This window comes from Elaeis guineensis, chromosome 1 (assembly GCF_000442705.2).
Source record: "Elaeis guineensis isolate ETL-2024a chromosome 1, EG11, whole genome shotgun sequence".
NCBI lineage: Eukaryota > Viridiplantae > Streptophyta > Magnoliopsida > Arecales > Arecaceae > Elaeis > Elaeis guineensis.
Genome location: NC_025993.2, coordinates 143470333 through 143542421, shown reverse-complemented (window position 1 = coordinate 143542421; position 72089 = coordinate 143470333). Strand labels below are relative to the sequence as shown.

The window sequence follows — 72089 nt, the reverse complement described above, 5'->3', positions numbered from 1 at the left end:
CATCCGGTCTGTCAGACTTCAAAACCTATACCTCATGGAGATTACAGTCTAATAAGGTAACACACACATGCTGCTTTATATGTGCTTGGAATAAACAAACAGATTTCAAAATAAGTTGACATCAATGCAATGAATACTTTGAATGCGTGCTTATAAACATCTAAGCCAGCATTCACCTTGGCATAATGACATGTAATATGGGCATTAAAAATTTGCGTCAAAGCAAAAAGAGAAAACAAGAACAGGACAAAAAAAACTTATAAATGAGAAACTCGTAGGACCAATGTAAAACTATTATCCCATCTGCATATCCCTATATTTCTCTTCAAATGTGCGTTACATGTACTCCATGCCAATATAATTAGATATGATTTAGGCCAACTTCTCCACAATTTGATAAAATTGAAGTGTGACTTTAGTGACCAAATAGATTTGACAAGTTTAAATAGGTGATCTAACCGCTAACACATAACAATGTTACAATGGTTACATGATTTGAAGTGTTATAAGGATGCGAAACATTTAGGAGCTCAGAATTTAAAGTGTCTATCCTGAAAACACTGGTATCACTCAGTGTGTAAAAACCAAGATCAATAGAACATTAGATATATCCTAACATAACACTAATTCTCCAAAATCTACCCAAAGCTCAATTAATTGCCCGAAATATTATATATTCCAAATGCTCATTTTAGGTTTGACTTTCGATCTTTTTTTTTTGGTTGAAGAGGAAGTTTGATCTAATTAAATGAACTAAAATCAACCAGAGATATAGTACCAGAAACCTACATTTGGGTTGTTCATAAAGTTGTAGATGAACTTAAGAGTTTGATGGTAAATGGTATTTTCAGCTTACCCTAAGATTAGACTCCTGTACCACTTCTAACATTTCTGCAATCTCCATTTGCTTCACCACTGTGGCCTGCAATACCTGAAAGAAGAATATATAAAACTATGATAAAAAATGAATGATAAAACAAGGTAGAAATTGAACAAATTCTGTTTTAAAAAAATAGCAAAATTACATTCCAGATATATGGTGTACCAATTTTCCAAAATTGTAACGTGAACAAAAAAGATACGGAAAATTATAATGTCACTGAAAATCCTTGATATGCATCTTTTGTCTGATAACAGATTCCAAATTAGATAAAGCTAAACACTGAAACAAAAAGCAGATAGAATTCTGATACTGCCAGCTCCAGGATTCATTAGAAGCATGGAATATTTCAGAATTGTAAATCTCGATCAAGAATTACACTCAAAATATCATATACTCTCTTTCATGATATAACTTTATTTTGATATACTGATATTTTTAATTTAATTTAAGCTATTTGATTCACTTTTCAACATATAATATCATTTAATATGAAATAAAAGTTTACCTTCTTTGTCTTCTCAAGGTCAAATTCAATGGACTTGATCCTGTCCCAAGAATCAAGAAGCACACGCTCTTTTTCCTGTGGAATCTCTGCAGGTTTGTTACTGAGCTCATTGAACATCAACTCAAGCCTTTGAAGACGTTCTAAACAAGGACCAAAATTGTTTTCCTTGACAACTTCTACACTGGGATGGCTCTCTGGAGCAGGGACCTCTGGAGCAGGGACCAATGTATCTGATGGATGAATGTTCTCCAATCTCCTTTCTTGTCTACAAACAAAGACACGAAAGAAGGATACCAGTTTAACCAAAAATGCAACTAGTGCTCTTGCAAGATATCGCAAATTTCCTTCCTCCACATCTTCTTTGGTTTGTTTGCACCTATCATTGCCCAAGCTACCTGAAACTGTAAGGAACATGATCAAATCCCAGTCTGAAAATTTTAAATTAGGACCTTCTCAGCATATTCTTTTTTTTTTTTTTTATAAGCACACTTGATAGTCTTTTGCAGAACATTTTATTAAATCTCTGACCTAGACATATTGGAACAAACAGTGGGATTGAACCACCAATCATTTCATGAATTTAAAATGTCTCAGCAAGAGAGTTTTTACTAGTTTTAAAGCAACCTGAGAACTCAATGGCACTCAAAGGGAATTTTTGTGTTTTTGTAGCTTTCTAGGGAATGAACCTGGTTGCATTTGTAATACTGAGAATTTTTGTTCATGGCATTCCACTACATTAACTTCTGTCACTGCAATTTGGGTAAAAAATTAATACATCCTACACCTAAATATAATCTTTCGATATTTGACAATACCCTCCACATCTTCTTTGGTTTGTTTGCACCTATCATTGCCCAAGCTACCTGAAACTGTAAGGAACATGATCAAATCCCAGTCTGAAAATTTTAAATTAGGACCTTCTCAGCATATTCTTTTTTTTTTTTTTTTATAAGCACACTTGATAGTCTTTTGCAGAACATTTTATTAAATCTCTGACCTAGACATATTGGAACAAACAGTGGGATTGAACCACCAATCATTTCATGAATTTAAAATGTCTCAGCAAGAGAGTTTTTACTAGTTTTAAAGCAACCTGAGAACTCAATGGCACTCAAAGGGAATTTTTGTGTTTTTGTAGCTTTCTAGGGAATGAACCTGGTTGCATTTGTAATACTGAGAATTTTTGTTCATGGCATTCCACTACATTAACTTCTGTCACTGCAATTTGGGTAAAAAATTAATACATCCTACACCTAAATATAATCTTTCGATATTTGACAATACCCTTACCATACCTTAACTTCGGTGCATAAGCCTTTGAACATCTACCATTAGGAATCGATATGCTAAGGGTAGGAAAAGGTGGACATAGTAGTGAGAAATGATAGGCAACTTTCATTTTAAAAGACTCTTAGATATGAAAAGATGACGAAGGAGGATGATTGTAGCTGGCACAAACTGCAGGCACAAGGTTGTTTATATACATACGATTAGCGTGGTACCAAAAATAGATGTAATAAGCAATTAGCTTGGTACCGAAAAAAGATATTACAGCCAATGACAAATATTATCCGTATGTAATTTAGATAAACACAAGTAAATACTGCAGAAAAGAATTATGAAAATTAAAAAGCAATGCAATCACTTCTATTATTAGGGAATTAACATGACAAGTGATTTCACAATATTGCAGAACTTCACCAGCAATTCAGCACATCCGTTGAAAAAAATCAAGCAGCATAAATATTACCACACACATCAATACACTCTTGAGGCAGATAGCATATACATCATATCCATGTTATTACTATTGAAAATTATTAATTGAATCAACCACTGGGCTGTTCTGAGCGCTTATAGCCTCAAGGGATCACCTTGTGAACTGCTATATTCCAAAATTACAATAGTCATCGTTTATAGCTTCTCTTTCATAGCAAAACTAGATTGCCACAAATATTTTGTGATGGGACATAAGTTGCCAAGAAAAACCATATATCATATCATATACTGAAAGATGTGTTGAGCAAATCATAGTTTATGACATTCCCAAGGATCAAAAATTCATTGGATTAAGATTTAAATAAGCTGGTTATCAGGCTCTCAATTGATACAAGTGCAGCTAAAGACATCTGAACTAGAAGTAAATATTCATTTCTAACAAAATAAAACTTTCAGAGGACAGCATATAGGGAAGTTAGATGTCAAAATGGTTGGGTTATGTGGTTGAGTAAATTTAACTGTCAGTACCTAGTGAATGTGATGTTCCATTGGCAAAGCCACGTCCATGATCCTTGAGTTCTCTAGATGCATTACCATCAGATCCTGTTTTCCTTCTGCATACTACAGTCTTATCAACCAACACAAAGCGGTCATTGCAACTGTAGTAAGATGTTGAATCTGCTGTCCTGGCCTATATGCAATACAATGACCAAAGATGAATTAGAAAATGTAATTCTGGTATCCATTAAAAAAGAATGAAAAAGGATCACTCTAAAATAATGACAAGTAACAATTACTTCCACTGTTCATGCAAACAGAATGCCCTTATGATTATAGATATTAATATCACAATGTCGATTTAATGGAAGAGATGGTGGTTAGTATCGTTACCACACAGCACAAACTACCTAGGAATTAGTGGTTCAGAGTCTTCAGACTGTAAATTTGATGAAGGCGTTGTATGGACACATGGATGTCATGTCCATTGATATCTCCAACATCAATGCTCACCAGCCAAGAGAAAGCAGGTGGAATGGAGAAAGGATCAAGAAGGCACTTGATACCATAATTCAAAGATTTCTCATTGGAGATGCATGAAAAAAAAAAAAAATCATCTGCTGATGGTCTCTAGTATTCCAAAATTTTTATGATTATAGGATCATCAGGCCTCCTTCCCTTCCTCTTCTCCTTTCATCCTCAGATCTAAATCCCATGAAAGATATATCATGGATGCACAGCAGCCAGACATTGATACAGCCCATAAAAGAAAAGGCAATGCGCATATAAATATGATGGAGTAACACTTTGGGCAATCTAGAATAGCGAAAAATGGAAATAGTCATGATTTCCAATAAATAGTGCTAAATCCAGCATTAGACCAAAACATATATAAAGAAAATACTGGTAAATTATTATCTGGACCCTCCCCACCCACCGCCTCCTTTTACCTGAAGTGAGTTACATGCTAGTGAATAAGCAAGAGCGGGAACAGAATATGACTGAACAGAATAGCTCAAGCATTTAGAAAAAGGATGAATTTCTCATTTATATATTGGGATAGAATATGTGAAGCTCATAAGAAAATGGATCAGATAGAATATAAGCATGCTGACATCCAAATATTATAATTCCTGAAAATAATTTCAGTAATTTAACATTAATTTTTAAGATTCATCATTGCTTTTGTACATAACTTTTATTATCTGACCTTTTCTCCTGTTTCCCACAAGGGAGTCAGCTCAATGTATATACATTAGAGGAAGTGGCTGTTAACTTGAAAGTGAAGGTTTAGAAAATCACAAAGAAATGCATAGAAAATAAATATGCTGCTATCTCTTGCGCCTGCTACAACTTATGGTGCAAACTCTTGAAATCCTCTAGAAGTCAGTCTTCTGAGGAACATGCGATTGGTTTGCTGAAAACATATCAGTGCTGTAAAAAAAAGTTATGAAGTTGTCAGGTGAAATAGTACTTAAAGTCATACTTGCTTCGTGGTCCAATTCTTCAACTAGTTGTCTTATTTTTTGTATAAAATGTAATGAATTATTATGATGAAGAAGCTTACATCAGTCTCCATATCTGTCCAGAATGAAAATAGGCAATATATCCCAAGGATGAAATTTAATGTCATGGTACACCTACTTTGGTATCCACATCAAGTCTCATTTGCAAGCATAAAATCATAGAAAATATCCATCTTGGCACCTCATATCCATGTCTTACTATACCACATTTTAATGCAAGTCCAAAAAGTCGCAAAACAGTCATATTGCATGTGTAAATATAAATATGTTTTACTCACTTCTTCATGAACTGGAGCCAAACGGCTATATTCAGCAGTTCTGGATATAATAGGAGAACCAAGATCATCAAAATCTGATCCTGATTCAGCTGTTGATGTATCACTACATCTTCCCTGCCATTCAAATAAGCAACAAAGTTCAATTTAGAACAGGAAACTTCAATAATTGGTCTGTATAATCAACCTAGAGTAAACACCATCAACAATTCTATTGTCTTGCCTTCAGTGAGCGCAGCCTATGACAGGATTCATATCTTTGTTCTCCATCAGAAACTCGCCTAATTTCCCTGACACATGCTGCTTCAACACTATGTGCAAGCTACAAGAGAAAATCATATCATTACTCTTCATTCTTTTGGTTGATAACGATGCTTCACATATTTGATTAAGAAGGTAACACAATGAATTTGTGAGCTACTATAATGTAATATGATTGGCCTGTTACTGCTTGGGATGCCCTACCTTCATAATGACAGGGTCATTCCATGGTCCTTTATTAGACCTAAGACAACCACCTTCATCAGAGCACGTGCATGAACCACCCAGAAAATCTGGCAGTTGGCTGAAAGAAAAAACAGGAAAACAGAATTAAAAATCAAATTTGCAGCGCTGCTACAATATATAAAGGAGACAACTGATATCATCAGTGCCAGGGAAGTTAGAAAAGCCTACCTTGCATCAATAGCTTCAAGAAGCCTACTCTGATATTTGGTCCCAAGTACCTGTGCATATTAAATGAACCATGAATCAAGGCGGAAAAAATCAGGGAGAAAATCATACATTTACTTCAGAAACATAGATGTTACGTGTATCTTTGCCGTGGTTTTGGGGTCAAGAAATCCCTTTACAGTGTTCCAAAGCAGCTTGAAACCATGACCAGCATTAACAATGAACATTTGATGAAGTGTCTGCATCAATAGACAGCTGAGTGATCCTGCTTAAGGCTGGATGAAAGCTGCTTGAAAAGAATATGTTAACATAAAGCAGTAGATACCTCAGGATAGTAATCACCATCTATTTTCTGCATATTGTGCAAGAGGTCTCTTGCTGCCTTGCTGAAATTCTTCAATCCCTGTATTCCAATAGAACTCTATATGAGCGGGTTCCTCCATAACTAAAAGAATCAGGAATATGCCCGATATGCTATGTGATATCCCTTCTTTATTCCCATTCAAAGAAGAAAACCATTTGTAGCCCGCCCTATCAGGATAAAAAAATAGGTGACTTGATAAGAAAAACAGAAGCACCATCTTACCACACCATGCACATCCAGTATTGTGGTTGTTGAATCAATATGCCTTTTGGCAGCAATCGAACAAGCAGGAAATCTCTCATGCAGGGCCCTCTCAAATTCCTGAACGTGATATTTTATGTAGCGCTCAACTGTAGTGATGTGCATAAGCTTGTTAGGCTCGACTCTTCCAAGCCTCTCAATATATACAGGCCTTCCGTCCCTGTCCACTCCATGGTACCCTTGAGGATAGTAGCACAGGACTTCCTCCAGTTCTTCAAAGTGAAAATCCTTGAATCCAGTACATTTAATTGTCATTATCATGTCATATGTTAATTAAGGATTACAAATCGCTTCAACATAACATAAGCAAATTGCGATTAAGGCACCGAAATATTCAAAACAACAAGTATCATAAATTTAGAAAACATTTCTCTAGAAATATCCCACTATCAAAAGAAGATTTGCTGAAGTTAACGAAGCAAATACGTGAACATAACAGAGTATGAGAGGAAGTTACCTAACTGTGCTCTAAGAAAAAATATACATGCTCAAAACCATTCAGGGAGCACAGATCGAAATGAAACAAAATATTCTGATAACTTTGAAAACGAATAGAAAATAGAGTTTCGTCCAGTTGGCAAGAATAGCACTAGACTGCTAAATCTATCACACGGTTAACTGGTCGCATCTCGATTATTCGCTTTCCATTCTGTTTCTCGAACAAAAGATTCTTGTTGCTCATATCATTAACTAAATACGATTCACTATGCCTCCCAATTTTTAATCTCTTCCTTAATGCAGGTAAAAGTGCTCTGTAGCATGCAATAGTTGCCTCACCTCTAAAATGGTGTCTGCTCCAAACTCTTTTCTCCACCGAAGCATCTCAGCCCACATCTGGGTCGATTTCTCAAAGTCAAATTTCCTAGCCTTAAGAAATCTGTACGAAATAAACAGAGTAATCAACCAAGCGATGCATGCTTAGAGCTTAAATTTATATCACAAAAAAACTAATGTGTCAAATCCTGGTCACGAAAACCTGAGCAACGTGTGATAGTCATCGTGTTTATCAGGCAATAAATCCTTGGCAATAAGCTCTTGCCGGAAAGCATAGACCTCGCGCTCCTCTTCGGCATCCCTTATATCCTCGATCGCAACTGAAGGAACCCTGAAATCAACTTTCCGTTTCCCTCGTTTCTTAAGAGAATGGGTAAATTTGGTGGAAGCATTCAAAGCCTTCTTCTTCAGAGACCCGATCTTTGTTCTCCTTCTCTCATCTTCCGAGATCTCAACATCTGATTTCCTCTCTTTCCTCTCATCGCAACTGACCGATCCTTCAAGTCCTTCTACGTGGCAGACTGCAATGTCACAATGCATCATAAATAACTCAGAAGAAAGACAATCTAAACCACGGCTTTTCTATGATCATAACACAGTATCTTCTCCAGAGAAGAGAGAGGAAAAACCAAATGAACATACCTGACATTTTTCAGATCTCAGACTTCAAAAGATGAGAACCGCAATTGATAGTTGATACTGTTGGTAAAAATCCATCCTGATCATAAAAACGCCATCACTGCTCTAACGTTGTTACCCTGATTAGAAAAACACAGGGAAGAAATATAGAAAACCTAAAAGCTTACAACTCCTCACCACCGAGGTGTTCTAGAGTGCAGCAAAGATCGATACAAGGCCCTGCAAGCAAGAAAACAGCTGATCAATGACAATAAATAAAGAAAAAACTACATATCATCTACCTTAACCTCGATGGAGGCTCCAAGACCCAGTTCAAAGGAACCGCAAAATCCTTTGGAACAAGGAGCTCGCAGCCTGCATTGGCTCAACCGTTATTCGGATCCACTAATAAATCCTCTACGGAAAACCAAACCCTCATTCAATCTCAGTAACCCCCCAAAGATCCATTAAAACCGCAACAAATCTCGTAACTCTCCCAGATAGAACCCTCCGGAATCAAGAAAACCCACTCAGACCCCTATTTCCCGGATCCAAAGCACCAAGAAACGCGTTCCAAAACCGATTTAATAAAACCAAGAAAAGAACTCCAGAAACGCCAGATCCGGCGATCAAACAGGCGGGAGAATACGGCGATGGCGGATCTGAAGGCAATACCTCTCGGAAACTTTAGTTCGATCGCTGGGGCGAAGATAAGAGAGGCGAGGCGAGGTCGAGAGAGGAATCTCCAAGAACGAGAAGAATCCGAGGAGAAATCGGTAAGACGAGCAAGGGGAGGGCTACTATCTATGGAATGGTGCGGGGTTTCTGGGTTGGAAAACTGGAGAAAGAGGAGAAGAGAGAGAAAAAATTGGAACTGTTCTTCTCTGACCCTTCCTCTTTCCGTCTCTCACTCTTTCTCTCTGTGTAACGCTCTGCCTTCTTTCACTGTTTCTCCTACTGGCGTTTGAAAGAGAAAAATTCGAAGATTCGACCGACCCCTCTGCGCGGCTCCCCTCTCGCTTTATCGCCCTCGTTCTGACTGTCCTTTAAGGCTCCTCCAATTTCATGGTTTTAAGTTTATGCCACCTCTACGATTCTGACCATATATACGCTTTTTATACGTGTCGGTCTTGGATTTTGGTTTTTCGTTTTTATTACAACTCGGAGGCTGAAAGCTTTCGTTTCCGGCCGATCAGGTGGACCAGACCAAATCGCCGATTTCTGAAACACTACGCCACGTGTCATAGAGTAACGACCTAAACCCGACTTCCGTGCAAAGTACATCTCGTCCGTCCATTTATGAAAGATGCATTTTATGTGGAACATTGAACAAAAATCTTCATCATAAAAGGTGGCGGTCTTTTCATCAACCCGTATTGCTCTCTTTTTATTCACCGAGCCGTCCCTCCCTCTCGATGGTTCAGACCCTCCACCTCCGGTTCGATCTTTTTTCCCCCTCGTCGGACCCCTCTTGGCGTCCATCCAATACGTTCACCGGTGTCCAATTTACGGTCAAACGAGATATATCTTATGAATTAGTCATCTAACGATCTATACATATATCTCTAAATAAATAAATATATAATTTTTAAAATATTATATTCATCAATATATAATACATATTCAAATAATACATACTCAATAATTTCTTTATACATATTTCAATTTTTTTGATATATATCCAATAATTATTGTTGGGATAAATCTTCGTCACTTGCTCGACTAACCAGCTTTCTCGACTCTCGAGCGACTATCTGTACTTCGTCGATCAGGTTGTTATGGTTCAACCCGATTTCGATCAATGGATCTGATCTTAATCAACTTTCGATCGGCTAAGATCGACGATAAGTGGCCAACCAAAAGCAACAACTCAGCCAATTCGGCACATAGCCGACTACCTATTCGGTGTCCTTCTGATTTAATCGACGATTAGATAGCACCGCTCAACGAACTCATTCAGCCTACTGCAGAGTCCAAGAGTACGGACGTCAGCCGAGCAGCTGAACACCAAGCGTGACCGCTATGCTATCCTATCGGGTCATATCAAATCCCATCACTCAAAAGCCATATATATCCTGCGCACCGTGATAAAAAACTATGAAGTCATTAATTATGCCCACGAGATCATTAATTACGTCTCATATGTGATAAGATGTGCCACCATAGCCACCTGCGCACCGAACGAAGGGCACACCCACCGTCAAAGCCAATGGATCAGTCTGTACTTTTCAGTACGATCAAAAAATCTAAAATGGGCTTTCTCTCTCTCTTATCTTGATCCCTCTATAAATAGAGATAAGAAAAGACCCTCCAAGTACATAATGCATGCGCCAACACTGAAACTCTGCTCCTCGTTCTAACAAGTTTCATTTCTAACTTGAGCATCGAAGGATCCTCATCAGAGCAATCTCTGACGAGACTTTCCTTGCAAGTCTCGCACCACCGATGGCCCAGTGCTCTACCAAACCCCAACTGCTTTAGCATCAAGCGGAGATCATCGTCAATGCACATTATAAGTCCTCGCTCTTGTCCTCGACCATCTCTGTAGTGTCCTCTCTCCGATGGATGAACTCCTTTCTCTAGTTTTCTTCCGCACAATGATCAAGCGCAGTGATGGCTCCAAGCCGACTATCCCATCAGAGACAAGCCGCAACAGCTATCAATATACACCTTTATATAACTCACTATACAATAAATTGATGCACAATATCCAAAACATCTTATTCACTGGCAAACACTATATGTTCAGATAATAATGCTAAATTGTACATACTTCAAACTTCTTTAATTTATACCCATCAATAACCTATATACACTTCTAAGAAAATCGATGCATGCTTAAGCAAATTAATATATAATTTCTAAAACATTATGTCCATCAGTATATGATATATGTTTAGATGATATGCATTCGATGAATTTCTAATGCATACTCTAAACTTTTATCATATGTATCCAACAGTGATCCGCTACACACTTTCATATAAATCAATACATATCTAGGCAAATTAATTCATATCTAGACAAATCGATATATAATTGCCAAAATGTCACATACAATAATATACAATACATGTCTAAATGATACATATTCGATAGATTTTTTATATATATTTAAAACTTTTTGATACATACCAACAACAACTTGATACACATGTTCAGATAAATCAATACATAGTATCCATAATATTGTAGTCATTGGTATGCAATATATATGTCTAGGTGATGCAAATTTAATAGAATTTTAATAATACTTTAAACTTTTTTGATATATACTCAATAGTAATCCGATATATATTTTTGAATAAATCAAATGCAGTTTTCAAAATATGATGATCACCAATGTACAGTCTATAGCCACATGATATATATTTAAGATGGATGTTTTCATAATGAAGAGGATTTGGAGGAAAACAAGGAGACCCGAAAGGAGGGGAAAGGCCTTGTGGATGGAGGGAGAGGGAAGGATAGCTTGACAAAGAAGAAGAGAGGGACAGGATAGATAGCCTCACAAAATAATGATCCACATATATATTTTGTATTTTTTAAATCATAGGATAGATACACATGGTTAGTTCCCACTTTTTATTTTATTTTATTTTATGTGTAAGTCTTACTTTTTATTTTGGTGGATGTAATAGATATATGGTCCAAAAAAATATATTTTACTTATGTGCACATCTGAAGATTTTTTTCTCAAACACCATCCCTCATAAAATAAAAATAGAACTATTGATTCTGTGACCGATCTATAATTTTATCAGACTCTCTATTAAGGGTGCAAACAAGTCAAAGTTGCTCGTGAGCTAATCAGACTTGATTCGAGTTCAAATTCAACTTGACTTAGTTATTATCAAACTCGAGTAGTAGGATACTTGATTTCAAAGCTTGCAAGTATATTCAAGTTTATATATAGTTTTAATAATATTATTATTATTTATAATATATATATATATATATTATTAGTAGGGTATGACTTGATTTTGAGCTCGAGTATAGTTTAGCTAATATTCAAGTTGAGTTGAGTTGATCTAAGACTTGATCGATCTCGAGCTGAATTTCAAGTCTGATTATTTTGAATTGAATCAAGTTCGAACTTTCAATTTTTCGATTCAACTCGACTTGATTGTACTTCTACTCTCTATTGTCTAGCTATAGGCACCGGATATGTTTTCACATGAAAACTGAAGAAAAATCTTAGAGAAGCAAAAAAAAATCCACTATTTTTTATCTTCATCGGACGATAATTAGACTGAAAAGGGCAGCACCATTCGTTCTTTGATTGCATTGCATGTATTAATCAAATGGTCTAGATGTCAGCAGGAAAGCATCGGGGAGAAAAGAGATTTTTTTTAATGTCTTTTTATTTTGTATTTTCAAAACTATCCCTTCTCCCAACTTATTTTCAAAACTACCGTCCACCTCGAAATTGTCAGTTCAACCGACGATTTCACGGCCACCTTGGTGATAAGGTGGCCGAAGGAGGGGAAGTCATCAGTTGCGCTGGTGATTTTTAAATCACCGACGCAACTGGCAATTTTCTTTTTTTTTTTTTTTGTGGGGCGCAAACGAAGGGCAGAGAGGGAGGGGGTGGGATTTGGGGGCCTATGAGTGGTGGCACAGGGATCGACAGGGGGGTGGCATGGGCGGGGGAGATGGGACGACGAGGGTTATAGGGGGTGGGGGTGTGCATCCAGGGATGGCATGGGCAGCGGAGGGGTCGGGGGTGAAGCACGGCTGAGGGAGGGCAGAGAGGCTTGCAGGAGGTGGGGGTGCACGGTCAAAGGCGGCACGGGTGGTGCAGGGGGCTCGAGGGGGTCCGAGGGGTCAGGGGCTGAGGCGAAGAGGTGGGTCAGCCAGGGGGGTGGGAGGAAGGGAAGGGAAAAAATAAGGAGAAAAAAGAAAAAGAAAAAAAAAAGAAAAAAAAAGAAAAAGAAAAAGAAAAAGAATAAAGAAAAAAGAAAAGGAAAAGAATAAATTTAAATATTCTTCTGTAATGAAATATTTAAATAATAATAAATTTAAATAAAAATAATAATTATTTATTTATTTATTTATTTATTTATTTATATTTATGTCTTTCATCTTCAACCAAACTCTTTTGAGTCGAAAATCCTTCATGAACCTTTCATTTTTTGCCTACTTGTGACGAAACCCCATATTTTTATCTTAACTTCTTTCTATCTTCCTTCGGACTGAAGATAAAGCGGAGCTCAAAACGAGTCAGCCCGGCAGGTCAATACCTTAGGAAGCAAGAAAACAAAGCACACATACAACAAAGAAGGAATTAAAATATTTGTAGTGAGTCGACCTTTCAAAGGATGACTTTTTGAAAAAATATATTTTTTTATATTTTATTTATTTATATTTTATTAATAAATAATTATTTTAAAAAATAATTTAAAAATAATCTTTAAAAAATATATTTTATTTATTTATTTATATTTATTTTATTTTTTTTTAATTTTTTTCTTCTCCCTCTGTGGCTCTGCATTGAGCATACACTGCCACCCTCCTTGGTGCATATCAGAAAGTTAACTCGGAATCATGGTTGTCGTTGTACCTTGATGATATCAAATTATTATTAATTAAATTATAATAATTTATTATTAATCAAATAATAATAATTTATTACTAATCAAATTGCTGGTTTGATACTGCTCTATTTTCAGGTGCAGAAGTCAGGATGTGTAAGGTTTTTCTATATGGATGTTTGGGAGTCAAATGGTTTTAGATTCTTTTAAAATTTAAAATCTCACTTATCAGTCAAGTCAAGAATCTACACAAAAAATTTAAAAATTTTTAAAGTCTCTGAAAATAAAAATTATAGTTTCTCTGAGGACTGCGCAGGATACCTATTTGCAGGTTTTGATACAGGAAGTTAGGACATGTAAGGTTCTTCTAAATAGATTTTCAAGAGTCAAATAGTTTCAGATTACCATAAAATTTAAAACCCCACTTATCAGTCAAATCAAGAACTTACACAAAAAATTTAAAAATTTTTTGAAGTTTTTGAAAATAAAAATCGTAGTTTTTCTGAGGACTACTCAAGATACCTGTTTACAAGTTTTGATGCAGAAAAAAAATACGGCAGTGACTTGATTATAAGAGTTATGTTTTATCTTTAGAATATTAAAAAAAATATATAAAGTACTTGTTATGAATACAATATTTTCAGAATAGACATGATGTAAATACAATATTTTCATTCAAAGTACCAGATTTTCAAGTCTTACACTTTTCTTCTTTCTCAAGCTATTAATAGGAAAAATAGTTGCCATTGGTTCAGAAACTTTAGGAAAAAATCAAGATGTCCCGACGGCTCTATCAAGAGGAGAAACTTACAATCCGATCCAATTACCTCGCCTCTTACCAGAAGAATACTTGCTTTGGCTGCTTGAAAAGTGTAAGACTAGAAAATCTATCTGGAAGAATCTTACACGTCCTGACTACCTGCATCAAAACTTGCAAACAGGTACCCTGCACAGTTTTTAGAGAAATTGCGATTTCTATTTTCAGAGACCTCAAAAAATTTTCAAATTTTTTGTATAGATTCTTGACTTGACGGGTAAGTGAAGTTTTAAATTTCATAAGAATCTGAAATCATTTGACTTCCGAACATGTATCTGAAAAAATCTTATACGTCCTAATTTCTGTCCCAAGCACTCACCGCCACCCTCCTTGGCGTAGATTAGAAAGGCTGTCTATGAACCCATGATAGGGGAGAATATAAGGACCTTATGTGTGGCCTATTATTCTGATGTCACTAAGGCTGTCTAAGCTCAAGATTGCTATGAAGGAGCTTGAAAATGGAAGCAGTATCAAACCAGCAATTTAATTAATAATAAATTATTATTATTTAATTAATAATAAGTTATTATAATTTGATTAATAATAATTTGACATCACCAAGGTACAGTGGCAACTATGGTTCTGAGTCAACTTTCTGATCTATGCTAAGGGAGATAGTGGTGCATGCTCAACGCAGAGCCATGAGGGGAGAAGAAAGAAACTGAAAAAAATAAAATAAAAAATATAAATATATAAATAAATAAAATATATTTTTAAAAATTATTTTTTAAAAAATTTATTTATTAATAAAAATATAAATAAATAAATAAATAAAATATAAAAATATTTGTTTTCAAAAAGTTGATCTTTGAAAGGTCGACTTACTACAAATTTATCACTAGATAAAATTAATATTTTTATTAATCATACAATAATATTTTTTATTAATAAAATAATAATATTTAATTACTAATTATTCAATCCAATGTGATTTCAAATTATTTTTTAAAATTAAAATTTTCTTAATATTTAAAAATTTATTTTAAAATTAATATTTTTTTATTTTTAAATATTCATATTTTTTATTATTTAAAATTTATTTTAAAATTAATACTATTTTATTATTATTAAAAGATCAAAATTATTTTTTAAAATTAAAATTTTTTTTAAAATTTTAAAAATTTATTTTAAAATTAATATTTTTTTTATTATTATTTTTTTTTCCTTCTCAAACCTCTGATTGACCCATCTCTGCCCCTCGACCCCCAGCCCCATACCCTCGACCCTTCGTGCCGCCTGCAGTGCTCCCGACCGCGCATCCCCACCCCCATCTCCCTCACTCGTGCCAACCCCTCCCCTTGCGTAGGCCCCGTGCCACCCTTTGCCGGCCCCAAATTCCACTCCCTCCATTTTTCGTTTGCTCTCCGTAAAAAAAAATTACCGATTGAGCCGTCAATCTCTGAAATTATCGATGCAATCGATGATTTTTTTTTCTCCGATCATCTCACACCAAAATGACCGTAAAATCATCATTGAATTGGTGATTTCGAGATGGACTATAATTTTAGAAGTAAATTGGGGGAAGAGATAGTCTTTGAAATATGGAATAATAAAATTTAAAAAAATAAATCCGAAAAAAAGGACCACAGCGAATGGACGGTTTACGAGGGCGTCTACGAACCCTACGGTCTGGGGGCCTAGCCATGGGGCGTGGTCTTGTCACCATGAGAGCACGGTTAGGGTTCACGGGAGGACGGTGGGCTAAGGGCAAGAGCGTAGGTTAGTTAAGCTTCGCACGCGTTAGCCCGACTACCAAACATTCGAGTACGTGTTGCTCCCCCATTTGCTCCAAGCACGAGCCTCCTATGAAACGTCAGCGGTGCGGCCATTTACTCCGAGAACGCTTTGTGGGACCCAGGAGTCTGCGGATTTTGTCATGTTGCATTGTATATTGCCGGCTTTGGGATTGGTGGTCTGTACCGTGCTCCGACGGAATTTATTAAGGGCAGCGGAAGCCACGTGGGCGCTTGCGTCAGGCACGGTGGACTATGGTGGATGACGTGGCAGTTTCTGAGCCACAGGAAGTCCTAAGATTGCTGTACCTTCTTCTACTCATGCTCAAATTATTGGTGGAATTTAAAAAGTGGAAGGAGAAGTTGTATAAAAGAGTTTTCTGATTTTACGAGTGGCCAGTACTATTCAGACCTGGTTTTGTATTGATTGCTTACAGTATTTATGGTTGTTTTAACGAAATTCCCTTGCATTTATTTTGGAGAATAAGGGTGCATGCGTCGCTATAAATTAAAATATTTTATCCATGCGAGTTAAATGGTGGCAAAGTGGAGGTGGTAGGTGAATTTAGGAACATTATTTTTATGTTGGGGTCAATATTTATAATCTTTTTGCTTTGGCATTGTTCGATTCTTCGTTCTGGGTTAGTGATGTGTGCTTTGTGCCCAAACGCACGGTACTCATACAAATAATTTGTTTAATTTGATAGTCTAAAAAATAAAAATGACTCCAAAAAGTTTATCCAATATTTATTATAATAAAAGGGCCCTCCTTGCTCTAGAAATCAGAAAGTGAGATAAGGTGGGGGAAGTGGTCACGGTGATAGCGGCTGCAGTTATATGAGCTGGTGCGAGTTTGAAATTTTTTTTTTTATGCACAGAATATTCATATGTTCAAATAGCTAATGTAGGTATACTGAATCCTTGAAATGTCAAATCCGTGCATACTTGTTTTAGGATGATGTAATTTCCAATACCGGCTGCCATTAGGTAATTTAGTCACTAAAGGATTGCTATCATACTTATGGCAATGGAACAACACTGGCATTGCAATACCCGAACAGTTGGTAATCAGTTTCTTACACATTACTACTCTATCATCAGGGAAAGTTATGATTCTATTGTATTTTCCAATCATGCATTTGATAGTAGCTTTCTTTTTTTCCAGGCATAATAATAACTCACTATTCATGGTAAGGTAATGCTTTACGCAATTGTCCTACCCCTTTTAGGGGTTTTTTTTTTTCCAATTATCAACTTCAATACCAAGCATTGTTTCATCCAACGGCGAATCAGAAAATTTTATTGCTGGAGGCACATTATATATAATAACAATAAAAATATATGATTTTCATAGATCCAATATATAACAAAAGATAAATTACATTATTTTGTCGAAGGCAGTTTTCTTTTCAAAAAAATTTAATAATTTTATTTGAAAAAATCATAAAATGATAAATTCCTTCACTAATAAATTTTTCTATACATGACATTAATCAATTTAAGGTAAATACAATTAGATCAATAAAAATTTACTACTTGATAAAAATATTGTATGGGACGGCTAGAGAAAAGAAGAGTCGAAGACAATATGCAGCGAACCAACTGCCAAGGTAGGTCAACCCTCACCCAATCACGAAACAGACTTCAGAAAAAAAAAAAAAATCCTAGAGCAAAATAAACTCATGCTTATCACTCTCTCAAATCAGCAAACATGTAAAATACAGCAATTGAGCAAGGAAAGGAGAAGGAGCGATTGAGTGAACCTCTAATTCTCTGTTCTCTTCAGTCGTTGTCTCATTCACGTTGGCTTGTCGGTCGTCACCGTCGGTAGGGAGGAAGAGGAAAAGTGGGCGGAGAGAGTCGCGGAGCAATGGGCGCCGGATGGAGTCGCAAAGCAGTGGGCACCTAACAACAACGGGCGGAGTCGAGGAAAAGAAGGTCTAAAAAAGAGTTGAGGCTGGTGGAGTCACGAAGTCACAGAGCACAGAGTTGGGGCGGTGCTGGGGCCGGTGGAGTCACTGAGTAGTGGGCATTGGAGAAGTCATGGAGTAGTGGCTAGTGGGCACCGGGCCGCTAGCAGAGTTGCAGAGAAGGGGGGTTTCGGGCTTAGGATTGGGGCTGACTGGTGGCGGGGTCGTGGAGTAGTGAGCGTCGGATGGAGTTGCGAAAAAGAAGGTCTGAACATGGGGCTACGACCGGCAAAGTCACAAAGCTTGGCGTTGGAGGAGTTGTGGAGAAGGGTATCAGAGGAGTCGCAGAGTCGCGAAGAAGGGCACCGATAGAGTCGCGGTGGAAGATTTCACCATTGGGGATAGGGGACCAGTAAAAAATTTAATGAAATTATGGGCTTCGGGCTTGGGCCGTCAGGGGCTATGGTCCCTAATGCTAGTATATTGGATCCACCCTTGGTTTTGTTGTAGTAATTTTTAATTTTAAATCAGCACAAAAAAAATAGTGTTATCAAAAAAAATCATCACAAAAAAGAATACAAAAATTTTAAAAATTATAACTCTGTTAAATAGTTATAACCTCACATTTTCACCAAATCACTTCATCTCCTATGCCACCTATACAACATTGAGAGCCATATTAGTCCAAGACCTCCATGTCATTCCATTTAGGAGTAATTAGCTTTAAATAGGTAAGAAGTGCATTAAAATCTTGATAAATGGAGCGTAATTGTTTGATTGTATAAGATCAAATAAGTAAGTTGTTGAGATCAACATGTAAATCATAAATGCGCTGTGGATGAAAAGGACAAAAATATACTGGAGATCCTTTATTGAGGGCAAGTTGCGAAGCTTGCTTGCTAGAAGCTTACAAAACAAACACTTTCAGCTCCAAAAGACAAAATATACTGTAATGGGCAAGGAAGTCAGTCCCCCTCCTGCAATATAAGTTAAAAATTCCAAGCACGCTTGGCTATCCAATCTGCTGCTTCGTTGGCTTTGCGATGGATGTGAGTGGATATAAAAATTGGGCAACACCACTTGCATTGCCAAATATCTTTGAGCAACAGCCTGCTTGCACATTTATAAGACGAAGAGATATTAATCCAACCTATAACAATAGTGGAATCATCCTCAAGCCAGGTATGCATCATAGTCCTTTCATTAAACCAGAACTACATAGCCAATCATTTAATTTCTGGGCCACCACTCAACGAGTTAATAGGAGTTTCTGATAGAAATATGGAGTATATTCCTATTATAATGGGATGGCATTTTAGGATTTTGATTCAAGCTAAAACTAAATAATAATAAAAATACATCTTCTTTCTTTTAACTTGCAGGGATACTTATGGTCCCATGTAAAATAAAGACATTACATCTACCTTTCATTTACCAGAATAGCATAAGCTAACTAAACTAACGAAACCAAGTTCCAGCTAATTAAACAACAAAATCTTTTAGATCCCCAAGGAGATTTAACGTTAACACAAGCTAAATCACACGAATCGCTCAATGCCACATGGTTGGAGAAACTTTCATTCGCATGACGGTGTACTTGAATCGATGTAATTGTAAACTTCTTGAATGGTAGTAATTTAGGTCAGATGCCTTGATTTCCAGGCAACCAAATCTCCATGTCTGTATTTTGATTGCTTCAAAAGGAGGAACTTGCAAAATCCACCTACAGGCTACAGTACCCATTCTTTGGACCACTGACCAAGTCTGCCAATGACACAGTAGTCATACCACAGTGTTTTTATCTTTTTGGTTGTTTTATTTGTACCTTCTCATCCTTTATCCTTTGGAGGGATACGGCAAAAAGCATAGATATCGCGGCAGGGGTGGTCCAGACTCGAGGGAGGCGTCGCTATCCGGCCGTTGGGTCGCAATCGTTTCTGCTATTCCCATTTTGTTGTTTTGGCTCGACGGGGAGCGGCCGGAGACATTCCGACGGTGACGGGAAGGGGGAGACAAGAGATCGTTGGGCGCGAGGGAGCGCTGGATATGGAATAAGGGGTCCCAGTTATCAATACCCACCCGTGATCGCTGACACGCCTCGTCTTGTCCTTGGATTTCCCGCGGGTGGGAATGGGAACTTAGGGATGGCGCGTCAAGGATATCGCCGCCGTTTTGACGCCTGGTTCTCCGGACCGAGGGGCCGTCAAAGGCTTCATCATTTCCTGGGAAGTGAATGTCGGACCCGGACATGGCCTTGGGATTATTTTTATAGTAACAATAGCTCCAAAGTCCCTCGAGATTCAAAGGACAGCCATTATAATATTATAATGACCTTTGCAGCGATACCGAATGATAGTTATTTTTTAGCTATTATTTTGTCACGAGATTAAAACAATTTCTAAAGATTTAAAAATTTTTTATCAAAAATTTATAAAAAATTTATCTATAAATAAAAAATTTAAAAATAAATTAATAAAAAATAATAATAATAATAACTTTAGGGATCCAAAAAAAAGAAAGAGAAAAATCGGTTCGCTCTATGGAGTACGACGGAAGACGGAAAAATCAGCAACCATCTTTTCGATGAGATTGAACCGGGTACTTCTTGATATTTTTAATTTTTTAAAAAAATATATACACACATAACTATAAAAATAGATAATTTAAAAAAAAAATTTATCTAAAAAAATGATGCTGTACGGCAGTATGGTAGGCTGTACCCATCTTTTATGATGGGGGCATTTCGATGACTGATTTGGAGATAGATTGAGACATGCCCATCGGCTGATTTTTTGATTGCTCTCATGTCAAAATAATGTGGCCGCTCGTATATATTAAAAAAAAATGCTATACTACCTCTCCACTGTCTCTTCCTAATTTCTTTCAAAATATCATTTCATATAATTATTTAAATCATTAATTTAATTAATTTTTAAATTTTTTCTAAATATGCATTTACACATGCCCAGGCCTGAGTTCGTATAAAATTATTTTATTAATTTAAAATATTATATTATTAAAATGTATTTTATTCTGCATATAAGGGTCTATATAATGGCAACACTATTTTTCTACTGCTGGGCATCATTTTAATCATATTTATGAAGATAAACATTATGTTTATTACAATATGTTCAATAATATAAGTTCCGGGTTGGATTTTAGTTAGCTTATTTCTCCTCCCTAGGTGTGAAATAGCAGCAATTATAACATTGCGATGGTTGCCATACTGAATTTAGAGAGGTCTTGGAAGACCTAATTTAATTACAAAAGTCAATGCCTCAGCCAAGGTTGCCTACTTGGATCCCATGTAAAAACTTTGCTGCAATCTATGGGTTGGAACAAAACTCATATGGGGCAGGCATCATAGTGGATCATATGGATGGGATAGGGCTCTTTTTATATCATATTTGCTCTTTCTTCCATCTTAAAAAAAAAATCTAAAAATTAAATAGGGATAGAACTCCTCCAACTAATGAAGTCCATCAATTTCATAAGTTAAAAAAATAAAAAGAAATACTTTACATACTAAAAAAAAAATATCTATGAAGAGGAGATCGTCTATATATATATATATATATATATATATATATATATATATATATATATATATGCTTTCTTCATCCTCAAATCTTTCTTGTTTTCGAGACTTTTTTTATCTTAATTTTTATGAATATGAAAGCATCGATTCATTTTATAATAATTAAATCTAATACATATTTACATAAATTGATATATATTTTTTCGAATATGATGTTCACTAATATATAGTATATAGTCAGTTGATACATATTTAGCAAAATATTTAACTAATATTTCACAATATATCTCTAAATAAATCGATAAATAGTTTCTAGAATATCTCGCTTGTCTGTACACGATACATGATCAAATGATACCTATTCAATAGCTTACTGATATATACTATAAATTTTTTTGATGCACACCCAATAGTAATCCAATACATATTTATAGATAAATTGATATATAATTTTCAGAATATGATGTTTATCCATATATAGGATATGGCCAATTGATACATATCTAGAAAAATATTTATCCAACATCCTCATATATATTTCTAAGTAAATCGATATATAGTTTCTATAATATTGTACTTACTAGTATACAGTATATGATCAAATATTAAACACTTAATAGCTTACTGATATATACTATAAGCTTTTTTGATACGTACCTAGTAGTGACCCAATACACACCTATAGGTGAATTGATACATAATTTTTCAAACATAATGTTTGCTAGTATATAATATATGGTTAATTGATATATATCTAGCAAAATATTCATCCGACGTTCCACAACATATATCTAAATAAATCAATATATAGTTTCTAAAATATAGTGCTCAATAGTATACATTATATGGCCAAAAGATACACATTTGATGGTTTACTAATACATCTATAAGCTTTTTTGGATGTACTTATGGCAATTACCCAATATATACCTACAGATAAATCGATGGATAATTTTTCAAATATGGTGTTCACCCAGTACATGGCCAATTGATACACATCTAATAAAATATGTATCCGATATCTCGATACACATCTCTAGATAAATTGATACATATTTTTCAGAACATGATGGTCACTAATATACAATACATGATCAAATGATACACAATAGATGGCTTATTGATATATACTATATAAGATTATTTGATGCATATAAGTTCGTAAATATATATTGATCAATTTATTATTAAAAAATAGATTGATGCTGTCACATTTGTAGGAAGAGAAAATGATTTAGGGATCAGGAAGACTTGAAGAAAAAAAAGATACAGATGGTCTCTCTTCTTAGACATTCTTTCTTGGTGCATGAAGTCTTTCCTTATTTATTTTTTAACTTATGAGATTGATCGGTTCCTTTAGTAAAAGAAGTTCTATCCTTATTTAACTTTTGAGTTTTCATTTTAAAATAGGAGAAAGAGAAAACATGGTATAAAAAATGTCCTACCCCACTTAATCTATTATGATGCCCGTTCCATATAATTTTTGTTCCATGCATCAGTTTGCCCTTAATTTAGACCTCTTCTCTACACCAAACACTAATCTTGGCCATAATAGTGTCATTTTTTTTCCTTCTTATGATGCCCTGATTTGTGGATGAGCTTTAACTTGGACAAGCTCAATGTAGGTCAAACAATATGCTCAAAAGCATAATGTGTGCTTCCCCAGATGGAAGACCTTTGTAGTGCATGAGCTAGACTAACGGTAATCTATATAGTTTTACCACCCAAAAAAAAAAATACTAATCTATATAGAAATGAGAATATCGCTAGATTTAAGACATCGTAGGATGACCTACCCATTACCCTATACTAACTCCACTCCACCTACATCAGAGCCTAGGCTATCGTGTGATTGAGTCAAAGCTTTGGTGGTAAGCAAAATTCTTTGTGCATTATGGGCGACGTAGAAAATCCGACGTGGAGTGCACTGCCTCATCTGATTGATCCACATAGTTATCACTTTCTAACATGCATGTAATGTCTGCAGATCGATTTTTTCATTTAAAAATTTTATATGACAAAAATGCTCTTATCTTTTGAACAAATTATGATATTTTATGTCCATGTTATAACATCCTGCGTCCATAATATGTACAGAATGTCATAATTTTTTTCTAAAGAATAGAGGATATTTTCATCATTCAAAATTTTTAAACGAAAAAGCCGATCTGCAGTTATTTAATACGTGTTGGAAAATGGTTGGACAAAAATATTCCTCTCATATTACAATATCTTAAGCCATATTATGAAATTTTGAACTATATTACACTAGAGGATGTCATAATTTTTTTTAAAAGATAGAAGTATTTTGGTCATTTAAAATTTTTAAATAAAAAATAGACCTGTAGGTATTAAATATGCGTCGAAAAGTAATGACTGTATGGACTAATCAGACGAGGCGGTGCACTCCACGTCAGATTTTCTACACCGTCTGCGGTGCATAAAGAATTTTCTTAGTGGTAATGTACGGTTGGTGATGTTTTGCACTCTTAATATATTATTAGCAGCCCATAAGGTATCCTAGGAGGATGCATATTTGAAAAGAAAAAAAGATATTAATTATGAGAGTTGAATACATTTTTAAGATTCAAACCTGGCCTAATATAATAAAGATATTGATGATTTCATTTGCAAACGCATCTTGTCATAACCTACATTCTGAGGTGCTTGTACTCAACCCAAGGTTTTCAAACATTGGATCTTATGGGGCCATCCTATATAATTTCGCATGCAAAATTCTTTGTGTACTGCGGGTGGTGTAGAAAATCTAATATGGAGTGCATTGCCTCATCCGATTGGTCCATATAGTCATCACTTTTCAATGTACATTTAATGTCTGCAGATCGATTATTTTATTTAAAATTTTGTATGATGAAAATATCTCTGCTTTTTGAAAAAATTATGACATTCTACGTCCATATTATAACATCCTACGTCTATAATATATACATAATGTTATAATTTTTTTTCTAAAGAACAAAAATATTTTCGTCATTCAAAATTTTTAAATGAAAAAACTGACCTATAGGAATTAAATGCGTATTGAAAATTGATTGGATAAAAATATCCCTATCGTATTATGATATCTTAGGTCATATTATGACATCTTGTGCTATATTACACCACAAAATATCATAATTTTTTTTCAGAAAATAAAGATATCTTCATCATATAAAATTTTTAAATAAATAAGCTGATCTACAGACATTAAATGTGCGTTGAAACGTAGTGACTATGTGGATCAATTAGACAAGGCAGTGCATTACACGTCAGATTTTCTACACCACCCATGGTGCACAAAGAATTTCTCACTTTCGCATATTCTCTATGCCACTCTTGGCTTTAGGTGCTATGTGCTCTTAAAAAATAATTCTTTAGCATGTATCGATGTCCAAAACTATTTCGCTACCCTATGTCCATGCGATGTTTGGCTCTTGCACCGAAGGCTTTTGACCAAAAGGGTTGGTGCTCCTCCAAGAAGGACCCTTCATGTGAGATTGAGAATGCTCATAACAAAATGAACTATATATTTTTTAAAAAAATAATATTTACAAATTCATAAGATAAAGAAATAGATTTAATTAAACTAATTGGTGCCTCTAGAAGTCTAAATTAAGAGGATGTTTAGTTTGCGATCGAAATCAAAATCAAAATAAGAATAGGAATAGTTTGGAATCGGAATCGAAATGGCCAAACTCTTCGAAACACTTGGTTCGTGACTGAAATCAAAATCAGAATCGAAATTAAAATAAAAATTTGAATCCATAGAGGAGAGTAGGGATTGAGTTCTATATAGATTGGACCATTCTCATTCCAACCTGAAATCAGAATCGGAATGAAATTTTTTCCAACCAAACAGTTGGAATGAGAATCACACATTCTCATTTCGATTCTAAACCCCCACTCCCTCCAACCAAAACCCCTTAAAAAAATTAACTAATATCAATAAAGATTGTTTTGTATTTGTACATTCTTAAATATTATAATTTATATGAATATACTCCCAAAGTTGATATTTGTATGCATATCTTTTTTTTTTTCTTACATATATTTGTATGCATATCTTTCTTTTTTTTTCTTACATATATACTCACACAATCTAACGCCGTTAAGAAATTAATAATTTCTAATTTAAATGATTGGAATACCTTTAATGGATAGGTATGCCAAAAAAAATATTTATAAGAGTATACATATAAATAGTAACTTTATAGGTGTATTCATGTAATTAATTTCATATATTAGGAGGGTTTATATATAAAAAATTTAATTTTATTTTTGTCTATTTCAACTTATTTAAATACTTAGATAATTTTCATGCTTGCTTTAAAAGCATTTCTCATGACAAAAAATACATTCAATGATTAGATGACAAAAAGAGTTTGAAAGTACTTTCACTAATTATGAGATTATTCTATTTTATTCTTTTTATTTATATAAACCATTATATCTTATTTCATTAAAAATAAGTTTTTAATATTTATCATTATAGATGCACATATGAGGATATATATATATTAGAATATAGAATATGATTAGAATATCTTAAAAGTGCAAGAAATAAATAAAATTAAAATTTTTTGCATGTAAACCATTCTAATATGTAAAATTATAAGCATATTCTCAAAATGCTGTTATTTGCATATATATATATATATATATATATCTTTTGTATGCCTATCCATTAAAATATTTCAGTTATTTAAATTAGAAATAATTAATTTCTTGATAGTATTAGATGGAGTAGGTACATATGTAAAAATAATAAAAAAAAGATATACATACAAAATAAATATTTTATAAAAATATATATACAAATATCATTTTTTGAAAAAGTATTCATATAACTTATAATATTAGAAAGATATATATAAAAAAAATTATATCAGTAATCACCATCAAACTATATTTGCATATGGACATCACTGATTTATATTTCATAAGCCGATTATATAATATCAAAATAAACTAAAAAATAACCAACCGATTTACTCCAAAAATAACATGACCAACTATCTCTTCTTTGTATTACATTTTTTCTCCTTCAACATGCTTGCATCTATCCAAATCCACTTATCTCTCTTAAAATAATACTATAATTTCTAATAAACAAAAAAAAATATTTATGTTTATAAAATAATAAATGATAATAATTAAATAAGATCCAAACCGTCCATCTTGTGGCGCATCTTATAATTATTATTATTGCATGCAGCAACCCTGAGGTGGCTCGCACCTTTTGGCCAGTTTTCTTTTGGGTGAAGTTAGTGGCGATTAGTTTGGTTAGGCCACTCAATGCCGTACCACTCGTCTTTTCTTTGGCTTCTTGCTGTCCCAACGACCCCTTTATCATTACCTAAATTATTTCTTATTTGGAGGAAGCCAGAAAGGGGAGAGCCGGGTAAGGCTTCGTTCCGGTTTCTTCTTCGCGCCAATGGAGTAGGGCCCACCAATAGCCACTGTGTCATCAGAAGGGAAGTTATTGTTGAGTGGTGGGGGTAGTTTCGGAATGTAAGAAGAGAAGCTGGGCCCCGCCAATCCCGCCCACCAGCTTTTGTGCGCACGCGAAGCCGCAGCTGCGGCAGCAGCAAGCCGCGCTTTAGCGGATTCCGAGCACTGTTGAAGCGCAAAAGCACCGCCGCGCCTTTATTCCTCGGCGAGGAATTCGCGATTCCCTTTTATCTTTTTATAAAATAAAAAGAAATGCCAACGCATGTGAGATGCACGTGATAGACTATGGGAAAGCTGATGGAAAGTGCAGGCAGGTGTTACTTTAAGCATCTGCTTGATTTTCCTTTCTCCCTTGTGGTAAGAAAGCATCTGATATTCTGATTGCTTGATCTTGACCAGTGGAACCTTTAATTTTGCTAAAGAAAAAAAGGAATATATTTTTGTGCTTTTTATATCACATCTTCAATTTATAATTATTTTGTTATTGCAGATTACTTGCATGGAACCCTGCTTCTATGACTGTTTTAGAAAACACTTGCAATGTCTCATGTTCATTTATCTTCGATATATTTATGATATGTTATAGAAATTAATATTTTAGCAGTTCGTATGGATGTAGAATAGTTATGGTGATGGCTAAAGTAAGATGTTTTTAGAGATAATTACATAACTAGAGATTAAAAGACTCCCCGAATCCCTCCAATTGAACTACTTAAATTCACAAGGCTTGATGCGATCCATTATGCATGATTAAATGCATTGCCAATCCAAATTATCTGTATCTGTTTGCCTAAACAAATCCATGATTGATCAATTTGATTATGGTTTGCTGAGTGTGAAAAGCAATGCAAGGATAGAGGTGAGAAATATGGGAGAGGTCATGCTCGGAAACTTTCAAGTTATCTTCATTCCAAGATAAGATTCGAAGCTCCAAAGCTACTTAAATTATTGCAGCACCAATCTTTTGCAGCAACTATTTTTCCTTTCGCACCCCCTATGTAGCTATCCCTTACTTGAACGACATTATCAGGAAAGTGGGTAGAAAATGCCACATCGACATTGATATGTTGTTGGATTCCATGGCTCATATCTGGAATAGAGAAATCGGGACAAGGAACTGGACAGGAGCAAAGTTACCCTCCGCAATTACAAATATCTTCCATCCATAAGTGAACAAGAATATGAAGTTAGGTCTGCGGGCTCCATCAAAAGTTTATTTATGTCAGTTCAAAGGTCAGCAAAGCACTTGTTATCCTTTTAAGAGACTAGAAAAGGTTGGGGAGACATAAGAACCAGGCCACTTAGCAGGAACATAAGGTACACGGGGTGTTATAAAAGCAAGAGACATGTGCTCCTATACGGTCAGACAACGTAGAAGGTGCTCAAAGGTGATGGACACGTATCCTCCAATAAATCCACCAACAATATTTTAAGAAAACTATAAATTTGCTGACTTTATATACACACTTGTTTTTGTGATAGATGTGTTCTCTCATTCCCTTAAAGCCTTGTTTCTCTTATAGATTGTTGTCTTATTCCCCGAACATAGTCCAGTGAAAGATGGCCCAAGGGACAGGGTGTCTATATTCATCAAAAAAAAAAAAAAAAAAAAAGAAAAAGAAAAAAAAGGACACAAGGCACAAGGGAGAGTGTGTCTCATCACATAGGATGAGAATGTATTTATGAATCCTGTTAATAAGCCACCCATGGGCCAACCAACCATGTGAGTTACTTCCATACTCTTCGGCATGGCCTCCCCTGGAGGGGTCACATGCATGTCTTCTCTACTATTAGGCCATTTATGATGGTCAGATAGTTGACATGCTCATCATAACGCCCCTTGTCACGCTATGTTTATGGTATGGTGGTCACCAATGCAGACGAGCCATGCCCCACTCACACCCCTTCAGAGGTGCGGGAGAACGGCACCTTTGTGAAGATCATAAAGGGGGCTGTAGATCATCAGCACCATCATGGATTTTATCCTCTTCTACATTAAAGAGGGTAGATTAAATATAGATGTAAGATAGAATATCCCCACCTTGACCTTGTCAAAGGCTAACCAATATTTTAACATTAAAAGAATACAAGAGTTCTCCAGCATTAGTAGCGGCATGGCTTTATTCCTGGGGGAGAGTGGTTGGGTCAGGCCTTGGGTACATGTGCTGATACCCATTTGATGTGACAATGTCCAGGGAGAGAACAAGAGACAAAAGAGGGTGTTTGTTATTTAGGTGATGATTAGGGCGATGGTGTTTTTATGGTCATAGTATTTATGGCTTTTGTTTTGACTGATGGGAATGTGAGGCCAAGGGGGAGGGAGGTAGGCACAGGTCTCAACATGGCCTGGGCTTCTGCGTACCACTTCAGGCTTGCCCGAGGAACGAACAACCTTTGGCCCTGGGGTAAGTTCACACTTCCTTGTTGAACAACCTCATCATGCGTGAAAAGAATAGAAAAGAAAAATCCATAAAAAAAGTCATCCATTTTTCTTTTCATATCAAGAAATCTCCAACATAAACTAACTATAAATCAAAATCATAATTTTCTTATATAATTTGGTTTCCGATTGATTAACTATAAACTTTGTACTGCTGATATCGTCTTCATAATTTTATCCATTTATATATGTTTATAAATTATACATGCCAAGATAAAATCTACAGAATCCACAATGTAATTTAAACCAGCATAAATGGGGAATGCCGCGAGGGACTCAGATGGAGTGATTGAAGCACCTGTAGTGGAAAACGAAACAGAGGCTAAAATCGATTTGAGAAGTAAAAAAGGGAAGCTTTGTGATATATCTCTAGGAAGAGGTGATGCAGCTACTTTAAAAAAAAAAAAAAGAAGGATAATTTTTGGTCATGTAAAAAATTTTCACCCTTAACATCTCAAACCCGGGTAAAAATGAAATTTGATCTTGGATCATTTGGTACAATTGCTAAATCACTTATCGAACATATTATTCAAAAATAGTGGGGCACTTATTTTAAATTTCTTCTTTTTTATTTGGGCGCATCCTACATGACTTGGTCCAGCACAATGTTCCGTTCCCACCACGAGACATAAAAAATGGGAGTAATTTGTGGGCAGAAAAGCAAATGACAGGGGGAGATATTTCTAAACTGTAAATTGTATGAGAAATAATATTTATATTATCGATTTGAGATATGATATAAATAATAATAATAATAATAATAATAATAATATTGAGCGCTTGGTTGGATTTTATTATCTTTACCCATGAGCAAAGGGGTGGGGCTCTGATTCTTGTTGAAATCAGCATCTCAAGGGTTAATTGGTTGGATATAGAATAGAAAAGAGAGAGATTAGCTCCAATATTATAGATCACTTGCTGCAAAATAAATGAGATTAGGGCCAAATAAGTGACCTAAAATGATTTGATGGTTTCAGAGCACTTGACCCGGTGTTACGTATAGGTTAAAGGACTTATATATTATAATTGTCCCTATTTGACCCATCCATAACCTAACATGCCCTAATGTTACCAGGGACTTTGGTTGTATCTTTCCATGAAAGAATGACTCACCTTCCTGGGCACAAATCCACATTGTATCATCCATTGCTCGCTCTGAGATTTATACAAGCAAATGAATAATGGGTTCAGAATACTTTGAGATATGTGTGGTTGGTGATCCAATGATGGATTCGCACGGAGATAAGTTGATCATTCTTTCTTGTGAAGGATACAATACACTGAGCTTGAGATAACAATACCTGTGCCACATAAAAATATAATTCAAGATTTTGTATGTTATCATCCTTTACAAAAGCTTAACCCAACTTATTGCCCCCACTGGCTGAACATGACGGTGCTTGTGTCGCATATCCACGTAGGGGCTAGGGGTGAAGTTGGGTTAAGCAAGGCGAGAGCAGCATCTAATGTCATTTTGAGCATCCGATATATGGGCTAAATTTTGAGCAAGCCATTTCATTTGGGACATGAACTCATCCAGTGGGAGCTTCTCATTGAATCTTGAATTCTAAATGATATATTTGGTGTTCCAACAACTTGCACATGCACCAGACTCGGCATCAATATGCACTGTCCTTCAAATTAAACCAAAGTCATTACCTCTTGCCGCTGAATTAGCTTGCGGTACTTCAATGACCCAAACGCCATCGACTTTCTCTCAACTTTGTGAATGGACCAGACTCCTAGCAAAAATCATACACCAAATGAAAAATAGCAGCAGATAACTTTTTATCATTGTCTATATTCTTTTTTTGGATAAAATCGGAGGATCTATGTATATATATCCAATATGAATATAACTAAAACAAATCAGAAAACAAAACATTACGGAAAGATGCCGAGTTGTTAGCAACAAAAGAGGCGACGCAATCAACTATGCTGTTCGTCTCATGGTAAACATGCCTAACGTTGAAAGTAATGAACCTATACAGAAGTCTCCAGATGTTGCAGATGAGTAGGCGCATGGCAACGAGCATCGTCTACCCTGGATCTAAGCCACCATCATGGCTGAGTCCCCTCAAGCCAAGTGGGTGCATCGCCTTTCTGTATTCAAGCATATCTTGGAAATAGCATCTAGAAAGAACTTCCACTTGCTCTACGAAAGGCTTCTCCCGATACCCGCAGGGTCGTTTGGTCCAATCTTTTCCAGCAAACTTCTCCAGGCCTGAAAATCAAAAGCAATTTGGCAATACAAAAACACATAACCCAAGGAATCTAACTCAATGTAGGAGTCAAAATAAATGACCATATTCAAAGCTTTCAATTCACCTAAAACACGAGTCCTACAACTAATGTAAGACTAATAACACACTTCCGCATCAGGCATCTGATGCTTCTCTAGATGGGAAACCGCAAGAAGCTTCTTCCTCAGGAACTTGGTTGCTGCAGCATAATTATATAGTTGCCTATTTCTCAAACGAGCAAGAAGCTAACAATTCAGGTCAATGAAATTCTAGGTGAGTTAATGAGTATTTTCTAGATTATGCACAGCTAAAACAGAGTATAAACAGCTAACATGCAAAAAGGTTGTCAAACATAGGCACGCAGTAGGCTTGCTCAAAAACCACTTTTCAACGTGACCGGTGTGTAAAATCCAACATGAAGCATACAGCTTATGTGATTGATATACGTAGCTACTGTTTTTCAACATGCATTTAATGCCTACAGTTTTATTTTTTCATTTAAAAATTTTGTATGACGAAAATATTCCTGCTCTTTGAAAAAATTTACGGCATCCTATGGCATATTATGACTTTATATATACAGGATGTCATAATATGATCCAAAAAATTATGACATCTTGTACATATTATGACATCCTGCATCAAATTATGACTTCATGAATATAAGATGTCATAATATGGTCCAAGATGTCATAATATGGCCAAAGATATCATAATATGGAAGGAAGCATTTTTGTCCAACCACTTTCCAACGCGCATTAAATGCTTGCAGCTTTACTTTTTTATTTAAAAATTTTGAATGATGAAAATGTTCTTATTCTTTGAAGAAAATTACAAAATCCTGTACACATTATGACATCGTATATTATATTGTGATATTCTGTGGACAAAAATTATGACTTTCTGAACGCACGATGTCATAATATAGATATAAAATATCATAATTTTTTAAAAAATAGAGATACTTTCGTCATTCAAAATTTTAAACGATAAAATAAAGCTGCAGATATTAAATGCGCGTAAGAAAGCAGTGACTACGTGGACCAATCGAACAAGATGGTGTGCTTCATATCGGATTTTCTACACCGCCTGCGATGCACAAAGAATTTCCCATATATGGAGTTGAGTCCATCCTGGGCCCATCTCAGCCCGCCTAATAAGCGAGTGAATAAACGAAAAGGGATCTTTTTCTTTATAGAAAAAGTCATATAATAGATACTTCCATGTGGATTCATTTTAATTAGGTAAAGGAAAATGTGTTGCCGTCATTTTTTTTTTAAATTTTAGAAAAGAAGTAATAGACACAAGTAGGGTACTTCCTATTTGAATCCATGTCAACATATCGCTATTCTTTTCTAAGTTTGTTGTACTCTAAACAATCATCTTATTTCTGCATTTGTTGATCGGAACTGGTGCAAAACGGATCCTCCAATGTGTATCAGCATTTGGTCGTGGTCTCTAAAACCTGTATCTCCTCGAAGCAACAAGTGCCAGATGCATTAAAATGAAATTAAAAGCCACACTTTAACAGAAAGGACCCTGCCTGCTCTATGAACAGACGCAATTATGTTGCTAGACCTCAGCTCCACAGTGAAAGTGTCTGCGAACAACCCAATTGGATTGTATATAGCTGTGGAGGACTTATTTTTACGGGCAGTGAGAGGATTTTTTTTTTTTTTTTTAATGATTACTTATTTTTACGGGTTATGAGAGCATACTGCTGGCAGAAAACATATTTGCCTCTGCCAGTGCCCAAGAAGATCGTCCCAATCAACATCTTCTAGGCAACAAGCATCTGTGTATTGAAGCCTCCATCCACGAGGAGAAAAGTGCAAGCATACATCAGGGAATTGTCATGCAAAGGATCGGGACGAACTATTGTAAGACAACATGAAATTTATGGCCGGCATAGATTTAGAGAAATTATTGCCTACACTGAGTGCACCAGCATAGTTGTGCACTCACAACTGTTGGTTCCTATGATAATGCATAAAGATGCATGCCTGATGAATGGAGCCTACGAAAACAGTAGCTATTATTAGCTATGTGCACGATCGCATGGTGCACATACTCTATAAATCATTGATACAAAGTCAAGATTTATTCAACAAATCCCTCTAACTTCCTTTTGCTTTACCGTGTCTAGAGAAATTCTCTCCTCCCTCTCACTTCCTTTCCTCTATTCTACGATATGCTAGTAGATTTGATTGGAGAGAATGTGCGGGTGTATTTTAGTCTCGAATTAATTATTTCATATCGAAGTTGCTGGATTAACCGAATTATGTAACAATATGCACTCTTTTTTCATTTTAGTTGGTCATTGTGCGTGTTGCTCCATGGTTGGACTGATGCAACAGCTGGGTGGTGGACTTGATCCAACCAATAATCACCCCTTGGGTTTCCAAAATTTATGCCTCTTGTTATTAATGTCCAAATTCATCACTGGTGCTAGAATCAGCATCTATGAAGAGAGTGTATCTTTATCAGGAGGAGAGATGGAAAGCACATTTGATATGTTCCATTACTTATCTTATTTGTTTGGCACAGAATGAATGCAAAATTATTTTTTTTAAAAAGCTTTTACTCAGGTCTCAGAATTTTTTCAGTCCGTTGTTGATGGATTTTCGGCAGCATGAGCAGTTTGTGGCTCTCATTTTACAGTTTCTGTGTCTTTCTAAATAATATATTTAATTCTTTTCAAGATTAATTTTGATGGTAGTGTAATGGAGAGATGGCTGGTGTCCGAATCCTCTATGGGAAACGGATAGATAGTACTGAGTAGTAGACGGAGGAAGAGGGAGAGAGATGGCTGAGTCCAAGCTCGCAGTCCAGGAAGCCACCTTGGCCCTAGGAGTGGAGGATCGAATAAGCTTTTTGCATGACAAGTTTCCATTCATACAGGCATTCCTCAACAATGCAGACCAAAAACGGAGGGAGGAGAAGGATGAACTGCTTCGAGTATGGGTGAGCCAGATCAGAGACCTGTGATGCTGAAGACGTCCTCGATGCCTTCCTCCTGGAAGTAGAGCTTCTGCATGTGGGCTGCATTGGTTGGCTAAAAGGCTTCATCACTTTCCCTTGCCAGGTTCTTACCCTGCACAAGGTAGGAACTCAGATGCAGATAGATTCATGGAAGGCTTGAAGGCATTTCAGCCAACAGATCCCAGTTCAATACTGAAGACGTCGCATAGTCCTTCTAGCGAGACCCTCACTCCAAGGAAACATTTTGTTGCTTGCTTGATAAATTCTATTCGACTGTTGTTGATTTTTGCAGATTTTGATTGAAAAACATGTAATAAGATTGGTGGGGCACACAAAGTAAAGAGGAAAAAAGATTAAAATTAGTGCAGGTAAAAAAAAAAAGATTCATGCTCTGGCTCTGCTTTATTGATGAGTGAATGAAAGAAAGGAATCGAAAATGACTCATGGTTATCCTTCTTGAGTTCAGAAATGGGGTGAACAGTTACCCCTGCTGCATCAACTTATCCTTTTTCCTATGTAATGCCCAACTCTTAAGGCTAGGTAAATCACCTGAGCAATATAATCAATCTGGGGGAGTATCTTACTCCTCCATTTTATCTTCAAAAAAAAGAAAGAAAGGAATCGAAAATGACTAAAACATAAGAAGTGAAAAGAAGTGAAGATTCTTGTGTTTTAATTAAGTCAAGAAATTTGCAGAGGCGATTGCAACCAAAGTGATTGACATATCATTGATATGTCTAAATAATCTTACAATTTGTCATCTTCAATCTTAGACCAAACATTAGCTAGGTTTTCGGGGCAAAAAAAATTCTTAAGCCTTTTTTTTGACTTATGATTCAAGTATTTGACCTAAATGATTCTCCAGCACTGTTTCTTTTACCTCAAAATAACAAGTGCTACTAGAATCATTGAAACAAAAAAAATAAAAATAAAAAACACACGCACACACACACACACATTGTAATGCAACTAATCCATACCTTTCTTAATCCCACAACATCCGCTTTCGTCAACATTAACCTGAGTATAAAAGCTTTAGTGCAAAACCAACATATTACGAAACACTTGCTCCAATAACTCATTGTGGTGACATGTACAGGCTAAAGGTGGATGTGGTAGGCCTGAGGAAGATGTTGAGGCCTTGAGAAGGCAGCTCACTGACCCTGAAGTACCAAGACGGGCAGTAATCTCCATTGTGGGCATGGGTGACTTAGGTAAAACTACACTTGCTCATAAAGTCTATAGCACCCCAATGGGTGGCTTTGGTTGCCGAGCTTGGATATATATTTGTATCACAAAAATATGAAGTCAGGAAGCTCCTCATGTCCCTCCTGGGAAAGACCATATACCTTCAACAAAGTGTGAGACCGCAGAAATAAAAATGGAAGACATGAAGGATAAACTTCATGGATATTTGAGTAATAAGAGATACTTGGTGATGATAGATGATAACATATGGGACATAGCAGCCTGGAATGGATATAAAGCAGCATTTCCGCAGGGATCTACAGGAAGTAGAGGTGATGCTTGCTACTCTTAAAGCGAACGTTGCCATGGATGCAGATCCGGATACTGATAGCCCTCCCTGTGAGTTGATACTTCATAATAGTCCAGAGGAGAGTTGGGATTTGTTGTGAAGGAAATCATTTACGTCAGCTAAATATGGGGTCCATTTGGAGTCTCTTCGTTAAGAAATTGTTGAAAAATGTGGTGGCTTACCTCTCGCAATCGTTTTTCTAGGTGGAAGTCTACGAAGAAACGTAGAGAAACTAAGGTAATGGGGCACATATGGGAAGACCAAACACAAAGAATACTTCTTAGCTATGATGACTTACCCCATCATCCGAAGCCTTGCTTTCTCTATTTTGCTCTTGCTTTCTCTATTTTGCTGCTTTCCTGGAGGACTCCGTGATTGATTGATGCTCAAACATTGGTATGGCTATGGATTTATATATCATGTGCCCCATATAGTAACCAGCCAAGAGGAAAAAAATTTTACGTTCACTACCATTGGTGGCTTCTGGGGCTCTTCGTTGTCTTCTTCCCAACTGTAGATTTGCAGAAAGAAAATGTGAACAGGAGGGGCTGGAGCATGACCACCGCAGTTGTCTTAGCAAATCTGGTTAGAGAGAAATCAAAGAAATTAATGCCCTTCGGGAAGTTTAAAAAAGATGTTGAAATCCCGGTTGGGCTTTGGTCCAGGAGAATTTAAGAGTGAGGCTTGTACTCAGAAGGTTAGGATTGAGAGTTGCAACTGAAATGAGCCACTCAACTCAAGGGATGCTTGGTTGAGAGGAGTGAGAGGCCGATTATTCTAACCGTTTGATTGAAAGAAATTTTTTTCCGATTTTGATTTAAAGATGAAATAAAAATAACTCAATCTATATAGAACTCAATTCCTACTCTCCTCTAAGAATTCAAATTTCTATTCCGATTTCGATCATGAACCACACACTTCAAAAGATTTGATCATTTCGATTCCGATTTCAAACTATTTCAATTCCCATTAAGATTTTGGTTACAAACCAAATACCCCCTCAATACATATTCTTGCCTTAAAAAAATAGGAAACAAAAATATTACAAAAACAGCATTGCACAACATATTTGATGAAGGTAACAGCATGTCACAAATTGACATATGTCCAAGCTGAAGCTATCAGAAGAATATTCGGTTCGCAACCGAAATCAGAATAGGAATCGAAATGTCTTGCAATCAAAATCGGAATGACCAAATTCTCCGAAACATTTGGTTCGCGATCGAAATTGGAATCAAAATTGAAATGAAAAATTGAATTCATAAAAGAGAGTAAAGATTAAGTTCTATATAGATTGAGTCATTTTCATTCTACCCCGAAATCGGAATGAAACTTCTCTCAACCAAACGGATGAAATATGAGTCACCTACTCCGATTCCAGACCTCCACTTCCCCCAACCAAACACCCCCTAGGTAGAGAACCAGCCTAAATTTATAAACCCATGCAACACACCTTATCAGCCAATTTGGCACTATAACAAGCAGCTTAGAAAAAATTAGCACACCCAAATGAAACAAGAGAATTGCACATTCCCCTTCAACAAAGAGTGGAAGATGTATCAAAATATTGGATATCGGTATTCACATCCACTACAAAAACATAAAGCCGTTACCCGAGCAATTCAGTGATAAAACAGTCATTGACCCTATCACAAAATCATCTATGCTATTTATTTACTGATAAAAGGTAGTACGGAAGAACCAGAAAAGAGGCTTCTAACTCATGGCATATTTTTGTGTCCAGGAGCGGGCGGTTGCCTCATATTTGGCTCTGTCAGTCTTGTACATGTGAGCAATCTCTGGTACCAGTGGATCATCTGGGTTAGGATCCGTCAGAAGTGAGCAAACGGATAACAGCACCTGCAGTTTTATTGCATTTATGCATAAGTCCAATATGGAACACATGGGAATTTTACCAAGAAAAAAAGATGGAACATGGGAAGAACCAGAAAATACTGCATAAACATAAAACTAGCAAATCAATAGTACACTAGCTTTATGGCATGTTCCCTTCACGAAACTACCATCCACTATTTCTTGTCCAAAGTCGAGTCTACCGAAGTCTCATGGGTCATCTACATCCAATCAAGTCTTCATGGATTTCCATCCACAGCTTTAACTTGGAATGACATTAAAGGTGATTCTAGATAGAAAAACTTGGCCAATAAGGATCCATAAATCCAAACCCAAATAGTTCGAAAAAGGCTAGATGATTATAGGATTATAAACTTGTCTAAATTATACATGTCTTAGATCATCAAACCATGACTGCTACTCCTAGGAGAATCACTTGTGGTTTCAGCACTTATCTTGGTCCAGAAATTGAAAGAGGAGCAATAAAAAGAGAAAAAAAGGGTCTAGAAATCCAGCAAAAGAATTCTACTCCAGGATGGATACTGAATAAAGTATAACTGGATAGGAAAAAAAAAAAAAAGAAAGTTTTTTTTTTTTTAAACAAATGTTGACCAACTTTCAAAAGTAGAACTTTCTTGAGTGAAACGGTCTTCTAGATTATATTGAACATTGAAGAAAGAGTCTGAATTTAATATTTTAAATGAACTTGATCCATCTGAAGTTTTTCTGGACATTATTAAGTATAATCATGTGATATTTAATATTCATTCAAAACGTCCATTTAAAAAAGAAAGAGTGATAGAAGAAAGCAATTCACCTTGGATATTGTCAGTGCAGGGCTCCACTGTTCCTTGAGAATGTCAAGGCATATGCTACCATTGCTGTTGATATTTGGATGAAAAACCTTGGTGCGGAATGACACCTGAAGATACATTGATAGTTTGCAGATTAACACGGGAGGCACTGTTGCAATAATATAAGAGTTAACCGTACACAATTAGCATAAAACAGGTGGATGCAGCTCTTCCTCATAAAACTATAATTTACTGGCAGATACCGACTGTGAATCGGTGGCCCCATTTCTGTTGTCCAAACACTTGATTCGAAAAGAGCCCTCAGCCAGATTCATTTACCAGACAGTGGGACAGATAACTTGCAACAGTAATATTTATTTTTAATTGTTGGAGAATTTAATACTTCACATGGAAAGAGAAGAAAGGGTAGGGCCCAGCATCATCAGACATGCTCTTTAATGACATTTTCCTATTATTTTTGAAAAATTGCATCGAAACAACAAAGATGCCATCAATATCTTATTATTCTTATCCAAATCCATACTCTTGCTAACCTTTTTGCTAGCTAATTATTCTGCTACAGGTAGAAATTGGAACATAGTTCATAGATCCAAATAACAAGGACTCTAAATCAAAGATGCATGTCACCTTCAAATCAATCATCGCCCAAGCAGGCCAGAGGTCAAAATAAAAAATAACTCTATGCACTAACAAGCATCTAACTTCACTGCAGCGATCCATAGACAATTCTAGAGCACCACTATATTTTGTATCCATCTGCCTGGAGATTTTGCCATAATGAGCACAGTTTCAGAATCAGCATAACCATTGGTTCATAAGCATTGCTTGCTAGTTACCTATAAAAATTCATATATACATATATATATATATACACACAAAAAAGAAAGAAATTGCAAATGCAAATATAAGAAAGCAAATGCAAATATAAGAAATTTAGTTATTAAATTAGCTCCACTTATATGACATTTTTGAGGCAAAAAGCAAAAACATTAAAAATATCAATAAAGATAATAATCTTTCAAATTTATTTAAAGCTATTGAACATTGAGGTATAATTTTGATTCCACTTAAATCTCATAAAGAAAATCCTAACAAAAATCTGAATTTGATTATCTTATTAGTTTGAGTCCAAATATTGCTATTGTCTGATTTGAAAGCAAGCTCTTCACTCCTATGCTTAATTTGCCATCTTCTATCCTCTTCTGTCACTCCAACATGGCCCTGTGCGAGCTTCAAACTTTGCAAGGCAAAAGTATTTGGTTGCTCTGAAGTGGGACCTAAGCCAAATATCACTCTCTTACTTTACCATCAAATATGCTAAAGGTTATTGCTCCATTCCTTGCTTCTCATGTGGCAATTAGTGCGCACTGAGATCACCCCTTGCCTCACCACAAGATTGTCATTCACTTTGGAGAAACAAGTCTTCAGACAAGATAATTAAAACTTTGAAGCATACATTATTCACCAACCTATACTCTATAAATGCACTTCAATCTACCAATTCAGTATGACGTAGCATCCTCAATTAAGTTGGCATTTAGTTTGAATCTAGCATATATAATCTGGGTTTTCAGAATTTTGGCCCGGCAATCTTGATTAACACTAATCTGACTTACCATTTGCTATTTGGTGAGACAAAAAAAGAGAATATTCCATATTCAGAAACATATAATCGCAAAAAAATATAAGCAGAACTAATAAGCCATATATGGCTTCTCTTACACAAGTTGTCATGCTATTGCATTGATCAATGGCATCTAGAGTCGGTGGCCCGCCTTCTTACCTTTATTCTTTTCTGAGGATACAAGAATATAATTCTCTTGAGAATAAATATGGCCTTTTTCACTTATTATAGACTATAAAAATAAGATAAATAACCTGGATCTTTATGACATATAAGATGCAGGTGTGATGAATGGATGGATCACAAAGAGTTTGTTTGGTAGCTAATCACAAAGAGATGTCAATGGAATTCCTTCTCTACTCGTCAGCATCCCAAAATTTCAGACTAATGAACTCCCTTTATCCTTCAACAAAGTATGAGCACTTTCTTGCAATAATCTAAGGGAAAAAATAACAGAGGAGCAAGAGTTTCATATTTTATAATTTATAGGAAAGTCTTACAAGAAGACATGGGAGCCTTTCTCAGGACTCTAGTAGCACACTTATATTTTTTGTTAAATATCTTACTCTCCAATCAGACCATGGGAAGAAGAAGCAGAGGGGCAGCAACAATAGGAAGGAAAAAACAAAAAATCTTCCCACCTACCTAAGCACACGCTTTCCCCTTAGAATTTTAAATTCTTTTTGTGAACGAATTTATTATAGTCCCGATCAATTATTTTTTTGCCAGTATAAGATACATGTCTATATTCATTCATGTAAAGAATATTTTAGAAAATCTTGATTACAAAATAAGTGGTGCCATTGGGCCCGTGCCACAAATATGTTCTCTTTTACTTTCTTAGATTTTTTTTTGGGGTGCATTCTTGGAATTCAGATTCCCATACTATCAACAACAAGTATTGACAAAGCTTCCAACTGAGTTAAAACTAAACATATGATAGATCCATACTCGAAACCCAGAGACTTGTCACACTATAGCATCTGTAGAGTTAAAGACTTTCTGAGTTCTGAGTTTCAATGTACCTGCATGTAGAATCGATTTACCTAAATGCCATGCATATTGAAGGTAATGGTTATTGAGCAGATAAATGTCTCCTTCTAAACATGCATTTGCACGTACATTTTTACCAGTTTCCAGAAAATTGTCAAAAAAATAATATAATTGTTAACAAAAAATCATGCTGATTAAGAAAATGGCTCTTTGACATGACATTGTTGCAAAAATTAACAACATGTGCACATGAATAACATAGAAAAAAAGAAAAGGACTTACCTTCGGTGGCTTGAATGGGTAATCTGGTGGGAAGTGAATTGACACTATGAATACACCACCAGCAAAGGGGCTGTCAGAAGGCCCCATAATGGTTGCTTGCCAATGGAATATGTCCTCAGAAACAGGGCCTAAAAAAACATAATAATAAACAAAGCTTATCGACAAAGCTACATATTTGATAATTTTGTTAATAAACCTTACTTATTAATGAAGTCCGTTTAAAGTGAAGCATGGTCTCAAATCCTATGGGACATTCTGTGGGGCACTAGGATCAGGTATCATCCCAAATGTCGGGACAAGACCACTCTGCCATTGTCCTAGCATCCCAATAGACACATCTTGGGATATCCCTTATCCTAAGTGTCCGAATAGAATGGGACAGTGGCACATCCTGTTATATAAGTAAACAAGGATACCCCTATCCCATGGGATTTAAAAGCTTAAAGTGAAGTAATCAACGAAGAAAAGAAGCATCCATTGCATCCGTCAAATAACAAAAATATCTCCATACGTGTACAACTACCTAATGCAATAAATGATGGTATTCTTGTCATTTACAAGTTCCCTGTGAACTAAATAGCCATTCCCTATGTATATAGCCATGTCCTCATGTCTGCATTTATTTAGACATCACCATGTCAGATACTACATGACAGTTGAGACTGCTTTGACATACGATAACTATTACCTTATAGTAACACAAAAAATATCATAATACAACAACACAATACATATAATGTTCCATGGTCATAAAAAATGATCCATGTATTTTAACAACATATTATTATATTAAAAGTATATTAATTTAATACCTGGATATATTATCATTATATCAAGATACTATAATTTGTAACAATTCAAATCATTATTTACAATAATGGTATCACTGTTATAACAATATGGGTTACTAATATAGTATAGAACATATCGATTAAACATAAAACTACTTTTGAGTTTTGACTGCGAATAGCCCTTGAAACTTTCATTTCAAAATCAATTATAATCTGTTTAAAATGAAAAGCCAAATGATTGATATGGATCTACGATGTCCAAGTTACCTCCAACCAAAATCATGTGCTTTGGAGGTGCATCAAGTGAGTACAAAATGGATAGTAGCAGCATAGTTAACAAGATAAACTATATTGCAACCCATGCAATTTGGAAATCCAAATTGCTGACATTGATCTAGATATCTTCAAAATCTGCAAACCAAAACCCTATTAATTTGGATGCTTTTGTGCAATAAATCAAATTGCAGCATTAGATCATATCACTAAAAATGTCCATTTTGTCCAAGTGATCACAGGTAAGAGATTTCAATGCAAGTGATTTTTATGTGTTTTCAATTTAAAATGGCTACCACTGATTTTGCATTGAAACTAATAAAGACAATTTCTCTTGAAGGTATTCTAGCTTTACTCAATTATTATATACCACAAAACGGCTGTCTCCTGTCCCCCTGCTGATGGGGAATCTGCTCCCGGGTTGTCGCTCTGCTGCATCTAGCGACATAATAATTATATTATTAAATTATCAATTCAGAATTACATCCCTTTCTCACATGTAGCCAAGTGAATCTTTTCTTTTACTGCAAGTGCACCGATAAACAACCAAACAACTGTCATTCAGTTAAAAATGCAGTACTTCTATATGCAAGCAAAATTTGCGCATTGCCAGCAACAAGCAATCAAATACGCATTATTTGTAAACCTTCTGATAAGAAAGAAAGGACTTCTCTGTATCATTTCAGCCACAAATAACTTAATCTGGCAGTTGGCAGAATGAAATGAAATTGCACTCAATCATCTGAATAGCCTATTGCATTCAAATATATGTAACTATGAGTGTACACCAACATCTACAATCTGCTACATACACATAGTTACACTTATGTGTGTGATGTGCTACAGATATTTGTACAGAAAGAGAGAGAGAGAGAGAGAGCATACACAAATACGTTCTCTCTCCTCTACATGCGTGCGCGCGCGCGCGCACACACACACACACAAAGCCTAACTTTCATTGGACAAGATCGAAGCTCAATTCTACCTATCAAAAACCAATGATGACTTTGTCGATGTTTTACTTTATTTTCTGTTTAGACTAATGCATTGCATAGATAGTGTTGATTCTCATTCCCAGAGAGTTCATTGACTTCTCAGTGTTTATCTAAGATTCAAGCATTTAGGAAGCACTAGTATTACAAACACACTCCATGTTTTTGGTTTCTTAACAAGTTGGAGAATTGCACAATTGGGACATTACAAAACACACCTTGACACTTCAAAGTCCAATTCATTAAATCAATATACTATCCCCCATTAATTTCTGCTTTCAGCAGTTCTATAATTCAAAATTGTTAAGCATAGCATCAAATTTACCAAAGGTTTATCAGTTTTACTGATTAGATGACAATTCCATGCATGCACGTGCCACGACCCACACCTATTAAGACAAAGATGTGCTCCTGTGCCATCTTTCGTAAAGGTTTGATGCTGTACAGTTGTACTCTTTCAAGTGCCTTAGAAATCACATCCTAAGAATGCTTTGGGAAATGGTTTCTCAATATTCAAAAGTTCTTTTATTTCAGCTAATCTTCACTTTTACTTTGCACCTTTTCTACATCCCAACACAAACACTTATTGAATCTCCTTTTAACAATAAATCCCATTTAAGTCCCAAAGTCTTTACGAGTTAATTCAAACATGAAAACCCACCAGCTTTTCTTCCAGATTATTAGCTTATGCCCATTGGCATGCCTACTTGAGTCACCATCTCATAGGGATCCCAAAGCACTGGTCAATAAATAAACCATTCCTCAACATTATGCGTCTTCTAAAATTTGTTTCAACAACATTTTTCCAAATAACAAGTTTGATAAAGTTCCAAAAGAACTTTGAATTAGTCTTGATACACATTTTCACACATCATGAAAGAAAATTTTATGTGTCCTGGCATAATGGTAATGTTGCTCCATTATGACCTGGGAATCAAGGGTTCAAAACATGGAATAGCCTTCCCACATGGCAGGGTAAAGCTGCGTAGATTTGACCCTCCCCAGACCAGCATTAGCAAGATCTTCATGCACCAGAATGCCCATTTTGAATAAAGGCCATTTTCACTATTGAATAATGCATGCCATGAAAGTAAAATGATCTCCTCTTTTACCTTAGTTCAACTCTTGTCTTAAAAAATGGTCAATAAGGAAGCAATTGATACCATAGCTTTACCTTAGTGGAAAAGCCATAAGAACTAGCATCATAAAAAGCAACATTAGCAGAGTCGTAATGGAATGCACTCCTAACCACACCATATTCCCATTATGCAGTTTACATATTTCACCGAGTTGAATTGGCAACTTGTGTAGCACTATGCAACTATATGCATGGCCTACCCTTATGTGAGCAGCATGGATTCGGTTAGCTAGTGTTTGGTACTAACTTTGACTAGGGGTTTAACTTGATCGAACGCAGTTCTGTTCCAGGTTGCCTTAAACATTAACTTCAATTCTGAAAATTGAGATCAAGCTTGAACCATGCTATGATATCAAGCCAAATTGAGCTGAACTCAAGTCTGTTTTGATTGGCTTGATAACTTTCATTGAGCTTAAATCAATTCAAGCTTGAATCACGCTCAAACTCACAGTTCATGCTCGAATCAATCTTGAACTAAGTGTAGTTCAAGATTAAGATAAGGTGAGTTTAAGCTTTGTTCAAGGTTCATTCAGTGAATGACTATGCAGTTAACAAAAGTCAGTAGGATTAGACCCAAAGGCCAGGGATATGCTAAAAAAATATCATAATACACTACATCAATTTTGAGCCTTATCAAGCCAAGATTAATCAAGCCAATTTTTTTTTTTCTTTTCTTTCTTTGTAGGCACTTGCTGAAAACTATTTCTAGCATATGAATCGAGTTCAAGCTTAATTCAATTATTCAAACCAAGCCTCATTCAAGATTATTTCAAGATGAGCTCAAGCAAAGCTTGAGCTGCTCAAATCAATTGATGCTGCCCCAGCTATGACCAGCTAAAGTCAAGTAGCATTAATATATAGTTAATTTGTTAATAATGCTATAACTATTGCTACATAGTAAATACTAAACAATATGTAGCAGTGGTGGTAGTTGTTGTTGTGTTGATTATCCCTTTTTTAGCAATAAAATAACCACTCATTACTAGTAATCCATCCTTGTTACTTTTAAAACACTTAAGAAATACCAATCACATATATGTCCATGTGTTGCATATGTGCTATGCAGTCCCTTCTCCCTTGACAATCTACATGGAGCAACTATCCTTTAAAACATTCATAGAACACCACATCATGTAATTGCCTCATACATTCACCAAGAGCTTCGTGTTCAGACCAATTTTAAGGAATGGTACAGATGTACGGTTACTATGAGATAATTCATTTTATTCTCGTTATCCTACCCAACAACAACAACAACAATTTTTTCTCTCTTTTGTTTACATATCTACCATTTTCTTTAGTCCATATACTCACCTTATCTTTTCTTTGTATGAGGATTAGGGATGGTAAAGATCTCTCTGGACAGAGTTCTCCCTTCACAATCTAACAACCAACTGCATATAAAGAACCATTCAAGAAACAAAGCATCATTAATCTCTCACAGAAACATTCTCATATTGTTACTATGCAGATGGCTCAAAGTGCCCAAAACACAGTGGTGAGGGGTAATCATAAATTTTGCTTCATGTGATTCAAGAAGATTAAAATCACCTTGGCATACACAGACATTGACTCAGGCAAATTTGGCCTGCAATATCTATAATGACCCAAGTTACAGGCTGAAGTTATCAACGCATCCTTTACTAACTCTAATATCACATGAATGTTAACCTTCGAATCAATCTGAAGATTTAAAACATATAACAATATTTGCATCCAAAATGAAATGACTCAAGACATATGGAAATTCATAGAGTAACCTGAACATCAAAGGTACTGCTTGTCATAAACATTGCAAAAGGAACAAACCTGCACTGCAAGATGTGGGAGGATCATTCTGCAAGTCCTTCAACTCCTTCTGAATCCTCCTCGTGGCCATCAATAACTTATCAAAACCCTAAACCACCACAAGAACCTCAAACTCATAACGATGCACTTAAAATAGAGACCAACTACTACGAAGACTTAAGCCAAGCATCCCATGATCCATAATTCCAAACACAGTTACAAAAAACCAAAGCATCCACTCTATATCCTGGTCAAGATCCGATTTTTCCAGCAAACGAAAACTTACCAGCAGGTTTAATCAACTCAGATTCAAAACAATTGACCCTAGAACCCAGAAATTTGAAACAGAAAGAAGGAACCACATCAAGAAATCAAACTCTTTTAAGGATAGAAAATAGACAAAAAGAACGAGCAATAAGACCACCAATCTGCCCCCGCTTGACCACAAAATCGAGAAATTAGGATAAGGCGATATCAATTTGGAAGATATTCTTACGGGCAAAGAAGACGATTTGGGACGACGGTTTCGCCTGCTAGGGCTTTTTTATATTTTTCGTGACCCCTTCACGGTCTTCTAGGCCTTCGAAAGAGAACTCTTCCAGTATTTATAGTTCCAGAGTTTTTAAGTTCGCCGCGGATGCCCATGTTGACATGATTTCATCCTGGCCGTCCGCTGGAAGACGGAGAGATCTGACGCGTCTTGACTCTTGGGCGACTCTTGCCCTTGGTCATAACAAATTTTACACCTTCCTGGCAGTCCGCTGGAAGACGGAGAGATCTGACGCGCCTTTACTCTTGGGCGACTCTTGCCCTTGGTCATAACAAATTTTACACCTTCCTGGCCGTCCGCTGGAAGACGGAGAGATCTGACGCGTCTTGACTCTTGGGCGACTCTTGCCCTTGGTCATGACAAATTTTACACCTTCCTGAAAGCACAAAAAAACACTTTTCTTTTCCTTGGTAAAAAAAAGTTTTCTGAGGCCCCTCCTTTGGAGAATAAAAATTTATTTAAAAATTTGTTTTTTTTAATAAATAATTTTTAGATAATATTTAGATAAAAAATAATTTATCTATATTTTTTATATATTTAAAAATAACTCAATTATTTATATTTTTTTGTGTCACTAATTTCCTGAATAAGTTGCTACGAAATATGCATATTTCTCACAATACCACTTATTATACAAATATTATTATATATAACAATATATTATATTATATTTTAATAATATATTAAAATAATAAAATATAATATAATATTTTATTATTATATATAATTATATTATTATAATACATTATAATATTATATTAATATCTTACATTAATATAATATACTATATTATTATATATTAGATTAGTATATATTATTATACATAATGATATATTATATTACTATATCATTATAGTATTATATTATAATAATATAGTATATTATATTATTATATTATAATAATTTATTATAATATTATAATATAATATTTTATAGTACATTATAATATAATATATTAAAAATATAATATAGTATATTATATTATAATATATTTATATATATTATTTTATTATATTATATTTTTATTATAAGATGGACTTGAAATCAAAACAAAGAGCTGAAGCATGTGCCTTGTTGGATTTTATACATAGTTTTAACTTCATATTGATTTTACATCTTATGAAAAATATATTGGGTATCAGTGTATTACAAATAAATCATCACAAGATCTTAGTTAACTAAACAATGGCTACAAACTATAACAGATAGTTGATGGAGCTCTTTGCTTGCAGAATTATTATTATTATTTTTATGATAAACACGGTGTAGCTATTCCAAGAACTAATAAAAGATGGTTTTCTTGAGGATCATTGTGATATAGAGTTGAAGAGGTTACAAGGGATATAGCTTCAATCGCTTAACAGCCATTTTGCAGAAGTGACCACCGTGCATTGCACGCTTAAATCTATCCAATTCATTCTCATCTTTTGATATGTTGATTTAGTTGGCACAAATTTATCCAAATGGCTTTAATGGATCTCATCGTATGAGACAATCTGCTTGAGAACCATATCATTGATTCATGGTCTAATATTAGTTTCATAAAACTAAAAGGGGTTGGTGATCTTTCTTAAAAGATGGTTGAAAATAAAAAAAGATATGTTGTATCTCTTGGTTTATAGAAATCTTAAGTTTTTATTAATTACTTCTAACTGTTGCCACAGGCACTGTCTATAGAAAGAGCCTTTTCTATATCAAATATTTTTAAAAGTTCCAACGGAATGGGAGATCAATAGATGAATGATATATTGACCACAAATATTGAGAAGGATATTTCCAAAAGCAATGTCAATGAAGTCATCATCCGATGAATATAGAATATGAAAACTTGTCCCGCGTATCTGTAGCTTGTGCTTCCATAATCAGAAAATAATGTATCATCTTAAGGAAGGTTTGATAGATGTATTCTTTTAAATGAACTTTCAATAATTTTAAAAATTTATTTCATGAAATTCTTGGCTCCACTGCCAAGAACACATGGCTCCCTAAAACCATGGATTTGAGATGTCATATTTTTGGTCCATTTGTTGCTTATTCTTGCTTTTATTCTTATATCATAATAAAAGAGGACCGTTATAGTGGCGAAGAAAAATTTCGTGATAAAATCTCATCGTTTGATTAGTAAATACAGAAATTGACCCGGCATTACCTTTTCACATCATGCATAACATTAATGGGACTGACAAAAATAACCTTGTAAGTTTCTAGTGTTACGTTGATATTTATCGTAAATATAGATTTTTTTTGAAGATTCTATAATTTTCATCTGATTGTACATCAAGACTCAGAGTTAATTAATACATGTGTAACTAAAATTAGATGCCACTGGCATGTGCCAAGAACGCAGGTAAGCTAATCTTATCCCTGAAAGAATGGTTTCAAAGTTCCTCGTTACAACTACAAAGTTGTAAGAGTAGAGATGATAACTATTGTTTGTGCAATCAAGGTTTTCATTGGATTTCTAGGACATCTGCTATTGCTTCTATTTCAAAATACCTTTTTCACGGAAGAACAAGCTAGAGTGTTGATCTCCTAGTTTCTTCTAAACGTTTTTTTTTTTTTTTCTTTTTTCAATTTCTTTTTCTTATAAGAGCACTTCTTTTGAAAGTACGTTTTTACTTTTTAACCTCAAAAATATTTATCTGAAACAACACCAAACACGTTCTGACAGAAAGTAATAAATGATAAAAGAATGTTAACTATATTCTTCAGATTATGCCGGTCCTCTCAGGACGGAGAATTCCTTCTTCAGTTTTTAAAAAATATCAAATCAATAGAACTGGAAACGTCATTCTCTGGAGTGGTCATCAAATGCAACAGTAACTAATTTTAGTAATATCTTGACCATCATTTTAAACAAATGGTTGGTTCAGCATTGCTCGTCGGTGTTAATAATTTCCCTCTCGGAGCGTGTCCATTGATCGTAGTGACTAAAATCCAATTCCTGTTGAGGGTGCGACGGCAAGTTAGGAAAGGAAAATCTAACCAAGATCTAATCTTCAGAACTGAAAAATCCAACCAAGATCTAATCTTGAGAACTGAGCGGGGACGTACTTCCGTGGTGGATTAGTGGAACCTGTTTCGTTTTACATGCCACCCGTCTCCTCGTGCGCGTGAGCGTGCCAGGCCATCATGGCCGGCACCACACCGATGGAGACCCTGCACCAGCACCAATCCGAAGAGCTTGCGAGATGCAGCTACAAAAGGAAGAAGGCCCCACATTCTCGTTTCTCACCACCCCACCATCTCCTCCTCCTCTCAAATTCAACCTCAATTTGTCCACCCCCAGAGAATATTCTCTGTATTCCTCCAATCCATCAGGTCATTTGGACTACCAACAGCTCTTTTTTCTTTTTTGGGTCTAGTTTTGGTGGATTTACTTCTTATTGGTCTGTTTTATGGTGATGAAGTTTTAAGAGGCTAAAAGGGACCAGGCAAGTTCTACTTACCTTGTATTACCATTTATCTATCTGAGAAGTTTGTCATGGGTTTTATTCTTCCTCAAATTTTTGCTCCTGTTGCATGTAGGCATTTTCTTGTGTATTTGGTGTTTGGTTTTAATATTTTGATGGTATTTTTTGGTCCCTGCTTCCTGCTTCGTTTTCCGCCGCAGTTGTATGAGGATTTAGTAAGTTTCGGAAGAAAAAAAGGGGTGTTTATGAGCTTTCCTGTTTCGGTTTGGATCTTACGTTTAATTGTTCTATTGTTTTGGTCTTATTGAGAATGAGGCTTCTCCAAAGTCTGAACTAGGTTGACAGAGCTTGCGTTCTGCCTTGACTTGTTCTTGGCGTGGTCATTGTGTTCCTCTAAGTTAGCTTGTTTTCTTTTAAAAATTATCTAGTGGCATATCGGAGTTTCCAATCCATGAATTCCTTTTGCCAATTCTATCATATAACCATTATAATCGTAAAGATCTCTTGAATACTTGATCAAATATCACGGGTGAGTAAATTATGTTTATTTGACTACGTTGACTTTCAGTTTGTGTAACTTAAATAACGTGAGCAAGAATCATGAATCCAATTAATAATGGGTGAGACCTTGTTTTATGGTCTATTAGCTGATTATGATTTCATTGAATCTATTGCCTGGCGCATATCACTAAGAATGGTTGCTGTATGCTAACTGACATAAATTAACGTCTTCATTCTGATTTCTTTGGATGTTTTCTGTCTTGATTCCATAATTTAAGCCTTCCTTTGACCAACTGCTCAAATTTCTCCTTGCTTCTTGGTTATGTAAGTAGTGGAGGGGCTAGTTTGTGCATTTCGGATGTTAAACATTTTGAAGATTGTATTGATTGTTTGCTACTTTATTGTTTGAGTGTAACCAGATAATTAGAATAGCTAAATGAGATTGTGCACTACAACATCTGTCTTCTAGTAATAGACTAGACACCATTAAATGAAACTGCCAGACATTTTCCTACCTCTGGGCAATTCTAGGATTGAGCCACTATAAATGCTAAATTAATTTTGTTACTTTAGCTGAAGTAGCATATGCAACATACGGGTTGTGCTATTGATTTGAATGGCTTTGTTTTGTCCATAAAGAACCTGAATCTCCCGGCTGTTTGTTTATGGCCTTGTATTGCAACAAAACTAACTTTTAAGATCTAGAGTACATACTGGATAAGGATGAACAGATGTGTTTAACACCAAACTAGATTATTAGTAGCTAGAGAAAGGTCTTTGAAGCTGACTATGTAGCATGGCTTCTTTAATTGAAGTGATAAAATTGAGTGGATGTTTGAAATTGCATTTTATATGCTGGAGCTTGTTTTTTGATATTTTCCTTCTCCCTTTCCAATCTTTTATTCTACCTCCATCTTCCTTGTGCCAAAGACTAATGAAAGAAAATTTCCATGGAAATTGTGAGGACCTATGTGTTTAGTCCCACATTGGTTATGTACTGGGTGGATCTTGAGTACTTATGTAGAGCCAAGAAATCCAAATCATACTTTCGGGTTAGCTTTTTTTTAGTGAGATCCTGGGTTATTACAAATGGTATTAGAGCAGAGCTAGCTCATGGCCTATGTAGACTAGGGAACACTGCAGCACAAGCCTATTTGTGTTGATCATGTGTTGATCATGGTATTTGTGATTGGAATTGGATGGATCTGAATTCTAGCCTGATGAGGATGCTGGAGCTTAAATGGGAGGACTTCGTGAGGACTTATAGGGCATGTGTTTAGTCCCATATTAGGTATGTGCTGGGTAGATCTTAGATACTTATATAGAGCCAAGAAATCCAAATCACACCTCTTGTCTAGCCTTTTTAGGTGAGGTCCTGGGTTGTTATAGAAATTTTATTTGGTTGTTCCTTATGAGGAGAAGGGCCTATGTAACATGTTGGGCTGTGTTTCTTGGGATTGAGGAGCACATAATTAATGCTTATTCTAGATTTGACACCCTCTCTTATAATAAGCAAAAGGGGAACAACTTAGGGCTGGTTGGTATGAGGTGTTGGGTGAGACACCCTTCTATTCTCTTTTGGGGAGAGATTCTTCTGCTTGGAGACCATGGTGAAGGAAGCCCTAGCAGCTCCTTAACTTGGGAGGAGGAGGCAAGAAGAAGGTATGGCGCCAAATTTGTGTAGCTCCACCTGCAAGTCCATCACGATGATCCTTTATGTCACTAAGTTGGTGTTTCTTCAAAGGATTTTGAGAGCTCCATGTGGGTGAGTCCATTCCAATACCTTGTATGTTGTAATGCATCTTTCTACAGTCAAGAATCTTGTGTTATCTAAGAGTTGTTGTCTCTTGATGCATGGAAGCCTCTAGGTATGCCCTAAAGGGTTTGTGATCAAGAGAGGTGTTCTCTTGATATTGTGATCCTTGGCTTGGTCAGGAAGAAGAAAACAAATCTTGTGATTCCATTGTTTCTTGAAGTTGTGGGGATTCATCAGGACTTGATCCTTTGGTTTTTCCCCATTGGGTTTTCCCTATAAAACCCTTGGACTCTTGTTATTTTGCTGCTTTGTGGTGCTTGTTGATGCTTTATTTTTGTGATCCTAATATTCTCACACATAGGGAAAGTGACTTCGTTCACTACTGCCGTTCTAGGTCCATGTGCACTAGTTTTGGGTGTATATGCACTGGTATGCTCTTGTGAACCGATATTTCCCTCTATGTGCACTGGTTTGACCTGAGATAGAATTTGTTTGAAAACTTGTTTGGCCTTTCTTTCCCATCAAGTGGTAGCAAAGCGTGCCATTAATAATGATAAATTTTTCACTAGAACTCCTTATATGATCACACTTATGAAACCTTATCATTCTTTGTTTCATATAAACTTGAATAGATTTAGGTGAAATCTAAAGGTTCCTATCATGGTTCGCCCTACCATCCCATACTATCTAGTGTGGGGTGTCTTGTACAGGTCTCGTACTGATACATTGTTTTGTACCATACCGACACTCGATATGCTACTTTGTATGGTACTGAACCACGTACCGATACTATATAACAGGATGGTACCAGTATGGGCTCTGGTACTAAGACGATGAATCCCGGTTCCTATCTTATTGCATTAGTATAAAATATTACAAATAAGGTAGGATTTACACTTGCCAACTAGTATTCTATGATTAAAGGAAAATGTTTCAATCTTTGTGTATCAATTATGTGATGTAGATAGTCAAGTAAATGAAGTTTTTTTTTTTTTTTTTTTTTTTTGCTCTTTGAGGAGATAGAAGGCCTATCAAGTAGTTGGTGCCTTGCTATTTTAACTTCATGTAGTTTGCATATCCACTATTTATCAACCTGGTTTATTTGTTACCTATGATCTATGACTAAGAAGACAAATTATCGAGGACAACCTTTGCAGTAAAGATGATGTTCAAGTTGGATTTATGAATGTTAAAATTTTCATCATAGATGATGCAGTAATTTTTGGTTAAAAAAGGGCAAACATGTTTAAATGAAATAATTCTTAAGCTCAGGGAGTGCATTGTATGTTAACATTTCTCTACTTTTTACTTTTCTTCGCCCCATGTCAGATTTTTTCCCCCCTTTTTTACAGTTTGATATTCTTAAGCTATCACCTTGACAAAATCTTAATCTTTCATCTCAGAAGCACATATTTGGCTTGTATCCTGTTTGCTGTCTTATTGCATCAAAATGGGTGGCATATTTGGGAAGAGTGTCTCCTCAAGGCATTGTCTGCCCGAATCAAAGCTTGAGGCAGAGATGGTAGAAGCAATCAGACGGAAGGCATCAAAAGGAAGTGCCATAAAATCATTCAATAGCATCATTCTGAAATTTCCTAAAATTGATGAGAGCTTAAGGAATTGCAAGACAATTTTTGATCAATTTGGTGAGCCATGTCTTTGTAGAAAGTGACTGTATCATAGATCTATAATCTGGTAATTATGGTTTTGGAAACTAGCTTTTGATTCTGTGTTCAAAGGTTTAATGTCAAAAAGTATATGTTCCTTTTTTATCTCTCTCTGTTTTTGTAAGTTTCTCATGTATATTGGAACTTGAAATCTGAGAGTAATTATTGAAATCATATCAGTATTGCAAACATTAAAATTATTGAGTCACAGAAGCATTGTTGAAAACCTACTAAACTCTTGTCAGAATATATAAATAGCACTGGTCACTGGTCTAACGTGTTTAACTACTAGAAACAATGTGAACTGCACCAGTCACCAAGATCTGCAATCTCAGTTTTGGGTACTGTACCAATACATTACTAACTTCATACAGTGTGATTGGTATGATACCAAGACAGGTGACCCCTTTTTCTCACTTTAATAATGGTACTGCATGGAACTGGTCAGTATGGTACGCAGCCAGTACTGTCCTGAATGATATTTTTATGTTGGTTCTGACTCGGCATGGGTTGGTACGCCCTAAACCGGATGGCTCAGGGTTGTACAGTAAACATGTTTAGTCACATGAGTCGTTTGTCTTACATGATGTGTATGATGGATACTTAAATTCTCAGTTCAAATAAATAAACATCTAGGTAAGCAACCCTGAAATACATATTGCAGTTTATTAGTCTAGCATGCTCAGATACTCTTTGAGTGGAGTCTGTGGATATGCAATGTGTATGCAGGAGTACAGCAGAAATTACAAGTATTAGCATATGTTTGTTTCATTATTCATCACTGATGAAAAAAATTATACTCTGCTTTATTTTAATTAAAGTCAGACCAAATATATGTCTATGTAGGACATGTATTTGACAGTCAGTTTTGGAGAACGGAGAATAAATTTAAGCTTGGCTTTCCGAATTGATTCGTTCAACTGCTTCCTAAAGTCATATTTGTCAATGCATGTTAGAAATCAAATTTCAGTTACTGAGAAATTCATTATGGTTGGGTGAATTATGTGTGAACTGTGCAATTGTTAGTATGTGGTTATTTTAGTTTCCGCTAATAAAGGATTTTCTCTTCCAGATGAAGATTCCAATGGAATGATAGATCCAGAAGAACTGAAGCATTGTTTTCACAAGCTGGAAATTTCTTGTCCAGAGGAGGAGATCAGTGATCTCTTCGAGGCATGTGATATTAGAGAGAACATGGGAATGAAATTCAATGAATTTATTGTTCTTCTCTGCCTTGTATATCTTCTTAAGGAGCCAGCAGCTTTACAGGCAGTATCCTTTGATACATTTTCTTTTTTTTGCGTTAGTCCATCATGTCATCTTGGGATTAGTTCATGTTATGAAACTTCTAATATCATGTAAACTATGCATCATCATAGACTTTATATTTGATTTTTCCTTTTTTTTTTTTAAATGATTGAAGCTTGGATCAGGTCACATCCTTCAGAATCTGTCACTGAACCAACAATATGTGGATGCATCACATGGTCCTACACTTCTGGCTTAAAACTTAGATCCGCCCAGCTCCAATGAGGCAACATCAGGCTAATACTTAGATTCGACACCAGTTCTTTGAGCTTGCCAATCAACTAATACCTGGAGTCACGTACATCTAATCCACATATAACAATTACATGATACCATGCCAGAACACCTATTCATTCAAAGAGATAATATCATTCTAGAGATGTGAACTTTTCAATATTAAGCTTTGCTGTTTGAAATCATGTATTCATTGTCTATCAAATTAGCATATCTTTATCTGTTATGTCTAAATTGCTTATTGGTGCCTCTTTATTTGTCATCTGAAAAATTGTAATATATTCACAAGATATTTCTTCTGCAACATTGTTTCATCATATCTTTGAAACTTGAGGGCAAAATCTATAAGACAGTTTATGGTCAGCAAGGTTGTCTACACTTCGGCTATCAAGAAGTAATGGTGCATCACATACAAAGATCATGGAGAGGTAATACGATGATGAAGGGAACCTGCTTGAGATGGATTCTATCTAACAAAGCCAGAGACCAGGATAGGAGCCTAAATTAACAACAGAAGGGGATGAAATAAAGAGGTATAGTCCTAGATGACATTAAGCGGACTTTAGATTGCCAAAAGCAAGCTCAACAGTGATGTTTCAGCATCCCATATTTATAAGGTTTTCTCCATGGATGTGGACATGAAGACATCATTAATTTTTACCTGGAGACAATATCTTCTCTTTCAATGTCTTTTTTCAGGAGAGTGCTTTTTATTATTTTAGACATAAAGGATCACAAATTTTTCTCTCTCATGTTAAATTGTATTCCCATCATTGCTTCGTTTTTTTTTTTTTTGCTGAAACATATGCAGATGTCTTTGAAATTTGTGTTTTTCCATGACTTGATTGCTAGAAATCAGGGATGGGCTTGCCAAACCTTGAGGCAACATTTGAAACTTTAGTTGAGGCTTTTGTATTGTTAGACAAGAATAAAGATGGTTATGTCAGCAAAAATGAAATGGTGGATGCAATAAATGAGACTACTGCTGGTGAACGCTCATCAGGACACATAGCTATGAGAAGATTTGGTCAGTGCTTCTTGTTTTCTCTGTTCATATGCATTATAAGCACCCATTTCTTCACGACATTCATTTACCTGAACTCGTGCAAACTGTGTCAACTCTTAACCATAAATTTTGGCTTACATCTACCTCATCTATTAAAAAATTGCCTTTTGGTAAGTGTAAATGTATAAGAGTGATTTATTTGACCGCTGATACGACATTTAGTTATATTGTCCTATAGTTTTCTTCAACAGATATATAAATTGTCGAGCAATTCTACCGATTTATATTCCTGCCTCTTTTTTTGAGCATAATGGTGGAAAACCACCTTTCATATTACTGCTTAATCAGATGGCTCACAAAACATGGCATAAATATGATATGTTCAAAATGTCCCCTTCAGGTTGTCAAGTTGTCATCCCATTGGAAATTCTAATTAGGCATTTTAGGAATTTAAATGTCCATATGTTATCAGTGTATTTGAAAGGGTGTAATCACTGCTGAATCATGCAAGAGGCACTTCTTTCACAAGACACTGACGGCATTGTCCTTTGGACCTTTAAAGAATCATTTTGAAGCTAGTTTTTTTTGTTTCCCCACTCTTATTGGTTGAAATAGTTGAAGTTTGTAATCAGGAATGGTGACAGTAGTTTTTCATTTGGTTGTCACAGAAGAAATGGACTGGGACAAAAATGGAATGGTGTCCTTCAAGGAATTTCTTTTTGCTTGCATCCGTTGGGTGGGGATCGACGATGCTGAAGAAGAAGATAATGACACTAAATGAGTTTCATACTTGCTGCATGCGCCATCGCATGCCAAAAATACTTCATCCAGAACAACAGGAAAGCATATTCCCAGAAGGGTTGTGCAGGCTCAAGAAAAAGAAGAAGAATATACATGCATCAATCAGTCAATATCTCTATTTGGTTTAACGATATTTGTGTAAATAAACCGACAGAGGTTAAATTTTTGTCTTATCGCTATGATATTGGATAAGCCGATTTATTGAAGCATTGTTAACTTGCCCAGCATATGCTTCTTATGTTACCATGAGCATGGGATATGGACTATACAACCATGTGAGTGGACTGTTATTAAAAAGAGCTGGATCACTGTATATTGCTCAAAAATTAGAACATTTTATCGGCTTATTATCTAGAGAACCTTGTATTCTTCCAATTTTAGTCTTCTGCATGGATGAAGAGACTGGAGCATCCCTTAGCAAAACAAGGAGACTTAAGTAAATTTTTTGCGGTTACAGCTACATGATGCTGCTTGGGTTTTTTCAGCAGAGGGTATATGAGAGCTGAAGACTGATCAACGAGTGCTGTATCTTTGAATTGATGTACAAATTGATATACGCATCAAAAAAGCATGGAATATCCTAATGACCAGCAACACAATGGTTTCAGTTGTTCATAAACGCCGTTGCACCCGGAGCGGGCATGTACGGAAGGGTACTCACATATGAATTCCTACTAATGTTGTTTCTGCATTCTTAAATAGACTAACAAAATATCTTTAAGAATCTCCGGTGATGGATTTGCCTCACAAACTCTGAGTCTAGAGCCTGCACTATGCTGCTATGCACCACGGCAGACTCTTATCGATCAGGAGGAAATCACCAGCCTCACAAACTCTGAGTCTAGGAGCCTGCACTATGCTGCTATGCACCACGGCAGACTCTTATCGATCAGGAGGAAATCACCAAACTCGGTTCTTTTGCGCATGGATCCTAGCATTTCCAACTGCAAACACTACAGAAAAAATGATCATTAACGATGCTATTAATATTATTTTACGATGCTTTAAAGCGTCGCTATTTAGCTTTACGACGTTTCGAAAAGTGTCGGCAAAGCGTCGCCTATGTAAGAGTGGAGACGAAAAGCGCCGACGCTTTTTAAAAGCGTCGTTATTTTTTAACGACGCTTTAAAGCGTCGTAAAATTGAACATTAACGATGCTTATAAGCGTCGTTAAAGTTGTCTTAACGACGCTTATAAGCATCGTTAAATATATTTTTAACAACGCTTTAAAGCGTCGCAAAATGCAATTTTAACGGTGCTTTAAAGCGTCGTTAATGACTCCGCGTCATCCACTCTACCAAGACGCTTTTCGAAGCGTCGGCTGTTTTGTCTTTAACGACGCTTATAAGCGTCGTTAAAATAATTTTAACGACGCTTATAAGCGTCGTTAAAGGTTTTAAGAGAAAAAAAAAAATACAGGTATTATCTACCAAAAAAAAAAATTACATACATTCCTGTACGAAATTATATCAATTATTCGAACATAAACCTGTACAATCACCACATTCACACCTGTACAATCACCACCATTCACATCAAAAGCAAATTTAAATAGAAAATTTAACCAAACCAAAAGATAATATTTTATATAAATAAAAATAAAGTACTAATCGTCCATTACAATCAAGAGTAATATAAATAAATATAAAAATATAATAAAAATAAAATAATATCAATCTGCAGGTGGATGGTCGTCGTTGTCTCCACGTGACGTGCCGCTATCTCGACGGGTGCCTGATATGCCAGGAGCCTACAAGAAACATATCAAAAGCATGATTTGCATATCTATAAATAAAAATATATAAATCATTAAATTAATACAAAAATATATATTTAATATTATGTGTTTACCTGAGATGAACCATACATCTCTAATAAAGATGTAAGGCGATCAATCTGTCCCCTCATGGCCTGCATCTCGGCACGACTCTGTCGCATCTCCTCCATCTCAGCGGCACGACTTTGTCTAATCTCCTGTATCTCCGCCTCGAGTCTGCGAACGCGTGAATCCTGAGCATCTGCTGCAGCATGCTGCGTATATCTACTAACCTCAGATAACTGAGTGGGGGTGACTCCTACTCCATAACCCCTCACTCGGCCGTAGCGCTCTGGTCCCATCAACTCTGTGAACACCTCGGCCTCGATACGGCTCTGCTGCGTAGATGCTGCGGACTCGTCGTCACGCTCCGCAATGAGAGATGTAGCCCTCTCCTGTATTTTTTTTTGAAAACAAGAGTTATACATTAATAGCTAACAAAATTAAATTTAAATCATTGCAAAAAATATAATATTAATAATACCGTACATATAAATCTCTCGACTCATCTCGAACAAAAGTACCATCCTGATGAGTATGAGTCATCCGGTAAAACTCCACTTGTCCGGGTTCTCTCCCATGCTCATCCTCCTACACAAATAATTTCAATTTTAAGCAAACAATTATAATAATTTAAAAAAATATATGAGTATCATGATACAGACATGGTCCACGATACATAATGATATTAGTTATATAAATATTTCAACATAAAAATTAAAAGTTAATTATGAAAGTTTAAGGAACATACAAACTCCTGTCGGAGTCGTGCATAACTCTTCGACCCCGATGTATGAGGAACAGACTGAGCTGCTCGTGCAGCTCTACCAATAGCAGAATAAGTCTGTAAAATAAAGTAAAGAACTTGTTATATATATAATGTATAATAAAAATCAATATTTTTATAAAATATTTAGGAAAAAAGATAATAAACAGATAATATATCTGTGCCCTCTCGAAGAACCAACAATGAACCAACTCCATCCACTGATGAGGGGGTACATCAGGAGGACAATTCCTAGCAACCTCCTCCTCTGTCATACCCTGTCTCATATAGTCCTTCTTCAATTGTGCTCTATATTCTTTCCATTTGCGGTTGAGAGACTTCATTACAAAATCATGAGTGGATGGAGGGAGAACAAACTTGCTTTATAAAAAAAAAAGTTAAATGAAATAAATTATATAAATGATTAACAATTAATATATAGTATGAACATCAATTCATTACCTCTATAACTCGGAGGAGCTCAACTTTGTACGTTGGAAGCATGTCATTCCATTTTGCATAGCCCAACGGACATAGCTGAGGCCTCCGAGCAACAGTCCCCAAAAATGAAGTCAATAAGCAGGCAGCTTTCTTAATTGGCTGACCTAGCTGATTGCACTCCACAACAATCCTCTCGCCCTCACGCATCTGCCACACATCTCGTACTACTGTGGGTCCGCGTCTGGGGCGTACTCTCCCGGATCCGTCTGCAAAAAATACATAAAAGTAACTATATCATAAATATATATAAAATGAAATAAAAAAAAATTACATGAAAGACAATATATACCCTGCACGTGTATCTCATCATATGGCTGATGAACAGGAGGATCATGCTGTGCTGATGATGAAGGACAGGGCTCAGAATGCTGGGCAGCTGAACTGGCCTCAGGCTGCTGTGCTGAAGAAGACGTACCGGCCTCTGTCTGTGAAAACTGGAACTGCACACCAGCATATCGTCTCCTACGACGCATGATGTCACCTAGCATTTATATAAATAAAAGGTAGAATCAGTTAATATATGGAGTAAAATAACATAATAATTAATGCAAAATATATACATCATAAATAATTATTACCAGTAACAATCAAGCAGTAGTGTTTTCTTCGAATTCTGTTCTAACCAACGTCGTCGTAGCATTTAAATCATCAGCTGGCACAAAATTGTAGGGCATACATTGTGTATAAGTGTCATCGTCATCATCCTCCACTTGATTTCCCATATCATATAAGTCTCTAGGTTTTGTTTTGATGACAGTAAACCAATCTTTATCTTTTGCGTCTTGTACATAAAATACTTGACGAGCTTGAGATGAAAAAATGAATGGGTCATCCTTCAATAACACACCAGTGTGTATCAACCTTGAAAAATTTACAAGTGTAAATCCATTTACATCTTGTTTCAAACTCCTTGGTGAGTTTATGTCTATCCAATCACATCTAAACAGTACTACTTTAAATTTTTCATAATAATCCAACTCATAGATATCTTTAAGTACACCATAATAGGATTTTCCATCCGCTTCCACCATAACACCGCTATTCTGTATTTTTCTAAATTTCTCCCGTTCTCTAGTCTGAAATTTAAAGCCATTAATTATGAAACCATTATATCTATTCACAATCTTGTTAGGTCCTCGAGCAAGAGCTATTAGTTCATCTGAATTATTTGTCTCCATCATCTTTGATATCTAACAAAAAATGATATGACGAAGTGCAGTTGAGTTAAGAAATATTAAATATGTATCAAAAATTAATATATCCCATAATTAAATATAAATCATACCTGATTCGAAAGCCACATAGGGAATAACTCGACCAACCATCGCTGTTCAATCCTTGCATTAGGACGAATGTTATGATTGGCTCGTCTCTGATAAATTAAAAATTTACTGCATAAAATATAAATATATCATTTAGAACATTATATATAATATAAAATTTAAATTTTGATGTTATTCCTTAAATATACTAACCTGCGATGGTCAGATATTATGTCACTATGAAGTAACACATAACGATGTGCTTGTGCTAAGGATTTTTGATCAAGTACAATACTTTCAGCTCTTCCCAAGAATTTTCCAGCAGTTAAGAACTTATACAGTTCTGCATTCTCCACAAAGTCATTATGCCGTTGAGGTCGACTAAAAATAGTCTCTACACCTTGAAGATATCTTGAACAAAATGTCAAACATTCATCCGCAATATATGCTTCAGCAATAGAGCCTTCGGGATATGCTCTGTTTCGCACATAATCTTTAAGACGCACAAGATACCTTCAAGAATTAAATATTTATTAAAATATCAGTATGCTGTTGTTTCTAATAAAATTATCAAAAGATTTAAGATTTATAATAATACCTCTCAATAGGATACATCCATCTATAATGTACCGGTCCACCAACTTTAACTTCTGAAGCTAGGTGAATGAGCAGATGTACCATAATAGTGAAAAATCCAGGAGGAAAAATCTTTTTCATCTGGCAAAGTGTAATTGCAATATCGGATTCTAACTGATCAAGTTCCCGAGGATCAATAACTTTGAAACATAATGCCTTAAAGAATGACAATAATCGAAGTACAATTGTAACAACTTGTTTCGGCAATGACGATCTTAAAGCTATTGGAAAAATATCTTGCATCAATATGTGACCATCATGACTTTTAAGATTTGAAAGTTTTCGATCCTTTAGATGCACACATCGTGAAATATTTGATGCATATCCGTCGGGTACTTTGATACTTTTCAAAACTCCCAAAAAATTATCTTTTTCTCGAGCAGACATTGTGTAACATGCAGGAGGCACATAAATTCTATCATTAGCAAGCATTTTAGGATGAAGTTCCTGTCGGATACCCATTTCTTTTAAATCAAGACGTGCCTTCATGTTATCTTTGCTCTTTCCATCAAGGTTTAAAAATGTTCCAAATAAATTATCGCAAACATTCTTCTCTATATGCATGACATCAAGATTGTGCTGAATAAGATTATGTTTCCAATAAGGTAAGTCAAAAAAGACACTTCATTTTTTCCATAAATATTTACTTGGCTGTTGTGTAGATGCTATCTGTGTGTCTTCCTCATTTTCATCCTCGAAATAATTGTCTGGATCTTGAAACACCTCTGCATCTATAGTACTGATACTGACTTCCTCTGGTAACCCTTCGTGCACTGAGCTTTCAACATCATCCCTTCCTCTTTTTTTAGAGGACTTTGAGTGCTTACCATAGCTGTAATTCATGCCATCCATTTGTCTATGAACATCAGTTCCAGAAGGTGGAATAGGGGCACATCCCAATTCTATAGTACCATCAAACAAATCTTTCTGAAATCGAAACGGATGATTTGCTTCCAACCATCGACGATGTCCCATGTAACAAAATTTACCTCCATGTTTTAACCAAATTGAATGTGTTGAATCTCCACAACAAGGACAGCGACCCGTCCCTTTGTACTCCAGCCAGATAAATTGGCATATGCTGGAAAATCAGTAATAGTCCATAACAAAGCTGCCCGTAGTTTAAATGTTTGGTCATTGGAAGCATCAAATGCATCAACACCCTCCCATAACTGTTTCAATTCCTCTATCAAAGGCTGTAGAAAAATATCAATATCATTGCCTGGACCCTTATCTCCTGGAATAACCATTGACAAGATAAGTGATGATTGTTTCATGCACATCCACGGTGGCAAATTGTAAGGTATCAAAACGACTGGCCAAGTACTGTAGGTAGAACTCAGGGTCCGAAATGGATTGAAGCCATCAGAAGCTAAGCCAAACCTAACACTGCAAACATCAGAGGCAAAATTAGGATGCCTATCATCAAATGCTTTCTATTGAAGACTATCTGCTGGATGTCTCAACATTCCATCCTTTGTACGTCTTTCATGATGCCATCTCATTGATGAAGCTGTTTTTGATGATGCATAAATCCTTTTCAATCTAGGTATAAGAGGAAAGTAACGCAATACCTTGGCCGGTTTCTTTTTACTCCGCGTTGCATCCACTTCATTCAGTACATCGTCTCGATCTTCTTTTTGTGTTATCCATCTTGAAGATCCACATACATTGCATGACTCTTGATTAGCATTTTCACCCCGATATAACATACAATCTTTCGGACAACTATGAATCTTTTTGTATCCAAGATCCAATTCTTTTACTACTTTCTTGGCTTCATAATACGATGGTGGTAAACGAGTGCTTTCTGGAAATGCATCCTTTAATAACTTGAGCAGCATGGTAAAACTCTTTCCAGACCATCCATTCAAATATTTTATATGAAATAAATGTACAAGAAAAAAAATCTTAGAAAATTTTGTACAATCCGGATATAATTCTTCGTCTGCATCTTTCATTAAGGTGTGATAACGAGCTGTCTCATCATTAGATGTATGTATGGGCTCCTCAACATGCATACGTTCCGTATGCGTACATCCATCAAACATCCCAACTGTTTTTTGTATACTACTGGATTCTCCTAAATTTTGAACATCAAATCTAAAAGCATCTGTGATCAAACCCCTTATATCATCATCTCTTGCAGAATTGTCTTCTAGGCTAGTGGATCCAAAATGAGTCAGGGGTTGGTTACATGATGATGGCAACATAGATTCTCCATGAAAAATTCAGTCGGTATAACCTCTTAAAAAACCATTCCATACCAAATATTCTTCAACATTTTGTGGATCTAAAGAAGAACTATTTACACATTTCCGACAGGGACATAAAATCTTTTCATTCAAACTACTTTTCTCCATACCAAATTTAATGAAGTCATGAACTCCATCTAAATATTCTTTACTATTCCTTGGTTTATTTATCCAACTTTTGTCCATTGTAGGATAAAAATGATCGAACTTGCAATTTATCTAAAAATAAAAAAATTATACAATCTATATTAATGCAATGAGTAAAAAATATCAGTCATTTCATAAAATTCAAAAAAATAACAGCTAGATAAAGTTTACATAGTAAATGCTTGCTATCATCAACTAATAGGTAAAGAAGGTCCTATCCCATTCAGAAAATGCATTAATTCTATAGGTCAATTACAGAAATCAAATGATATGCAACAAGAGCCGAAAAAAATTTCGGCAGCATTTCCCCTTAGTTCTTCCGTATAGGAAGAACAAAAAGAAAATACCATCCGAAATTTATTCCGAACCCTCAGCATACCATTTGAATATGGTAATGACCTATAGAATTACTCACATTTTCCAAACTGTCCATACTGGACAATCAATTGATCAATGTACATAATTCTTTTATCCGTACAAAAATAAATAAATGTACGGATACAATAGAATATGTACATTAATCAAAAGACGGGTCTATGTTTCTATGCAATGCAATTTTTTTTAAAATTAATTCATAATTAACTTGATTTAATACCTGATACTAACTTGAGGAGTAATGAAGAAAGAAACTTGGCCCAGCTTAATCCAGATACTTAGTCTTCATCAGTCACGAAGATAAGGATAACGTAGGCCACACGATATCAGGGTCCAGCCACATAATGAGCACCACATGTCAGATAAGCAATCAATCAGAATTCATGAAACTATGAAATTATCCATTCATCAAGCATGTAGCACAACCTTAATTAATTGTACTATATAGAATGTTTAAAGAATTTTTAAAGAAATTGAAAATATAGAATGTTAAGAAAAGTTTGGTACATTGATCTTTAAAGTAAGATCAACAAAACTAACACTACAAAACAAAGGTTATGGAGGTCTGGTGCGTTTATCATAACACAATGCATGCTCAGCACACACCAATATAGAAAGGTACACAACATTGTTAATTAATATTGTATCCACAGATTAGCAAAGATAAGGTACACAACATCATCGAATATTTTTTTTTCAGCTTAATTCCTTCTCATCATTAGATTAATATCATTTTCTCTCATCTAATTTTTTTTAATTATGTTAAATATAAAGTATATCAATACCTATTTTGAAAAATTATAATATGTGAAGTTGTACCTTAAGGATGATCATTTTTTGGGATCAAATTAAAAAAAAAAATCCATATTTAATTTTTAATTTTAATTATTATTTTTTATTTATACATAATAGCTAAATCTTTTTTAGAAAATTCTATTCAAATTTTCAATAAGAGAATCAAGTCACCAAGTAGAAAATGGATCTAATTCTTTTGTCCCTCATGTCACTTAAATTCATCAACTAATATTATATTTTATTTATAATAATATTTATACACTGCCTATGATTATCCTTTTCCTCTCCCAGTAAAAGTAACCTAATTACTGACCAATAAAATGTTTATTCAACCTCAGACTTTTTTAGCTCTTATAATATCTGATGACAATTAATGTGCTACATATGCAATGACTTGGGTCGCTGGCCAAGACAGCTAAAGAAAAGGTAATATTGAGTTCCTTGGCCATGCAGCCATGCTTAAATGCCCAAAGCTTCTCCATGCACAGTCAATATGGGACTAAATATAAATTTTCATACAAAAAAAAAATAGTGATGTCATAGAATTTCAATCAAAAAGGGGGATTAGAATGTATCATTTAAGTTTTTTTTGATCCCATGTATAACTAATAGAGGACTAAATACATACTTGCATGGTTTCTCAAATTCTCCTAATTTAAGCTCTCATGTCCTAGCCAAGCTAATTAGAGATCAATTTCAAATATAATTATGAACACTATGATGATCTCATAGAGAGCCCCAAGAAGAGCCCCAAGAAGTAGCTTAAATGTCTAAGACCTTCCAAGTACATAACTAATGGGATAAAATTTCTATAGTTGGCCGGGCCATGGAAAAAATTATGGTCATGCCATCATCGTCTGCTATGTGCCCCCCACCCATAAAAAAAAAAAAAAGTTTCATCTTCTCCGCGCCCAACCCCCCCTTCGACGGCTCCACCTCGACGCCAGCACCCCGGCCCCCCACCCCACCAGTGCTCCCCCCTGCCCCGACACCTGCACCCCGGCCCCCGACTGCCTGCACCCTGGCCCCCCGACTTCTGCGCCGCCCCACCGCAGCCCCCTTCACCCCGCCCCGGCCCCCCATCTCTCTCTCTTTGTTGACGGTTTCTTCACGCCCCCCATCCCGACACCTGCAGCTTCTCCCACTCTCGGTCCCTCCCTCCCCCTCCCCCCAACCTTGCGATTCCCTCCCCTTTCTTAATCAAATGAATGCGGTCGGCATTTGAGACGAGCCAAATCAACGAGGTGGCATGAATTCGGGGGCGGAGATGATGGAGGAGGAAGAGATCTCACCTGACCACGGGAGGGGAGGACGGCCGGTGCGGCGTGGACGGCGCTGCGAAGATGGCCGCCGGGAGGGGAGAGGAGAGGAGGGCCGGTGGGGAGGGGAAGATGGCTTGGACCGCGCGGGTGGGCGTCGACAGATGCGGCAGCAGAGGGGATCGAGCGGCAGACGGTGGCCGTGAGGCGTGGACGGCGGGTGCGGTGCCGGCGGCGGAGATGGGCCGGGGTCGGCGGAGAGGAACGGGTGGATTAAAAACTGATCGGCGGTAGATAGATTAGGGCAGGCGCGGGGGTATAAAGGAACCTAACGACGCTTTTTAGCGTCGTTAAATAATGACGTAAAAAAGCGTCGGTATTGTTTTTATTTCACGACGCTTTTGCTAAAAGCGTCGGCGTTGACAGTCCTCAAACTTTACGACGCTTTTAAACGTCGTTAACAATCGACGCTTTTTAAAAGCGTCGGCAGGTCAGTGCAACCTGCCGACGCTTCCTAAAAGTGTCGGCAAAAAACAGTCGGTATTTCACTATTTTCTTGTAGTGAAAGCTGAAGTGTCTGATCTAGATCGATTCAAATGCTGGCTTGTCATCTTAAACATTTGAAATGTATCACCCAAATTTTTGATGCCATCAGTATGGTTTGCTAATTGATATCGCAGCTCTCTTTGAGCCATTTTTGCAAACGTAGATCTAAGGAAAACTGGATTCATATAGATCTCTCCCCTTAATTCAGGCAAATTTCATTTGAATATACGTTCATATGGTTTATCAATATTTCTGCTTATATTTGATCCTAGGTATTTTGATAATATTACAAGAGAGTTTTTGTGCACTGTTTCGGTGCAATAAAATTGATGTAGAGTGCACCATTCAATCATATTCGACTATATAGTGCACTTAATGATGGGACGGACATTTAATGCTGTTCAGCTTTTTTTTTTTAATTTTTAATGATGAAAATATCCATCGCTTATAGAACAAAGAAAGAACGTATTATTACTTTCTGATGCTTTGTATGGCTTTCAGTGAATATATATTATATTTTGAACAATATATATGATTTTCTATATCTCTATAACGTCATAAACAGTATATATAACTTTCTGATATCTTATATGGCTTTCTGTGAATATATATAATATCCTGAATAATATATATGACTTTCTGTGAATATATATGATATTTTGAATAATATATATAGCTTCTTAATGCCTTATATGACTTTCTGTGAATATATATGACGTCTTGAATAATATATATGACTTCTTATGAATATATATGATATCCTAAATAATATATATAATTTTTTAATATTTTATATATATGACATCCTGAATAATATATATAGCTTTCAGATGCCTTATATAAGGCATATACGGCATATACGGCATCAGAAAATCATATAAGGTATCAAAAAATTATATATATTATTTAAGATATCATATATATTGACAAAAAATTATATATATTATTCAAAATATCATATATATTGATAAAAAATCATATAAGACATTAGAAAGTTATATATATTATTCAGAATGTCATATATATATTCATAGAAAGTCATATATATTATTCAGGATGTCATATATATATATATATATATATATATATATATATTCATAAAAAAAATTATAAGGTATTAGAAAGTCATATATATTATTCAGGATGTCAAATATATTCACAAAAAATTATATATATTGTTCAGGATGTCATAAAAATATAAAATCATATATATTATTCAAGATGTCATATATATTCATAGAAAATTATATAAAGTATCAAGAAGTCATATATATTGTTTAGGATATCATAAAGATACAGAAAGTTATATATATTGTTCAAGATGTCATATATATTCATAAAAAGTCATATAATAAATCAGAAAGTAATAATATTGTTCTTTCTTTATTTTATGAAAGAAAGAATATTTTCATTATAAAAAATTAAGTAATATTTAATATTTATCTCATTATTAATTATGCTATATGATTTCATATGATTGGATGGTGCGCTCTATATCAATTTTGCTATACTGCATGCAGTGCACTAAGATTTACTCAATTCTTCAAGCTATAACAAAGCACTGTGAGTAAAAATGGGTAGGCTTGGGCTCAAAGGCTTACCAAATAAAACCCATTATATTGGGTTCAACATTGGCCCAACCCCACATAGTCCATGGTCTCAAGCCTTGGCTAGATCCTCTCACACAAATTCAAATCGGCCGAAACAATCCCAGGCCACACAGGCCCAAACCTGCTGATATATATATATATAGTCATTAACATAAATCTTAATTTAAAATTTATTAATATTTTTTCATATGAACATTGTTGCGGCCAATCTTCTGTTGCGCCCGTCGCTGGAGAAAAGCACATGCAAAAGAAGTCCGCACTGATTGAAGTTGTGTCCGATGGAGATCCTCCGATGCTTAAGTCAGTAGAGAGTGGTGAACAGCAGATAGAATTTTGAAAGTGGCAGAGTCTCAGCCCAGAAGTGCCTTACCAAGTGCTGTTGATTTATCTCCTTTTATAGACGAATAGCTGGTAATTATTTGTAACGGTTAGATACGTAGATCCTGCACATTTTGGCATTATGTGATCGTGAGATGGGTGGTTATACCCGCCACTGATCATATTTTGGCCATCATGCACTTTTTGCACTGGCAGTTTCAGGTAAGCCGACTATATGTCGGTAACAATAATATGTCGATCATATGTTGGTAGTCGAGAAAATTCGAATGAGCATCGATTGGTAATTCTGATATGCCGATGGTCATCAATCTGAGATTAATCGAGTTGTCGTGGTTATCTGTCGATGGCTGAGGATGGCCGACTGTATGTCGGCCAACTAATCGTTAGTCGGCATTGTATGTTCATGAGGTCGATTTAGAGTCAGAATCGGAGGTCAATTGAATTGTCCCAACAGTTGCCCCCCACTCTCAAGTTCAAAGTAGTATGATATGCATGTTGTCATGTGGTCTGTCACGTTGGACAAAGAAAGTTTGTCACGTGTTGTCTCAAGCTCCAATTCAATTGCAAGCATTAATGATGTTTTAAAATACGAGAGGTCTCCAGCTATTTTGTCGTTTCGATAACTGTGAGATCATTATTGAGATGTCATTTCGGAAAGATAATTCGGTACCTAAAAAATTCGGACAATTTGATTCTGACTAGTAGATTTTGACCACATATCCAGATGTCATTGGCTCTATATCGTTCACGCAGATTATGATGAGGTGGCACGATCTGGGAGTAGGTGCGTCGAACCATCCGATCAATGATCGGTCTTAATGTAGTCACATGTCGTCATCTAAAGAGATCCGGATTTGAATAATTGCATCCGAATCATCGAGGGATCCTATATATATAAAGTCGCTTTCATCTGAATTTTATTTTTGCATTTGTCGCTTTTGTCTGCAACAGAAGGTTCCGCCCCAGTGTTAGGAGCTTTCGAAGCTTTCTTGTTCCTTGCATCATCTTTGGCTCCAGGTCAAATTCCCCTTTCCTTCTCTTAGGGTTTTCCTTCTCTTTTGGTTCTCATTTTCAATGGCAAGTAAGAAGGCTTCATCTTCTCGAGATAGTCAGTCGAAAAATCCGACTGATGATTCTCCTTCAGGTTCAGAGATGAAAGTCTCTTCATTATTTGGGCTCAATGTTGAACAACTCCGAGAACAGTACTGTATCCCGAAGCAATATCAGCTTTTCACTCCTGGTTCAGATAGTCCAGTGAATTTTTCTCCTCCAGATCAGGTTGCATTTTATGTCGAGGACCTTCAAGCCAGTCTTCGATTTTTGATTTCAGAGTTCGTTCGGAATCTTCTTGACTATTACAGTCTTTGTTCTACTCAACTGGCTCCGAACTCTATTCGGATGATTATTAGTTTTACTTTATTATGTCGTCTTATCCCAACTGATCCTCGTCCTTCTTTATTTCAAACTTTCTTTGTTCTCCATCCTCACCCTAAGGTCAAGGGTTGGTGGTTTTTCAATCCGAGAAAAGATCTTTCTTTTATCTCCGATCTTCCATCATCCATTCATGGATGGAAGAACTAATTTTTCTTTGCTTCTTCTTCATCTCCTTGGGGCTTTTCTTTGTGCTGGGGTGATCCGAGAACTTGCCCCAACGAGAATAGTCGGGTGGATTCTACCTATTGGAAAGACTTTCTTAAATTAAAAGATATGAA

At 35.8% G+C, this 72089-nt stretch overlaps 4 protein-coding genes and 1 long non-coding RNA gene across 14 annotated transcripts in view; 1 reads left to right on the top strand and 4 right to left on the bottom strand.

The window, feature by feature from the left end:
• Positions 1 to 9171, bottom strand: part of LOC105039037 (phosphatidylinositol/phosphatidylcholine transfer protein SFH8) — a 9638-nt gene extending 467 nt beyond the window's left edge. The window contains exons 1-15 of one of the 6 annotated variants that reach the window (XM_073242625.1): positions 8771 to 9171; positions 8284 to 8335; positions 8120 to 8195; positions 7680 to 7998; positions 7481 to 7580; positions 6665 to 6931; positions 6404 to 6481; positions 6216 to 6317; positions 6082 to 6131; positions 5872 to 5971; positions 5630 to 5728; positions 5410 to 5523; positions 3636 to 3798; positions 1389 to 1789; positions 857 to 931 (exon numbers count right to left, since the gene is read on the bottom strand). In XM_073242625.1, coding sequence (XP_073098726.1) covers positions 857 to 931; positions 1389 to 1789; positions 3636 to 3798; positions 5410 to 5523; positions 5630 to 5728; positions 5872 to 5971; positions 6082 to 6131; positions 6216 to 6317; positions 6404 to 6481; positions 6665 to 6931; positions 7481 to 7580; positions 7680 to 7998; positions 8120 to 8126 — 1875 coding nt within the window. In that variant the 5' untranslated portion in view covers positions 8127 to 8195; positions 8284 to 8335; positions 8771 to 9171. Of the gene's footprint in view, positions 1 to 856; positions 932 to 1388; positions 1790 to 3635; positions 3799 to 5409; positions 5524 to 5629; positions 5729 to 5871; positions 5972 to 6081; positions 6132 to 6215; positions 6318 to 6403; positions 6482 to 6664; positions 6932 to 7480; positions 7581 to 7679; positions 7999 to 8119; positions 8217 to 8283; positions 8336 to 8770 lie in introns of those variants that run through there. The other 5 variants (XM_073242639.1, XM_073242637.1, XM_073242630.1 and 2 more) reach the window with 5 other exon arrangements.
• A 28622-nt stretch (positions 9172 to 37793) lies between these two features.
• Positions 37794 to 47484, bottom strand: LOC105039009 (ubiquitin-conjugating enzyme E2-17 kDa). 2 transcript variants are annotated; one of them, XM_010914971.3, is made up of 5 exons: positions 47330 to 47484; positions 46855 to 46942; positions 41852 to 41979; positions 38955 to 39059; positions 37794 to 38143 (listed from the first exon to the last, which is right to left on the bottom strand). In XM_010914971.3, exons 2-5 carry the CDS (start codon positions 46922 to 46924, stop codon positions 38000 to 38002), a joined length of 447 nt encoding a protein of 148 aa, XP_010913273.1. In that variant the 5' UTR covers positions 46925 to 46942; positions 47330 to 47484; the 3' UTR covers positions 37794 to 37999. The 2 variants fall into 2 exon arrangements, with proteins under 2 accessions (XP_010913273.1, XP_029118516.1); XM_029262683.2 differs by lacking the exon at positions 47330 to 47484 and adding an exon at positions 47120 to 47320.
• LOC140851111 (uncharacterized) lies at positions 41986 to 46848 on the bottom strand. The gene is made up of 3 exons (XR_012133917.1): positions 46597 to 46848; positions 46360 to 46439; positions 41986 to 43353 (listed from the first exon to the last, which is right to left on the bottom strand). It is a non-coding gene; the product is annotated as an uncharacterized lncRNA (long non-coding RNA).
• A 3050-nt stretch (positions 47485 to 50534) lies between the features above and the next one.
• LOC105039010 (probable calcium-binding protein CML21) lies at positions 50535 to 58428 on the top strand. Of its 4 annotated transcripts, none has more exons than XM_010914973.4 (5): positions 50535 to 50817; positions 54457 to 54699; positions 55793 to 55992; positions 57115 to 57289; positions 57937 to 58428. In XM_010914973.4, the coding sequence occupies exons 2-5, from the start codon at positions 54504 to 54506 to the stop codon at positions 58047 to 58049; spliced, it is 684 nt and encodes a 227-aa protein (XP_010913275.1). In that variant the 5' UTR covers positions 50535 to 50817; positions 54457 to 54503; the 3' UTR covers positions 58050 to 58428. The 4 variants fall into 4 exon arrangements, with proteins under 4 accessions (XP_010913275.1, XP_010913276.1, XP_010913277.1 ...); XM_010914974.3 differs by lacking the exon at positions 50535 to 50817 and adding an exon at positions 50829 to 50907; XM_010914975.4 differs by lacking the exon at positions 50535 to 50817 and adding an exon at positions 50941 to 53058.
• Positions 58429 to 59687: 1259 nt separating this feature from the next.
• On the bottom strand, positions 59688 to 60471 carry LOC140854806 (uncharacterized). The gene is made up of 3 exons (XM_073250852.1): positions 60376 to 60471; positions 59922 to 60281; positions 59688 to 59820 (listed from the first exon to the last, which is right to left on the bottom strand). The coding sequence occupies exons 1-3, from the start codon at positions 60430 to 60432 to the stop codon at positions 59743 to 59745; spliced, it is 495 nt and encodes a 164-aa protein (XP_073106953.1). The 5' UTR covers positions 60433 to 60471; the 3' UTR covers positions 59688 to 59742.
• Positions 60472 to 72089: the final 11618 nt, after the last annotated feature.

Excerpts from the sequence above, each read along its gene's own strand:
- LOC105039009 (XM_010914971.3), bottom strand. The coding sequence starts at position 46,924 with ATGGCCACGAGGAGGATTCAGAAGGAGTTGAAGGACTTGCAGAATGAT. Across the intron at positions 41,980-46,854 it reads TCCCACATCTTGCAGTGCAG|GCCCTGTTTCTGAGGACATA; the intron begins GTTTGTTCCTTT and ends ATGTTTTTTTAG. Across the intron at positions 38,144-38,954 it reads CTGCACTGACAATATCCAAG|GTGCTGTTATCCGTTTGCTC; the intron begins GTGAATTGCTTT and ends ATAAAACTGCAG.
- LOC105039010 (XM_010914973.4), top strand. The coding sequence starts at position 54,504 with ATGGGTGGCATATTTGGGAAGAGTGTCTCCTCAAGGCATTGTCTGCCC. Across the intron at positions 55,993-57,114 it reads AGCCAGCAGCTTTACAGGCA|AAATCAGGGATGGGCTTGCC; the intron begins GTATCCTTTGAT and ends CTTGATTGCTAG. Across the intron at positions 57,290-57,936 it reads CATAGCTATGAGAAGATTTG|AAGAAATGGACTGGGACAAA; the intron begins GTCAGTGCTTCT and ends TGGTTGTCACAG.
- LOC140854806 (XM_073250852.1), bottom strand. The coding sequence starts at position 60,432 with ATGACTCATACTCATCAGGATGGTACTTTTGTTCGAGATGAGTCGAGA. Across the intron at positions 60,282-60,375 it reads ATGAGTCGAGAGATTTATAT|GAGAGGGCTACATCTCTCAT; the intron begins GTACGGTATTAT and ends AAAAAAATACAG. Across the intron at positions 59,821-59,921 it reads AGATGTATGGTTCATCTCAG|GCTCCTGGCATATCAGGCAC; the intron begins GTAAACACATAA and ends TGTTTCTTGTAG.